Source organism: Sycon ciliatum, chromosome 9, assembly GCF_964019385.1.
Source record: "Sycon ciliatum chromosome 9, ocSycCili1.1, whole genome shotgun sequence".
NCBI lineage: Eukaryota > Metazoa > Porifera > Calcarea > Leucosolenida > Sycettidae > Sycon > Sycon ciliatum.
Window position 1 is genome coordinate 1,904,368 of NC_088651.1, and position 52,500 is coordinate 1,956,867.

Here is a 52,500-nt window from a genome sequence, read left to right on the forward strand (position 1 = left end):
GGGACCCTACCCCACCACCCATGGCTGCTTCTGGACTTGTTTTAGGTTGGGTCCCGCGCATGGACAGAATGGGCACGAAAATGTGAAAAAATTGTAAATGCATTCGTTTGGCTCCTGGGTGGCTCGCACACCGTGGCACTATGCCGGAAATTTGAGTTTTTCCGGCCTGGAAAGCCTGTCAGTGAGGCGCAAGAACTTTTAAATCATGTCCGTAGGGCCAGCATAGTGGCAGGAGTGTGTGGTCAAAATTTCACTCAAATCCATTGAGAGACACCAAAGTTACGGTCAATTGAATGCCATATGAAATTTATGGGTAGGCTGCCCCCTGAAGGGCAACAGTACGGTAATAACAACGTGCTGCCATCACAAGATTCAGAATATTTATCCGAAGCTGGATGTATCTCAACCTAAAGGATTATTTAAACAAGCGGCGCAGAGACAACTAATTGATAACCGCAATCAATAGGACATCCTGAATCGACATTTCTCCATGCTAAGTCAATGCAGTGTAAAACGGTGCCAAATCGCCAACTGTATGCTCAAGTTGCCATAGCGACCAGCGCAGTGATGACGTACGAAAGGCTTAGCTCACCACAGAGAAGGTCGATCACTGCAGAGTTTGGTCATTTTCAATTGGTTTCTTGTATTCACGAAGTGAAAGAAGGGCTGTGTTCAATGCTGTTAGTGCAGTGAGCTGTTTGTTAGTACTAGTAGTATTCTCGGTGGTGTACTGGGACGTGACACCGACAGGAGAAAGCTGGAGTGCGGAGACACCAGCAGACAAGCGAAAATAGTGACGAACAAAATACTGAAATCTTGGTTGGGACAAATCAGACGTTCAGCATTTCCCCCAACCAAGGACCATGCCGTTTGCTCTTTCCACTTCCTGAAGATGAATGTAATGCTTCCTGGCGACTCTCCTATCTCTCGTAACATCTTCTAAAGCCAGGTGAGACGACGGGTGGTGGAGATTGACGAATGAAATAATGTCGTAGGGTTGAAAGTTTGCTGAAAATGTCTCAGGAGAGATAGCGAATTCGAAGCATCTTTTCCTGGAGGAAACCATTTCCTAGGCACAGTCAGCCTAGGGAAATGCATGAGAAGGGCGATAAATAGTTCACGGTGCTAACAGCATTGAACACAGCACTTCTCTCACATCGTGAATACAATAAGACAATTGAAAAAGACCAATTTCTTCAGTAATCGACCTTCTCTGTGGAGGAGCTAAGCCTTTCATACGTCATCACTGCGCTGGTCGCTCTGAGAACGTGAGCATACAATTGGCGATTTGGCAAGTTTGGCGTATCGTATGGAAGCGAGAGATATGCCATTCGAACCGATATCAAATTATTATGTTTCTTCTGGACCCTATTCGAAAAATCGATGCACTTCCCCTTTAAGTAACGTCTCGCGCTAGCCAGGGTCCACACAGCTTTGCTTTGGTGTTTTATTTGCTTGTTTGTTTGTTTGTGCCATCAGCCTCCGCTGCAGGCTGGTTTTCGCCCTGCTGCGTTTGAGTGTCACGTGTCTGAGTGGGGCTCGCCAAGTTTGGCAGCCTCCAATGGATGGCTGTGCCTCCCTGGCTGTCGTGGAGGCTAGGGTGTCTCGTTGAGCCTTGCCCCGTGATTGTGCGGACTATGCTATGCTTCTCTTGCGCGAATTGCTCTCTGAACACGTGTGACGTCATCATTATGTGATAATTATTGTTTTTCAATCCTCCGTACCGTACCGTACCATCAAAGACAGCTGGCCACAAACAGCTGGCCACAATATTCAAATAGGGCTTTCAAATGCAAGATCATAACGTGAAGCAACTTGGAAGAATGAGTATGTATGAATTATGAAGTGTATCGGGGGGGGAAAATTTATAAAATCCCTATGCTTTTTTTTGCCCAGGTCATCAAGGTGGTAGACGGTGTCGTAATTTTTTTTTAAAACTCAAACCATGCCTCTTGTACGGGCAAAACATAAAATAAAGACAATCAATGATTAGATCGAGCGCACGCGGTGATGATCATGTACAATGTCATTAATGACACTTGACAGATAATAATAATAATAATAATGCAATGAATATAACTAAATGCGCACTCATATCACAACCATGGGGACGAATCATGTATTCCAGAACGTTTTCTTGTCACAATTATCAATGGAATTCGTGACTAAAGAGAATGATGAAACTACAATAGGATTTATACACTTGCAGTGTTCCACTGCAAGTGTATAAATCCTATTGTAGTTTCATCATTCTCTTTAGTCACGAATTCCATTGATAATTGTGACAAGAAAACGTTCTGGAATACATGATTCGTCCCCATGGTTGTGATATGAGTGCGCATTTAGTTATATTCATTGCATTATTAAGATTATTGTCTCCACGTCGCCTTTTTAAATAATAATAATAATAATAATTTAAAGAGTCGGCGTGGAGAAAGCAATTTTATTAGTGCAATTAGGAGTATAAAAATGTTCTATTTTTGTACACAGTACCCTCAGTTCCGATACTATTCACTGATGAGCGGAACACGAAAATCGATTTTGAATAACATAAAAATCCTTAAAAATTCCATGAACTCGTTGTTGTTTGGCCATGTCTGCATCGATTATACTCCTAATTGCACTAATAATAATAATAATATTAATAATGTAAGCCTCAAGCTGAGATTCTTGCTTCAGCAACAACAAGCGCTGCCGAGTCTGAGGCCATTGCTGGTAAGAATGCCTTGCGTGCACCACGCAAGCACATCAGCGCTGAACGGACCAGTGCAAAGCCAATCTGGCAGCGGATGGCAGCTAGGGTGATGCTGTATGGCTCCCCAGTCTTGGCAGCGAGGAGAGAGGCGATGCGTTTGTAGAGCGAAGCACCATGCTTTCCCACCGACGGTGTCGTAATAGCCTCGACCGTACCTCTCTCGTACCGTACCGTACCATCAAAGACAGCTGGGCCTGGCCACAAACATGAGGCTGTGTTTACATGAAGCGTTTCAACCCGGGTTGAGTTCGACCCGGGTCAGATTTCAACCCGCCATGTGCATACAATGAATGGCGCGTTTACATGACGCATTGCGCTTGACCCGGGTTGAAATTTCGCCCTGGGTTGATTTCAACCCTCCCCCCAAGGGGAGGGTTGAAATCAACCCGGGTCCAGAAAATCGTAAAAACGTACTTCTGTGCGTATCTCGCGCCAGGTTTGAACAGCACTGCAGATGCAAATTTCGCGCGAATGGATTCACGTGACCATACAGGACTGTAGAAGTGGACTTTTGGCGGCATATCAGTATTTGACCCGGGTCAACTGTCTTCATGTAAACGCTCAACTCTTTTGTGTGTCGTACAGACTTTCAACCCGGGCTGAACTCGACCCGGGTTGAAACTTCTCATGTAAACACAGCCTTAGGCTGCAACCACACTAGGTACAAAATCACGTACAAACGGCATTACAGTAGAAATCGTCATGCCGACGCGTGCGAAATGCAAAATGCGCTTTGTAGGTTTTCAGCAACTGGCGCACCCCTGTAGAAAGCCACGTTTGTCGTTTTCGTCGTTTTCGCGCTCCTTCTGCTGTCTACAACTTTGCTTTTGTACCGGGTCATCGTACATAGCATCAGCATCAGCATTAGAGAGGTTAAGTTTCACGTAAAAGTCTTACGTCCGTGGACTTTTACGTCAAAAAGTGAAAAAACTCACGTAAAATTTGACGTATTTTACGTGAGTTGACTGTCCCGCACGTTAGTTCATGACGTGAGTTTTTGGAAGTTTCGCTTGGTTATTCCGACCGAATTTGTGTGAGTTTCCGGAATTTTATCGAGTTTTATCTAGTTTTGGTTGCGACTTCGGCGATGACTTGTAAGAAAGGGTTTGCTCCCCACACCGGAGCTCGCGCTATTCCGCCGACTTTACTTGACACTTGACTGACTCACGACTGCCATCCAGAGCACACGAGAAGTCCATCGAACCTTCGACTCGGCAAACCTGCAAGAAAGCACCACTCCCTGCTCAATACACAGTGTTTCGGGGAATTCACCCCTCATCAGTTGAGCTTGAGTAGGCTGAGGAAGATTGTGCCTGAAGAGCACCACTTATATAGTGCTCTCCAGGCACAAACATCACCAGGGATACAAACTTACAGAGACGCTCCGTTTCCAGCGCGACAAACACCTCGTGAACACCAGATAGCAGCGTGAGTCAGTGTCGCTCCTGGACGGTGAGACAGACGTCGAGGACCCTCGGTCATTCGCAACGCTGTCACCTCCAAACCAACTAGTCGCAAGCCCGCGCTGGGCACAACAAAACGAAGTAGTGGTTGCGACTTCGGCGATGACTTGTAAGAAAGGGTTTGCTCCCCACACCGGAGCTCGCGCTATTCCGCCGACTTTACTTGACACTTGACTGACTCACGACAGCCATCCAGAGCACACGAGAAGTCCATCGAACCTTCGACTCGGCAAACCTGCAAGAAAGCACCACTCCCTGCTCAATACACAGTGTTTCGGGGAATTCACCCCTCATCAGTTGAGCTTGAGTAGGCTGAGGAAGATTGTGCCTGAAGAGCACCACTTATATAGTGCTCTCCAGGCACAAACATCACCAGGGATACAAACTTACAGAGACGCTCCGTTTCCAGCGCGACAAACACCTCGTCTCACCGTCCAGGAGCGACACTGACTCACGCTGCTATCTGGTGTTCACGAGGTGTTTGTCGCGCTGGAAACGGAGCGTCTCTGTAAGTTTGTATCCCTGGTGATGTTTGTGCCTGGAGAGCACTATACAAGTGGTGCTCTTCAGGCACAATCTTCCTCAGCCTACTCAAGCTCAACTGATGAGGGGTGAATTCCCCGAAACACTGTGTATTGAGCAGGGAGTGGTGCTTTCTTGCAGGTTTGCCGAGTCGAAGGTTCGATGGACTTCTCGTGTGCTCTGGATGGCAGTCGTGAGTCAGTCAAGTGTCAAGTAAAGTCGGCGGAATAGCGCGAGCTCCGGTGTGGGGAGCAAACCCTTTCTTTTATCTAGTGTGTTGGAAGATTTGATATTTGTGCGAACTAAACCCGAATCCTGCCAGGCAAAATTTCACGTCACGTCGCACGTGTAACTTAACCTCTAAAAATTACACGTAACGTGAGATTTGCACCGCGTTTTGAAAAAGGGCAAAAAACGTGTAACTTAACCTCTCTATTGTTTTTGAATTTCCCGGTCTTTTCCAGCGCATGGCACACGCTTTGGTACGACAACTTCACGTGCTGGTCGCGTGAAAACGTCAACTATGCAGACCGAAAAGTGTAGTGTGGTTGCGTACCGACTTGTACTGAGATATGCATGAAAATTTTGTACTGTCATTTTTACGTAGTGCGGTTGCCGCCACATTATAGGCCATTCACACTACACCCAAAACGTGGCGTACGTGACGTTTTCGTCCGGATAGCCATGACAGCATGGAACGTGGCGGGAAAATCGTACCCCTGATACGAAAACGTAGACGACGTATCCGGACCCTGTACCGAGTTTCGTTCTGTCGTTCCTGGCAGTTTGTGTCCAAAAAAAGTAGTACACACAGCTGTACGAGCAGCGTGTACGTGCCTGTGTGAATGCACCTGCATGAAAACGACGTCTGCCAGTACGTCGTATTCCAAAACGTGACGCGTATTGTAACGTAGTTTGAATAGCCTAATATTCAAATACAGCTTTCAAATGCAAGTATTGTGAATCAACTTGGAAGAGTTAATATGTATGCGAAGCGTATCGGTGCCTTTCGGGGGAATGCATGGAGAGCGATAGAGTGGGTTCGAATTCCAGGTTGTCTTGAGAAAAATCGGAGATAGGAAACATTTATAACATCCCTATGCTTTTTTCCTACTTGTAGGTCATCAAGGTGGTAGACGGTGTCGTATTATCGGTATACCCTCGAATGCAAAGAGAAAGTTTGATGTAGCCAATCAATGGAAAAAAATATTTCCATCAGTTCTAATAACATGCATGATGAGCAAGCTAGGCAAAAAGCATAGTGTAGGGCTCTCTCGTTTCGTTTTGGTTTGTTTGTTTCTTTGTGCCATCGGCATGCCTGGCGCTATCCCTTACCGTACCATCAAGGACGACATCGGCTTATAATAATATTACTATAATTATGTATCTATTATGAAGAAGTTTGGAGGCTTCCTGCAGTTTCATAGTATTTACACAATTGGGTGAACTCACCCATTCCACAATACTCTGAAAATTTCTGAACCATTCCATTATAATACAACGTTTCAGCCAATGGCCTTCTTCAGGTAGTCAATAATGTCCCTAAGGCTGGAAACGGGCGGTTTAAATATGTGCCTGCTCCGCCCGAAGCGCTCGATCTCTTCTGCTAACGTGGAGGCGGGAAAAAACCCAAAAAAGCCAGGTGTAAAGCTGGCATGCATTGAGGTCAATGATGATGTTGCGTTGGACCTTAGCACAGTACGAGTCAAGCACAAGGCAGGGAGGCGGGATAATACAGATCAGGAGCTAGGCATAAATTTGCCACCTGCACCGATGGCAGGGCGCTGGGCAGTAGCAAGCTATGACTAGTCGACTGTGAGTATGAGTCAGGTGTGAAGCAGGGAGACAGGGTGATAGGAAACAGGTGTAGAGTGACGACTTGCCCCCCCCCGATGGCGGGTCGCCGAGTCGCAGAAAAGTCAAAGTATGTCAAGTGTGATGAAGCAGTGTGGTCTAAAAGTGAAAAAGAGGCAAGTGCAGATGGTAGCCCAGGTAATGAAAGTAGTATACTAGTACATGTATATGTACAGTATGGTGTAATATTATGCAATATGCATTATAGAAGGTCCCAGCCTGTGCTTGTGTTGACTGGTGGCTTGGTGTCACGTATTTCAATGGCCTCACGATGGTTCAATGGCCTCACGTATCTATTATTGCACGATTAAAGAGGTCAATATATGAAATATAGAACGAGTAAAAGACCGACGTCCCCCGAGGTCTTTTACGAGGTCTATATTTCATGTATCGCCTTCTTAGGGTGCGTTCTTATTTCCTCTCGGAAAAGTTGGAGACTCTCCGAAAAGTTCGAGAGCTGTTTTTATATCCTCTCCGACTTTTAGGAGGCTCTCCAAGCTTCAGAGGTGGTTGAAACTTGGAGATTCCCGCGGTTTGGGATCAGCGCATGCGAACTACGACTAAAAGCCACGTGTTCATCATGAGTGTACGTACTTCCCTTTTCGCATACGCACATACATTGATTACTCAAGATCGCGGCCCCTTTGACGCTTCATTTTGCTTGACATGTGCAAAATATCTCCGAATTCTTCGAGACCCATTCTTGAGTAATCCCAGTTTCTTCGACTTCTCTTTTCTTCTTCTTCTAGAAGCTAGAGAATATAAGAACGCACCCTTAGTATTTGACCCCACTAATTTCCCTGATACCTAAGCAGTCAAATATATCGCGTATTTGACTGCTTAGTCAAGTACACAATATATTTGACTACTTATAGTTGACTCCTTAGAATTTCTTGGACTTAGAAATTTTCTCTCCAACTTAGAAAAAAGAAATTGGGATTTGAACCCACAACCATGTGAATCTCAGTCACTCTTCCTCTAATACCACCCAGCCACTGTACTACCGATGCTGAACCTAGTTTGAACAATGACCATCCTGCAATGCCGTACAATGCGGTATGGGCTATAGTATAATACTAAAATTACAAGGATATGTCGTATATGAAGAGAAACTATTGCGTGGAGAACACGATAAATAGATTTTAGACCTCATAGTTGGTCTATACAGGATAATATAGAACTCCTAACCGGTCTATGAACTCCTAACCGGTCTATAATCTATACATATTGACCGATTATGAGGGCAATAATACATGCAGATTTATCACGACATGGCATACCTAACCTGTTTTATCTGTGTTTATTATTATTATACGCACGTCCGCGTTTACGTCAACAGTAAGTCCACGTATTCGCATGTGCCAGAAGACAGGCAGAGTGGGCAGAGAGGAAAACAAAAAATAAAAGTAAGACAGCAGGCGATAGGCACGTGGTTGTACCAGTCAAAGAGAGAGAGAGAGCGAGAGAGAGACAGAGAGACAGAGAGATAGAAAGAGAGAGAGAGAGTGAGTGAGAGAGAGAGAGACGTGGCTTTTCCGGGTAAGTCTCCGGAACTCTGATTCAGCAGGAATAAGTTAATAGTAGCTGAAACAGATCATCATATTCCTATTCTGCGCAGTATCTCCGCCAGGAAGTCAGGAGCACTGTTTTCAACCCAGTGCGTCCTCCGCCTTGTAACATGCTGTCCACCGATCAACATGTACATGTATGTGCTGGTGAAGCAGATGTGTGCTTTAAGGTAGGGCTGAAACGATTCTACCAATTACTCGGCAATCAATCGATAGTTCCTTTTAAAACAATCAACTAATCTTACTTTATACATTGACTGACGGACTACAGGTGTCACCAGAGCTGGCGTTTGCAATGCAGTACAGACTTTCCGTCGGACTTTCAGGCTTGCGCTTGCCGCAGAGGGGCTGAGGGCTAGACCCGCAGGACACTTCTGCAGTTCTGATCCTAACTCACTAGACCTAGTATATCTTAAACTTGCATTCAGTTTCGGCGGGGACAATGCGCCTGTTATGTATCTGTGTGCCATGCCGTTGCTGGGTCCTGGCCTGTGTGTGGTCGGAGAACAGGAGTGAGAAGGGGCAAGTTATTTTACACACGACCAACAACATGTTTTCAAAGACAGTTAAAACTGTCTTTGACGCCATCACAATATCTATGCAAACTCGGCCTAACACTGAGACAAAGTCAAACAAGCACCTGATGTTGACACAGCCTGGTCAGTGTGGAGCTTGCATGTCGAGTCTGCATACCTCAAAAGTTGAAGCGAAAAAACCTGAACAATGAACTGTGGCATAATGCGGGAAAATCAATAAAATGAAATAAAATGAAGTCACATTCGGAAATTTTATTTGGTGGTCATCCCGTTTGAATGTGCGAAGTAAAATTAAAACAACCAAAATGGTTGGGTTGATCTGCGCTGTGCAATCGATTCTCTCACCTTTCTTCCTCCAGCTATGCCTGTGACATCCTTTGTGAATCTGCGAAACACTAGTGGCAGGCCATGAGAAAATGAGAATGCACGCAGCCAAGATTAGGCCATCATCTCCTTCATCCATCATCCCGGCGGTAATTCCGCCCATTGAATATCCAACACCAGTCCCTAGGAAAGAATAACAAGGCACGAGATTTCAAGTTCAAGGGCAAAGCTAATGGCACCGATTTTAATTGTCGAGTAGAACGAAAATAGAATTTTAAATAATCGAAGCCGAAGGTGATCATGTACATGTAGGTACAGCCTACACTACAGGTCATGTCAACAGATTCAACAGTCAGATTAAGCATACAGAGTCTAGTCACACAAACGTGACACAGTACGGAGGATTAGCAAGACGAAATTCGCGTTCGCGTTCGCTCTCGAAGGAAAGTAGAACTCAGTGACGGAATTCGCGTTATGAGACGGATTAGCAAACAGAATTCGCACATGCATGGCGCACATTGTGTACAGACAGTACAGCGTGGTAAATTTATGACTGCCCTTACACGAATCAGCGATTTGTGTTCCGACTACATTTCTGATCGAAAAATGCGAAAGTTCGCAATCCAGTTCGCGAACTGAAAAATGTTTGCGAACGCGAACTCGAATTTCGTCTTGCTAATCCTCCGTAGTTTGGGTCGCGCTCGTCGCTCGCTGGTGTGTCGCGTTTCGCATTTGCTGCAGATGAAGCGCGCCCATAATTAACAATAATGATGACTGATTGATGAGTCTCGCAGCTCGCGACAGACTAGCCGCTCTTGCGACAAAAGTTGTCTTTTTTACGAATTCTGTGACGTCATGTTTTGGAAGAATGTCCCAAAAGTCATTCGGGTACATGATTGTACTCATTTGGAGTCATTCCTGCTGAAAGTAACGTTGTGAAGGGATAAGAAAAACATCTTCCGCGGAGCCTGACGGTATTCACGGCACCTGACTCCAAGTCTTCTGACTCAGTATCTAACAGGAATATTGACTTCCCTTCCTTGTCCTTCAACTGCAGAAATTAGACAGCCCAAGCCAAGGTACAACAGATCCAATGATACGGGAGAATTCCCATGCCGTTTACAATGGTCGCATGACAAGCGTTCTGCCAACAATGGAGATGGGAGCAAGGAGCAATGACATTATGTTCCCAATCACAGCGGGTCTGCCGCAATGCAAATCTGTACGTTCACCTGAGAGTGGGCTGAAGCCAAAGTATAACAATGTTCAACTTTGCCGGACACCAGTTGACATCAGAGGTAAGAAAAGACTACAGCTTGTCAACCTTTTAAGTTCAAAGTATATTCAGGCATAGCGACCAATTATGACTGTGATTAGCCCTTGGTGGATCATGCCGGCATAATATTTGGCATAATCTTGGGATTTGTAAGAATTGCGACTAGTTGGTTTGGAGGTGACAGCGTTGCGAATGACCGAGGGTCCTCGACGTCTGTCCCACCGTTCAGGAGCGACACTGACTCACGCTGCTATCTGGTGTTCACGAGGTGTTTGTCGCGCTGGAAACGGAGCGTCTCTGTAAGTTTGTATCCCTGGTGATGTTTGTGCTCTTTAGGCACAATCTTCCTCAGCCTACTCAAGCTCAACTGATGAGGGGTGAATTCCCCGAAACACTGTGTATTGAGCAGGGAGTGGTGCTTTCTTGCAGGTTTGCCGAGTCGAAGGTTCGATGGACTTCTCGTGTGCTCTGGATGGCAGTCGTGAGTCAGTCAAGTGTCAAGTAAAGTCGGCGGAATAGCGCGAGCTCCGGTGTGGGTAGCAAACCCTTTCTTACAAATCATCGCCGAAGTCGCAACCACTACTTCGTACTGTTATGCCCAGCGCGGGCTTGCGACTAGTTAGTTTGGAGGTGACAGCGTTGCGAATGACCGAGGGTCCTCGACGTCTGTCTCACCGTCCAGGAGCGACACTGACTCACGCTGCTATCTGGTGTTCACGAGGTGTTTGTCGCGCTGGAAACGGAGCGTCTCTGTAAGTAGTTTGTATCCCTGGTGATGTTTGTGCCTGGAGAGCACTATATAAGTGGTGCTCTTCAGGCACAATCTTCCTCAGCCTACTCAAGCTCAACTGATGAGGGGTGAATTCCCTGAAACACTGTGTATTGAGCAGGGAGTGGTGCTTTCTTGCTGGTTTGCCAAGTCGAAGGTTCGATGGACTTCTCGTGTGCTCTGGATGGCAGCCGTGAGTCAGTCAAGTGTCAAGTAAAGTCGGCGGAATAGCGCGAGCTCCGGTATGGGGAGCAAGCCCTTTCTTACAAAATCATCGCCGAAGTCGTAACCAATACTTCGTAATCTTGGGATTTCGTCAAAATATTATGCTCCGGCATAATATACGGATTCCAACGTGTAAGGTCCGCATAATCTTTCGGTTCAGAGAAAAATTATGCTTTAGGCATAATACAGCTTTGTCAGAAAGGCTGGAGATTTTTTTTTTAAATACCCTAGTTACGACTCCTTGTCATAGCCCTTGACGGATTATGCCGGCATAATATTTGGCATAATCTTGAGATTTCTTCAAAACGTGTGCTCGGGCATAATAATTATACGGATTCCAACGTGTAAGGTCGGCATAATCTTTCGGTTTAGACAAAAATTATGCTTAGGGCATGGCCGTGTGTGTATGGGTGGTTTCTCAATCCTGTATGTACAGTGTGAATACATAGTGGAACCGAGCATAATTCAGCATATTTTTTGCATAATTGTGGCATAATCAAAAGCATAATTTGACGATTGGCCGAGCATAGTCCACCAATGGCTAACTGTGATGAAAAGAGGAGTTTTTTAAAATTGAAGATTAACTAATGGAAGGCAATCAAGTGTTCGAGTGTTCGAGCGATAAATAATCATAGTACGCGCTCATTGGTGGAGAAACACACCACACAGGCGACGAAAATCTTACGCGGAATACTGATGCCAATGGAAAGTACATGTACATGTATGTTGTTTACTCAAGTCTGTGGACAGCAACTAAACTGTTTCGCTCTGTTAGAGCTCATCAGCACAGCTCAGAGGCCCGAAGCGCAGCTCTTCGCTATGAAATACGTTTCCGTAAAGCAAAGCATTTTTATAAAGAGCTGCAAACCCCGCCAAGAGTGCTCGAAATGCTCCAAGAGCAGTGAACGTTGCACAAGGACATTGCAACATCATAATAATAAAAAAAAACATACATGTACTTTCCATTGGCATCAGTATTCCGCGTAAGATTTTCGTCGCCTGTGTGGCGTGTTTCTCCACCAATAAGGGGGGGGGCGGGGGGCGGGGGCGGGGGGGGGGCGGTAGGGGGAAGTTTCAGCACCTAACAGCATGCATGTGTGGATCACACTATCAGCAGCAAAACACACAAAAAAGCAAATAATGAGAGATAAATTAGTCCTCATTGTGGCTGTATTTAAAGCTGCTGTCGCCAAAACGCTTGCTTCTGACTTCTCACATCAGTCAGTATTGTGCTAGCTGTTGCACCTTCTGACTACACAACATTTTACTTATAACTGTTAGTGTTGGTGTTAGTGTTGGACAGAAACTACGGATAACATGTAACATTTTGCTCCTTTCTTTCGAAATGAAATACTTTTACCTCAATTTCTGTAGCACAATACTTCGAAGTAGTTGTTAGCTATGACAGAACATTTGCAATATCAACTTTAGTCACAGGTGTCTTACCGGGATTTCTCTGGCATCGTTGTACTTCTGCCTTAGGTTCATACAGGGTTACGGTTTTAGATAAGACTTGCTGGGTTGCAAAACATGTCTTGTAACATGCTATCAACCACATTGCGTACTGGGTTGGACTTGGAAATCTCCAGTATCGTTGAACGTGCTGTACTTCGGGCTGTCCCATTTAGTAGGCGAAGAACAAGGAAGGACAATTAGTCGGCGCTCTGTTGTTATAACAATACTGACACGGAAGACGTGGCGTCAGGTTCAGAACTTACCATCATGGTCTTTGGAAGATATGTTTCCTATAACTTCACAATGAACTCTCCGCAGTAATGAGCGCTGTTCAGTCAACGAAACAACTTTTAATTGAAAAGCACGTTCAGCACATCCACCAGCGACACTGACTCACGCTGCTATCTGGTGTTGACGAGGTATTTTTCGTGCTGGAAACTGAGCGTGTATGTAAGTTTGTATCCCTGGGGATGGTTTGGTCTTGACAGCACTATAATTGTAGGTGGTGCTCCTGTGCTCCTCAGGCAAAATCTTCTTCAGCCTACTCCAGCTTAACTGATGTGGGGCGAATTCCCCGAAACACTGTGTGTTGAGCAGGGAGTGTTGCTTTCTTGCAGGTTTACCGAGTCGAAGGTTAGATGGACGTCTTGTGTGCTCTGGATGGCAGTCGTGAGTCAGTCAAGTGAGAATTCAAGTCGGCAGGAAAAGTGAGAGCTCCCACGTAGGGGGCGCCACACAACTCACCAAGTATTGCCGATGTCCCACCAACCACTTCTTCACACTTATAATACTATGGTAAATGTCACTTACAATAATAGAGAGCGAGTTGCAACAGTCCACCATGGGCATGGTTCATTTACGCCCCTGATTTTCTCCGCCTCCGAGATGCTTGGCAGGGAATGTTCGGTGATCCTATCGCCGCAGGCGAATGCTCTTCGCAGTGGGCTGCAGGCTGCGGGCTGGTCGGCAGTAACTATCTGCCTCTGGTAACCATGGTAACATACATGATTGGCAGTAGTAGTCACTCGTTGCCATAACAACACGCCCTGATAATAGTGATTACATTTGAATGCGTAGAGTTCTTTGTCCATTGGCATTGTTGTTCTTGCATTTTGCTGACTGTACTAACAACTTTGTGTCGAGTAGATCCTATAGACTTAGACACGGTGCTAGTCACATTACGTGATTAACCCTTTGGCGTCCAGGGTTCGATTTCGAAATATGGGCAACTATGGGCAACAAGTAACAGTATCCGGTCAGTTAGCGCGTGACGTTTCGTCGTCAGGCATTTCGAGGTGGTCAATTCAATGAGTGAAAATTTGCGACTGTGTGGGTTCGCAGCTTGATTTTTCACCGCACATCCGGCGGGTACATTTAATCGAAGTTACATTCTCACCGCAGCCCCTGTCGTCGAAGATTACTGAAAAAGCAGTAAACTGGATGCGACATCCTTTCTCTTGGTGACTCAATCATTGACCCTTATACGGATCTTACTGGCCTAACTTCGCGAGGCAAACCTAAACTAGTCAAGGATGGGTATGCCTACATGCAAGACAGGCATGGAAGAGACGAAACTGTTTATTGGAGATGCGAAAAGAGAGACGAGCTGTCCTGCAAAGACCGGATGAAGACAGAGAGTGACAAGATAACAGCGTTCAGTGGCAGCCACAACCACGCGCCCGACCCAACCCTACGTAGTCAAGGCCCTGACTGATCCCCCTTGATTTAGGCAAAGGCCTGTGGAGAATGCATAAATTATAACAAAATAAAACAAAATACAAATCTAAGGTCAAAAGCCGCTACGAGTCAAGACTCTTTCCACCAGATCGTTGCGGAGGCTACTGGGAAGTGGCTGTTGTTGTTGTTGTTGTAGAAGTATATTTAACGTCGCACCACAAACAGGCGATTTCGCCTCCTTTGATACATGTGGACGTGGCTACGGGAACGGTGGTGATCTTACCTTCTTCCACAGCTCTGAACCGAACAGTTAGCAGAGCCCGGACTGCTCATCACCAGCCTAGCAGACGAAGAGCGCATCGCAGCGTCGGCGACAATTACCCGCAAGTTATGCAGCTCTGACCCGAAAAAGCCGTATGTCAATCGTGACTGGAACCTTCTTCACGCAGACCAAAGATGACGATGAGCCAGCCACTCATCTTCCTCCCAACTGCATTAGTTTTACAACGGTGTCATCTCTATTCGTTTGAGCAAAGAGGGAATTTGAAACTATACGTTTCGGTCTATCGCTGCTTGTCATCAATTGCTAGCCCCCTCCTTCAGTCACTGTTTCTCCTGCTTTCAGTTGGCCCGCACACAAATGCTCGTACTCGTGGCCAGGATACAGCTGCCTTAGTATTACCTATTGTACATATTGGTTATGGACAGCGCTCAGTTTCTTTTCAGGCATCCACACGGTTTTCGACCAGTCGACGGCAAAGAAATGTCACTCGCCTTAATGGTTTTCGGCATACTGGCCTAGAACCAACAGAGTTCTGGCTAGCCTCCCCCCCCCCCTTTCACACGTGCTACATGTCCCTGTCCCAGCCATGAGCGCGATGTCGTTATCACCTGACCTTATTATCACTTTTGTCACTTAGGGTCTGCCACGTTTCTATGCAGAATGAGCGCAATTGCGCCAATTTAGCCCTATAAAGATCAGTCTATTCTTATTGTTCTTTCATTCAACACCATTATGCCTCCACTGATGAGCTCAGGAGGAGCGAAACAGCTGTCTGGAGGGTCATTGTCAATATGAATCTATATACCGGCATTGTCCTCGCTATGGTGATGGTGATGTGAGTGCAGAGTTTGGATCGGCCAAGAGCGCAATGTGGTGGTGGTGGTGTGGTGCATTGGATTCAATAGTAATAATCTGTTGTTTTTACGTGTATTTTTCTGTTTAAGTTCAGCAGTTGCGGAGGAAGCAGCATAATCAGTAGAAGCATCGTGTTAGGAATGGTAGTGCAGCTGAGGCCTCCAGCTCTGCAACATAGGGCGTGAAGCAGTAGCAAAAACATCTTCTGCACGAGCGAGCCGTTCAGACCAGGTTTGTAAACATCTGTGTGGTGTTTCTTTCTGCCGCGGTGCTCTTTGTTGCTTCATTATCGTGGGTTCCCTTCGGAGTGTAGACGAGAAATATTATTAATGATCTGTGTGACGTGTCGCAAAAGGGTTTTCTGCCTGATTTTCTTCTTCTAAATAATAATATGATCAGAGTATAAATCCGTTGATCCCCGAGCTGCAGAGAGTGCTCAATGTCAGAGACAGAGCTTAGTACATGGCAGACTCAGCGGAGGACGTTCAGGTTGGTTGTAACTCTGAGTTTCATGCCGCTAGGCAATCTTGGCCCGCGCCAGCTTTCTCCCCATACCTCACACCAGATTCAGCGCTAAATCTGTTTATGCTTGTGGCCCTATGTGTTTATAAGCATACTGTTGGGTAGACCCGAGTATCAGTTGTCTGATGATTGCCTAGCGGCATGAAACTAGAGTTACAACCAACCTGAACGTCCTCCGCTGAGTCTGCTATGATCTAGGTGCATGTATATTCCTGGGTATAAAATCATCGAAATTCCTCCCTGAGAGGAGAGGGGTGCATCAGTGTGTTGTATCTGACCCTAGTTTCTCTGAGTTTCTCTAGGTTAAGTCATTGGGGAAAGGCTGAGGTCTCGCAATGTTTCTATGTTAAAAAATGATGTCCTTGGTTATTAGTCCATCCGCCACGTCTCAGCAAAGGCTGCTTTCGGAGAAGGTGATGCACTGAAGCTCATAGTAAACGCCCTTTGGCACACTACCTCATGAGGCCCCATTGAATACGAATCCGTTTACTGGACATTGCCAATGCATGCCAGGATAGTCGAACTGGGTCGAATACCTTTGCCCGATTTTGAAATTCCGTTCACCATTACATTTATCTCATCAATAATTCTCTCGAGCCGCTCAGCAGAATCCGTGCACACTTGAGCACGTGAAAGACATGCATGCATGTTGACCGAGTCCCGTACAATCCAAACATTTTGAAGATCTTGCTGAAGGATCAGTACAAGTTCAAAGTTTGAAGCTCATTACATTCGGAGAAAGACGGTGTGGGCGAATTGTTTTTATTTCAATCCAAGTGAGCAACAGAAACCATCAAAAAGAAGGCATAAAGCAACAGCAAATGAAGGTATGCGAGAAACATCCAATTTTCTAAAAAGAAAAAGAAAAACGGTGTAGTGCGGCGTATTGTCATTAGGATAGTTGCTTGAACGTGCTATTGAGAATAGGTACAAGAAGGAATGTCTTAAGCTAGATTTCTACATACAGCGCTGTTTCAACTACTAATACCAAGAGTCCATAAACAAGACTAAGACTAAGAGCGTGCAACGCGCGATAGGGTCTTGTCACGCCTCGTTTTCAACATTACGTCATTTTCATGTACATTTTCATAGCGAATGTCGCGGCCTGCACAGCGCGCCCAGCTACATGGAAATGACGTAATGTTGAAAACGAGTCGTGACAGACATCTATGTGGCGTTGCACACTCTTGTTTATGGACTCTTGCTAATACTATAGCTAGTATAGGTCTCATCAGTGAAGGTTGAAAGTAACGAATGTCTAGAGTTTTATATACCGGTACCAGATAGATTTGGGGTCTATAAAGAACGCATACTGAATCGATCGTTCTTGTCGCCAGGTGAGCTTGAAACGTGCTGAACACCACCACTATACTCGTCTTCTGAGGATCTACATCAAACATATTGATAGCCAAGAGAAGCGCATGTAGAGATAGGCATACCGTATTTTCCGGCGTGTAATCCGCATCAGTAAAAAATAAAAATATTATTTAAAAAAGGCGCAAGTGCTTCATGTGCTATAATAAGAGTAATAAATAAGAAGAAATGGTGTAGGGAAAAATATGGATTCAAACAAGTTTTCGTACAACACTCATTAGGAATCGTCGTTGTACTAAAGGACACTGAAACAAAAATTGAACTATTATAGAATATCTAAGTTCGAGAAACAACACTAAGAGCAACAACAGTGAACTTTACAAGTGTGAATTTTAACAATCAAAGCGAGAAATGAACAAAGGAGAAAGGAAGGAAAGACAACGTGATAACACATAACAGCAGTACATTACACCGAGAACATTAACGGCCAAGCTTGGCCGCACTAAACACGATATAATAATAATAATAATAAAACAGGTCGCGTAATGAAGCAGCATAACGATAGATGCGCAAAGTCATGATGCCTGGTCCGCTTCTGTCCTGGGTTCACTACCCCGTACATTGCAGCCGCGAGCAAAACCAGCTCAGGCTGAGAATTCCCTCCGTGATCGCTCGTCCAAAGCGCGCATTCTGAGCTATATAAAATTAAAAAATTTCACAGTTCTAACTCTGCCAAAGGCCGAGTTTTCCGCATCCAAAGGAACGCCACCATCCTCTTGGATCAAGGTGCAGATGCAGCTCCTAATCGGTGGGAGGTCAGGAGATCAGACCCAGCCCAAAGCGGTCAAAGACCGAAAATCCCATTCATCCATTATAAACACCTTTTCCACTGAGAAGTTCCTCCCACAAGTCCTTGTCGTCCCAGGTAAAGTGTATTGGATACCCGTCTGTGATGTTGCTGGACACATCCATTGCCATTGGCTTTTGGAGTACCTCCTGCGCTAATGCCGTCTCCAACTCCGACACCTTAGAGTCTGATATGCCATCGCCAACATGAGACAGTCGGTCTAACGTTACAAGCTTCACACTTCTTCAAGTTCTTGTCACACGCCGCACTGTCATGGACAAGGCAGCATTCTTTGGTGGCATTGGTCGACCACTTGTAGCTGCGTATACCACATCTTGACCGAAAGACACCAATTGTAATGCGTCACCGAGTGGTCTAGGAGGCACACACAAGAAAACTGATGGACAAATAGGTTCTTCGGCTCAACCTCCGCGGAAAAGGTTTTATAGCCAGCGATAAGAGTTCTGAGAAGTAACGCCTACTAACGGATGTTGAGGAAGATACTAGGAAGACAAAAATACGAGCTAGTGTGCAGTGTACGTAAGTAAGCGCAGTAGATGTGAACGTGTTAGTGTGTGGGTGATGAGACATGTCAACCGAATGTACAATGTACATGACGTGAGGGCTAAATAGACTTTACGTACATGCAGGATTGTACATTGTCTACCAGCAAGGTAGGGATACTAGTACTACACCAATCATTTGCTGGAGATGGTTGGGCACTTGGAGACGCTTTCCAAATGTGTGCCATGCTGCTCGCATACATCAAGGCCATCGATGATATCTATATTTTATTTTACACAAGAGAGAGTTTGGAAGCTTTGTCACAACTCCGAGTTTCACGTATCTCTACGATCATCAGGCAACTGATGGATCCAAAACGGGCAGCCAGAACATAAGGGGGAGCAAGGTGGGAAATTCCGAGGGGTGTCATAGGCGACGCGTATCATAGCGCAAGAGTCAGGTGCAGGCGTGAAGTTTTGCCAAGTCTTCAGACTTGGGGCTATGCAGCAGTAGTTCCGGCATGAATGTATTTTATTTTATTTATTTCTGCACCTCTTAGCATATCGAGACAGCCGAATGAATTCAGGAGAGGGTGAAAACAACCACGGATGAAGAGAAAAATGAAAATGGAAGCACGTACATAAATGGGGATTGAATAGCGAATCAGAAACAAACTGGCTGGAAGCTAACTGTAAGATCAGAGACGCAGGCAAGGGAAGAGCAGGCATGCACTTGTTGACTTTATCCCGCTATGAATTTGGAAAGCTGCGTCGAACACGTTAAGGTGGTCAGTGTCCGGCTCATGAAAGATCTCTGATGTCAAATCACATCATCAGCAGAACCTTTTTTCTTGTGGGCAGTGCGTACTGCAGTATCGAAAACATTGAGCAGCAGGCTTTTGCTGTGCATGCTGGATGCAATAACTGGTTCACACTCCGTTCTAGAGGATCTGACAAAATTGACTCTCGCTCCAAAGTGAGAAAGAATCCGCCGCTTCAACAGCGATGTCCAATACCGAAATCCTTCAGCTTGTCTGTGTACATTAGTGTTAGTTTGGCCATCCTCAGAGCGACAATTACCTCTTGTTGGAACAACTTCTTCTCGGGGAAACCCATGAGCCAGCTTTCTGCGTCCTGATTATGGTGTCTTTTGGGCTGCCTTGTCAAGCCTGGCCTTTCTCGCCTTCAGTGATGATGGCTGGGTTAAGTTAGCATAGCGACCACTGTGATATGTGAGGCCAGCAGCAACGCAATTCGTCCTGCTTTGTACGTGCAAGAGGACTTTCTTTGCCAGTTCATCATGTTCCGCTTTAACCCTCGTAAGTTCCGACGGCTGTTCTCCAGCCGAGAATTCACTGAAGAGAATTAATCTGTCAGTAGAACAATTCGGCCTTCTTTTCTGCTTTTGGCAACAAAACGGGCACTGGTCTTTCTCAACCTTGCTCTGACCACTTCTTGTCACATGTCTTTTAGCTAATGGTTCAGGGCTTTCATCGGGAGACAGGTTCGAGTCAGGTTCACTGGCCGGAAATGATGCAATGCTGGCTACTCTCGAAGCTGCTCCGTGTTTGGCTTCTTTCCTTCTTGTGTGTGTGTATTTCTGGTAGCACTCTCTATGGTACCACTTTGTTGTGGGTCAGATCAACTCCCTTCTCACTGCATGAGGTGCTGCATCTGCGGCTTGATCCTTAGAGGGTGGTGGCAAAAAAGGCCTCTTTTACGGGCAAACAGAATACAATTGACAGTGGCATGGCGAATGATTAGAACACAACACCAAAAAATGAAAACAATTGTATGTGTGAAAAAACGCAAAAACGAGAAACAAAAAAACAAAAAACAAAAAAACACCAAAAACAAAAACAAACAAAAAACAAACAAAAAACAAAAACCAGGAAAATACAAGGGCACTGTCCTGCCCACCATCGTCTCCAAAACCTCACAGCCGGCCCTCCGAGATTGCCAACTCTCGCAATGCATTCACAGGACGGTGATATGACGATCGAGCACCGCGGATGCACATGATCGCCGACCGCAACAATGCAAACGCCAGTCGACACCGGACATATGTCATTGTCTGGGCATACAACTTCGTGTCCCCGCTCGAAATGAGGCCACACAGGCGCTTAACAAATCTGGAGCACTCTGGCGCACAACAACCGGCCGTGGTGAAAACTAGTGGAGTAAATGTCCCACGGTCCACATTGATGATGCGCTCAGCATACTGCAGCTTCTTCTTCCTCTCATGCTCCGCCAACAGTTTGTCGAGAGGTTTGGTGGCATAGGACGGAGCATCGGGATGAAAAACCCGGACATCCAGGAAAGCATTCTGTGCCCTGGTCCACAGCCCTCGAGCCCGGATATCAGCGCGAGCATCGTTGGCGGTGATAGTTGAGGCTGCCAGAAACACCTCTCCCGAAACCGGAGCAAGCTGAGGCTCGACAGCGACATCCGAGCTAACTTCAGTAAGTAAGTCGGCAAGAATATCGCGAACTTCATTGTGCCGAATGGTGGAGAAACCGCCAGTAGGGCAACACATGGCATGGGCCGGACTAAACGGTTGGCCACAAGAGCAGGTAGTAGGCACATCAACCAATGCCCAGTCATACCGCAACGCCACCGCATCCCTGAAATCTCCCTTCGACAGATGATATCCGTGTTCTCTGATAGGCAGTGTGTTGAGCCAGCTAGAGACACCTCGGGAGGACAAATGCTCCAAACGACGCGACATATCCGCCGACGCCGACTGCCGCAGCTGGCGGAACTCAGCCTCACTTGCTGTGCCGCGTTGTCTGGCAAAATCCCTCTTGGCTGTCATAGCATCTTGCCGAACACGTTCCGGTGCTTGCTTGGTCCATGATGTGTTGTTCTGTTGCAGAATCTCACTAACCTGGGCTGCTGTCATTGCTCTGGAAGCGTCGCGCTCTGTCCCGCTCATGCTGTGAAAGTGTGGAATGGCCATTCCCCCGAAACGAGTCGGCAGCCTGAGCATCACCAAATCCTCCGTGGTGAATGCATCTCGACCAGTTGCAGCCGGCAAGAACTCAGTTTCGATTACCTTGTCCAACGCTGATACTGCGTCCTCCGGAATGGGAACCGTACGAAAGAGGTAGACCCAACAACCCCGCAGGCCATGAGTCAAAGCTGCATAAGCCGCGTGAGGCTCTGTGCTGGCAAACTTTGCTAATGTGCGTAGCTCCTTGCACCAATCATCAACCCTCTCCCTCACGTGGCTGGCAACATCATCAGGCTCTCCGATGTATGAGCCCAGATATTTAGTGCTGCCGGTGACAATGCGGACACCGGTGCCTTCAAACAGATGTGAAGCCTCCTCCTCCAATGCGGGCTTCACGAGAAGAGGGTGGTGGCTGTCCTGCGGGTGCGGAAAACTCGCTCTCGACCCGAGTCTCACGCGAACTGTGAATTCTGCTCTATGGTACCAACCCTTCCAAGGACCATTCTAGTCTGCGTGGCCCTTTGCGCAAAGAAACTTCCCAGTTTCATCCTGTTATAGTCTGGCGCAGGACACAAGAAGACACCAGCTGGCTTCACTGAATTCAGTGACACCTGCATCCCCTTATTCCCTGTCGTGCAACAATGCCTTAGGGAAATCCTTTTAAAAATATTCTTGTAATAAAAATTAATACAAGTAGTACGAAATAGAGGTTGCGACTTCGGCGATGATTTCAGTGTGGGAGCAAACCCATTCCTTAACAAAATACAATTACAATGATAAAGGCAAGATTCTCAAGTCAGGTTGGTTCGCTTACTAGGTTTTGCCCCCCCCCCCCCGTTTGTAGCCTCACGGGGACTAGGTGATCCGTTACAGTGCATACTAGGCAGTGTGCTCTGCGTGTGTGCGCTTGAATGGGCATGTGGAGGTGGGTGGGTGTGTGGGTGTGTTACATCACTTACATGTACAATCATTGTTAGATTGACAGAATGAAACAAGGTGGAGGACACTGTGTTCGGAAACAGTGACCTTACTTATATCATCAACAATCATGTACATCTGTGAAAAAGCATCTTATACGGGCAATTACAGAACATCATAATAATTATATTATCACTGGCCTGGAACAAAAACTAACGAAAAAGCAAAATAACTTTCTTGGAGACAAGTTACGTTATAATGTCCACTAACACCACCAGTTACTAAACAATCAACTCGTGCGATAGCATGACATTGACCAACGGTACTAACGTCCTGCTGGAGTGCGCATCCAAGATGTGCTAGAGCTGTTAGCCAGTTAGTTGTAGAACGTCAGTACCGTCGGTCAGTGTTTTTGTTTGTTTCTTTTATTTGAATTCGTTTAGAGCACAGGCGATTCTGCCTTCTCACCAGAGAAAAAAACCTCCGGTTTCTGCTAAGAACGAATATAATATTATGAGAGAAGGAAATATTAAAAAGAATCATAACATGATAATTCCAAAGCACAAAGTTTGTATATAATTCAAATGGGTGTGTGTATGTGTAAGCATGCAGTGAAGAAAACACCGAGAAAACATGCAGTAATGTGTAGGGATGCCGAGCAAGGTGGTTACAAATTACAATTAATTCTGTTCAGAGCCAGTTTAAAGGCAACCGCCGCACTGTGGAGGCGAATATCGCTGGGAAGGGCATTCCAAAGAGTGCTTCCCACAAATGTCAATGACTGACGACCGGAAGGTCCAGGAAGGAAAGGCACTTGCAGTAGCCGCTGCTCCTGTCCTGGAGTAATTCGGCGATCATCCCGGGATGCTTGGCCTGTGTTAGCCATCAACTGAAAGTAGGTGCAGAAAAGAGGACTTGCAAGATCATGTAGGCAACGGAAAACAAAAAACAAAACCTTGTCGTGCAATGTTATCGCATGAGCCGATTGTTCAGTAACTGGTGGTGTTAGTTGACATCAGTTTTCGGACATTCTCTTCATATGAAATACAAGCAACCAGAACCAATGAAACATAGGGATTAGTAGCATCACAAGATTGGTAACCATGACAACTAGGTGATAAATTTAGCGAAGAATTTATGCACAAGGGGTGATAAGAAAAAGGGAAAGAGAGAAAGAGAAGGTGAGAAGTGAGGCAAGAGGAACTAAAACACACACACAAAACTGGTTCATGAATTTTGCAGTCCATATTGCTGATGATGGTGAAGAATAGCTTGAGATTTGTAGTTCTTTCCCTAAAATGCAATATGAATTTATTTTTGTAACGAAAAGAAAAATGAAACTTTACCGTGCGTGAACGCGTGCATGTGTGTGCCAGTGTGTGCACATGTGCAAGAGTGTTCTAATACATACCTGCCTTGATTTGCTCAATGTCTCACTCTGAACTGGTGCGCATGTCATATTTCGGAATTGTGCTTTCATGCTTGTCCATGTATGATGCCTTTACGATAGAGCGACAGCAAACTATGCAGTGTTCAGCCACTCAAACTCGAAATGGCGAGGACTCCCCAAGGATCTCTCTGAATGAGACACCTTTGTACGTAGGTGTTGATGATGACAAGTATGCGTCAACGGTCGATGGTTTTGAGCAGGTTAGTTTGTTCTTTGTTCTCAGAGGGTAAGCAGCAGATATCAGTCTGTTTATCAATGAAGCAATTCCACCTACACCACATGTGCTCTGTGGCCGACCTCATCACACCAGCAACTCGACTCCAAGTCTAGTATATTTTTCAGGTGTGTTTATCGGGTGTTAGCGGCCGTCGTGAGTTCCCTTCGGGAACGGATACGATAATTTACTTTCTTTTTTTTAGTATATGTTTCACCCAGCTAGGGAGCATCTGTAAACTTCAAATCGTTTTAGGTTTTCTGTGGCACTAATTCCAGTAATTTCGCAGTACAAACCTGTAGTGCTTTGGCTTTCATGCAGTTCCCCACAACTTCACCCTCCAGCCGATCTCAATACGTTGCCTCAGAACACCATCAGTAAAGCGACACACCAGTGCTCAGTTTCTTCGAAAAGTGGTTTCGAGTATTTAAAAAACTCTCGTAAGTGACAGTAAATACTTATTGCTGAATGAAGATGGTCAAAATCTAAAGGAAAATAAAAAGGGACCAAGGAACTACAACTAAAAGTACAAGTTACGCTATACTGTCCAATAACACCACCAGTTATTGTACAATCAGCTCTTGCGATAATAGTTATATTGTTAGCTGATTGTCGAGTAACTGGTGTTGGTGGTGTCGTTGTTGAATTAAATTTAAAGTCGCAGCACACAGGCGATGGCGCCCTGTGAACAGTATAGCGTAGAATTTAGTTCCTTGGTCCTTTTTCTTCCCTTACATTCTTCCTCGGCTCTCCATCCGAGGCATGATGAATATCGCCCTTGTTACCGAAGGGAGGAAGCATGATGCACGGGTCTGAGGCGCGACAATTAGGCCTAATGAAAAGAACCTAAAACAGTTAGCACATCATTGAGCAAGGTGATACTGACATTCAACGACCTGACGCTTAGCTGAATCACGACTGGAATGCGCAAGTGGCGTCCAGACTATGATTATGACATCACCATTTCCGGACTGTTTACTTAGACCGGAGAAGTCGGGACTTTCCCTTGCCATCAGCGGCCTTCCTGTGACATGCCCGGTGGAACCGGTCCGGGTGGTCAGGCCATGGCCGGACTAACGTTTTGACCATCAACTCATGTTTTAATACTGCTGGTTAGGTCAGGTATAAAATATAAAAAAAGTAAATTATCGTGTCCGTTCCCGAAGGGAACTCACGACGGCCGCTAAAACCCGAAAAACCCAGGTCAGGTATAGCCACCATAATTTTCACACTCCGAGAAAGACAGGTTTTGGGTGTGACCGGATCAATCAAAAGCGCCTTCCGCCGGTCCAGTGTGAACACCTCCATCCCACCACCTATAAGGCTCTCCTCCTGTTACCTTGATAAGTATCCAATTACTTTTGGAGAACCCCTCAAATAAAGTCTACCACAGATGAATGAATGTTTTTGGATAGAGCTGTTGACAGACTTGCGACACAGCTTCCAATCTCTCTTGTGTTCACAATTGGAAGGGAAATGATGCAGTGGAGTTGCAGACTAAAAGGATGAACGGTAACATGCCAGCAGATGCTGATGTGTTTGGCATACTTCCGTATAATTATGGTGCAACTCGTGCACCTGAGATTCATGCGCCTAGAGCTCCTGCTTCCTGATGCGCTCGTACACACTTTCCTTTGGTTTTCGCACACTTCATTGGAATGTAGTTCTTCGTCTGTTGTTCTCCTGGCCACGTATAACTGAACTCTGTCTGACACGACATGGCGCAGTGACAATCTTGTCCTGTAGTTTCTCATTCGGTCCACACTACCCTGGTTTCTAGTGTCTTACCTGCCTTTCGAGCCGAAGCCATCTGGACGACCTAAGACAGTTTGCTGCGGATCGCGATGAATGGCGGCAGATAATCTGAAGGAGTCGCCACAACTGCCGGATATTGACATACATAATGGACAGAGCTAGAGAACAGCAGAGGGAGCATGTATAGCACGGCTGTGCATATTGTACGCGTATCTGTGTTATTATTACTTATTACTTGTTGTTATTATTTCCTGACCTAGCCGCAGTGTAGCACTCCGTTGGAGGCGAATGGAAACAATAAATTATTGTAGACAATAGCCTAACATGATACCAGGGTGTAATACAAAGCAAAGAACGCTCGTGAAAAGAAGGACAAAATGTTACGAGTTATGACTAACTGTCCAACAACGTCCACCATCCGAGTTAAAGAACGCTCGGCAACAGCTGGTAGTGTGGAGTACCGCCAACGTTCAAGGGTGCACGTTGTGCTCAGTACTGGGTGCTACTGCTAGCAAGACAGAACGGGAGGCAAGCCTGTTTGAACTGGTGGTACTGGGTAGTGCCACGCACGTCGGATGGCAGGGTGTTACATAAAATGGACCCGCTCGCGGGTGGACGGTTATGGCCGGCTTTGGAGGAAGATCTGGGCCCCTGAAGGCCCAAGCTGCGTTGCGCGCACATTGCGCAGAGTGCTGGAACGCTCCAGAAGGACTTTCCAGTGAATTGCTTGCCCGACCATCCGAGCCACGCCAGATCATAACAAGGGCCTTTTCCTTGTGGAGCTCTTCGATGCCATACAGCTGCAGACGAGCAAGTAGAGGTTGGGCGCTCAGTTGTGCGAGGGGGCATATTGATTACAGCGCGTGCCGCACGGTTGTGCTGGAGGCGTGTTGTGAAATGATGTGTTGTTTTCCTGTGTGATGGTATTCCCCAAACTGTCTCGTCTAGTCGCGTGCAGGTGTGATATGAGCATGCGCGATTTTGTAGTCGGGAGTCCTTTTGTCAGTCTTCTTCTTCGTTCCTTTCAGTGTAGTCTTCATTTCCGCAACGTCAAAGTATATAATGTAACACAAACTAGGCTTGTCCTTTGTGTCCTGCGTCCCGGGGATAGGAATGGCTGTGATTCCGTAACAAGGTGCTGGCGAAACCCGCTGGTTTGGACCGGAGAATACGAGCGTGGTTAATTGTGTCAGGAACAATCGTTCACATGTAGTGTGTTGTTCGCTGAGTACTGGTAGAGTGCTGACGAAGCTTGCTGTTGTAACCTGGTAGTGGATGCCTCCTAGACTTAGGAACGCTCGAGGAAGGGGTAGCACACGGACAACTCCGCAGGCGGCTGGACATCGTGATCGTGACAGTGAATATTTGTTGACTCCTGTGAGTCCTGAGGATACATACATCGTATCCAGGCACAGTGAAGTCAGTGGTGGTTCTGATCATACCAGCGTTAGTAGTGCTAGTGGTGACAGTGTGTCTTCTGTCATCAGTGATATGTTGTCACTGAAGTTGGATGGCGTCGTGAAGCCGTATCGTCGTCGAGTGGACGACTTCGACATGTTCTGGTCGAAGTCTGAGGTACTGGTTGATATATCGGGTTGGACGAATGCAGAGCAACAGATGAAGCGGTTGCCGCTATTTTTGGGCGGTGAAGCGCTGGTCTTGTCGGAGGCAACCTGAGAACGCCACGGACCCTTAGAGCAAGTCTGGCATCACAACGGATTTCACATACTGTTCTCTGGACTTTCTTGGAAGGCAACGGCGGGCTCTCTAGAGAGCGCCCACCTTCTGCGAGACCTTCTTTACAGCATTGGTAAAGAGTTCATCAAAAAGTGGTTAAAGCGTTAGAAAGAACAAATTCTGCAGTCATCGCCACACTACAACGAAGTCATGTAAGTTTACCAGAATTAATTTTCTTGTCACATTCATCAGTGGAAAGTCGTGACTGAAGAGTAACCATGCTGAACAATGATTAAATATACATTCAATGATGTGTTACGAGAACAAAATACAGTGCCAAAATAGAAAGAGGGAAGGTGAGACAATAGCAGTGAAGTGAGAGCTAAGTGCAACGGTGGGTGAAAAACTAATAATTATAACGCTAAAACTGTGTAGTGAGACAAACAATCATGCTGTGCACCTACGAAAACAATTTTAACGCAACTACATGTTTCTTCTGCTTACAAAGATCAGGCTTATGCAAACGAATACAAACAGCCTCAAGTACTTTCAACTGACTAGCATACCGTGCACGACAAAGAACAGAAAAACTAAAATCATCATACACCTGCAGACACTTAGGGTGAGACAACAAGTGAAGAAAAACGGCAGACTTCTTACGATCACAATCACCATCTGATTCCTCGTCTCCAACAACCGCAATCTCGTCCTCCGTTTCATCTCCCAACTCGTCCTCAGTGTCGTCCTCCGTGTCATTCTCCTCATCAACACTGATCGGTCCCAGGCTCGTTTGACGTTGTTTAACCTCTGTTCGTTGACTCCTCCTTTGATCTTGATGGCAACTTGTTACCATTGTTGTTGTTGTTGTTGTTGCTGCTGCTGTTGTTAAATCTTGTGTTCCCAGTGTCCTCGCCGGTGCTTGATCTCCAGTACTGTAATAATTCATTGAATAATTAGCCGTTGATCGTCTAGGTCTTTGAATGTTGATTGTGTTACTTTCTTTGTTGAATTCCGTTCCCTTCAGCCTTCTTTCTCGTTGTTCACAATCAGTGCTTGCCTCATCCATATATGCACGTGCCACCGACACCACAGACTCAGCCCCAGCACCGCCGATGATAGATGTAGGTGGCGGTTCTGGGGGAGGCAACGGCAAAGACGGCGATGAGGGCATTACCTCATCACAGCGTCCACTTTGGTCTTGAGCTGAATGTTGTTGTGGTGTGTTATCTTGTGTTGTTATGGTGCATTGTGTTGTGGTGACAATATGCCCATTACCCGACTCCAAGGCTCTCGATACGGGTAATGGAGGCACTATTGCCGATGACGGAAATTGTGCTAACGATGGCTGTGGCCGAGGGTTCTTCAGTGGCCTGCCGCGTTTTGGTCGCAGTGCCCGTGCCGAGCCAGTCAGCATATGCAGTGGGACGTGCTGCTTGATACGTGCGTTCAGATGTTGAAGAGTCCTACCAACGTACCGACTACCGCATTGTCGGCACTCAAATTGGTATACCAATTTAGATGCAAGTTGGGTTGGTAGGACATCCTTCCTCACCGTGAACGCACGTACAGTTGTGAAAACGGGTACAAAATGTACCGCGTAGTAAGTTTGCTGTACAATTTTCCGTACCAAGCGACTCATGGATAATGAGAGGTTACCTTTCCAGGGGAGAGAAAGATACGTGGGACATTTGTCCGGGCCAAAACGTTTTTCCTTTTTATCCAGCCTTTCGCTCATGACGCGAACGCGTTTTTCCTTTTTATCCAGCCTTTCGCTCATGACGCGAACGCGGCAGGCCACTGAAGAACCCTCGGCCACAGCCATCGTTAGCACAATTTCCGTCATCGGCAATAGTGCCTCCATTACCCGTATCGAGAGCCTTGGAGTCGGGTAATGGGCATATTGTCACCACAACACAATGCACCATAACAACACAAGATAACACACCACAACAACATTCAGCTCAAGACCAAAGTGGACGCTGTGATGAGGTAATGCCCTCATCGCCGTCTTTGCCGTTGCCTCCCCCAGAACCGCCACCTACATCTATCATCGGCGGTGCTGGGGCTGAGTCTGTGGTGTCGGTGGCACGTGCATATATGGATGAGGCAAGCACTGATTGTGAACAACGAGAAAGAAGGCTGAAGGGAACGGAATTCAACAAAGAAAGTAACACAATCAACATTCAAAGACCTAGACGATCAACGGCTAATTATTCAATGAATTATTACAGTACTGGAGATCAAGCACCGGCGAGGACACTGGGAACACAAGATTTAACAACAGCAGCAGCAACAACAACAACAACAACAATGGTAACAAGTTGCCATCAAGATCAAAGGAGGAGTCAACGAACAGAGGTTAAACAACGTCAAACGAGCCTGGGACCGATCAGTGTTGATGAGGAGAATGACACGGAGGACGACACTGAGGACGAGTTGGGAGATGAAACGGAGGACGAGATTGCGGTTGTTGGAGACGAGGAATCAGATGGTGATTGTGATCGTAAGAAGTCTGCCGTTTTTCTTCACTTGTTGTCTCACCCTAAGTGTCTGCAGGTGTATGATGATTTTAGTTTTTCTGTTCTTTGTCGTGCACGGTATGCTAGTCAGTTGAAAGTACTTGAGGCTGTTTGTATTCGTTTGCATAAGCCTGATCTTTGTAAGCAGAAGAAACATGTAGTTGCGTTAAAATTGTTTTCGTAGGTGCACAGCATGATTGTTTGTCTCACTACACAGTTTTAGCGTTATAATTATTAGTTTTTCACCCACCGTTGCACTTAGCTCTCACTTCACTGCTATTGTCTCACCTTCCCTCTTTCTATTTTGGCACTGTATTTTGTTCTCGTAACACATCATTGAATGTATATTTAATCATTGTTCAGCATGGTTACTCTTCAGTCACGACTTTCCACTGATGAATGTGACAAGAAAATTAATTCTGGTAAACTTACATGACTTCGTTGTAGTGTGGCGATGACTGCAGAATTTGTTCTTTTTATTGCTATTATAAAATTGTTGTCTCCACGTCGATTATTTAAAGCGTTAGACTTTGCGATTTGTTAGACTTTCCGGTTTTACAGTATGGTGGTTGATACACGACTAGCAATATGGCGGAAAAAGCAAGCCTGCCCACATACGCTACCTGATGTGCCTGCCTGCTATGTGGGATACCAATAACCATGCATCGTGTGTATGTCGATTTGAACTATTGGAACAGTGTGAATCACCAGGAATCGTTGTTGTTGTGCAGGGGCAGCTTTACCGGCTATAGGGTCTTGGCTTCATTGCAACCCAAGCGGTCCACAGAAACAACAAAGTACTTTAAATATGCAGAGGGGGAGGGGGGGGGGAGGGGTAGATTACTGGGGACTACGGGGAAAGTATGCATATTAGACACCCTTAGCAAACAACGTTATGTTGTAACGGTATTATCGTAAGGGGGGAAATACCGTGATTTGGGCTCGACCTTTAGCAAGATGCACGCTATTTTTAGTACGCTGTTGCCACGAGAATAGCTTTTACTTCGCGCGGTACAACCATTTATGTCACCGGATACGCGATACAAGGTGACATTCGTACGGACTATGCAATATTTGGGCAAAAAACGTACCGTTGGTCACAACGATAAATCAGCCCCCATAACGTTTTTATGCTGCAGCTTCAACGCTATTTGGGTGATCTAGGTACGAGTACCGTAAAAATATAGTGTTACCGTTGTTTGCTAAGGTTGTCTAATATCAGAGAGTTTACACGATGTGAATGAAGGAGGGAACAGAGTTCGAGCTTTTTTCATCTTTTCTTCTTCTTTAGGGAGTAGTTGGGTGGACACAACCATTCCCAAAGCACTGCAAACCGAACCAATTCCTTTACGCACAACGTCTCGGCAAAATTGCCATTGCCGGGCACGATTTTTTTCTTTAGTTCTTCATAGCCCGTCCGTTGCCCACTCCCAGCGGGTAAGGCACAGGTGGACGTTGACCTTGTCTTTGAACGTCTGCAGTCCTTTTCTTGTTGGTGGGTTCAGCAGAACGTATTTCGGGACCTGGTTCCAGACCTGACCTGGCGTGATGTGCGCCTTGATCCGGAGACCATTGGTCGGGGGAGCGCACTTCACCTCACCGGCACAGCTCATTAGCACGTACACGCCCTTTGTAGTCTATGTTCTCTTGATGTTGTTGTTTTTATCTTCCATTCTATGATCTATGTAGGCACTTGTGTACTTTCATAAAAAATTATTAAAAAAACCCTCTACAACAGCGTCAGGGACGGACCGAAGGACATCATTCCGAGCTCTGAGCGGAAGAGTAGAGGTGAGCTGAAAGTGGTGTCGGGGATGTAGTAAAACCTGTCAAGGCGACCACTCGGATAAGGTGACCACCTGTCCTAGAAGACCACTGGAACCAGGACTAAGGGATGCTATTTCCAGTCAACTGACCCTGGATAAGGAGACCACCTGGTAACAGAGACCACATTTTGGAGGTCCCTAGAGCGGTCGTCTTAGACAGGTTTCTCTGTAGTTGTGTGCGTTAACTATGGTGTGATGTGTTGGTAGCTCAGGGTGTGAGAAGGGCGACGAGTATGTTTGGGACAGGTGAAAAGTGGAGCTTGTACAGAAAGTCCAGCACTCGTGAGGCTTTCTGCAGGACGCCGAGACGCTATGTGCCTTTAATAACCAATTGACTTGTATGAGCTGTGAAGGACAGGTGTTGGTCAAACAGCACATCCAGCAGCTTCAGCTGATCGACGTCCGGGACAACTGTGCTCTGGACTACAACCGGTGGGACGACGACTGTGTTGCGATGGTAAGAAATCGGGAGGAATTGAGACGTTGTACGTTCAAGCTTTTTGTGCCAGGCCATTCCCCAGTCTGCCAGCGCAACCTGGCGTACGTGAACATCTTCGGATACGGCGAAGAATTTGCACAATCAGTCAGGAGATAAGAATCTTAGAATCGCAATAAGGAGAACAAGTTTAACGGACATGTGGATAGTTTGTTTAAACGTTGTTAATGCGTGAAACAATAATTATGCAATAACTAAAGGAAAAGAAAGTGGACTACTAGTAGTGAAAATGATAATGAGGAAATATTCATTGAAATGGGCATGGGATAAACTTCATATTTCAGGTCAAAGGAGAAGTGAAGTGCCTGTCCGGTGTATCTGAGGAAAGATTCAATAGTAGCACTCGCCGTGTATCCGCACCTTTAATGCCAAGGAGGTATATTCGATTAAAAAACCAGTCTCAGTTATAAGCCATGGGCTTCATAAATGAAATGCCATTTGAAGTATGTTTTGTAAAAATGAAGGAAACAGGAAGGGTGAACGAGTGGGTTTAGATTGAAATTTCTGTGTGGTCTTTGACTTTTATGGCAAGGCATAGTGGGTGAGTCCTTTTGCATCTAAAATAGCGAGAAACGCGGCGGTGTTTCGAATATAAGACAATGGCTTTAAAGGCGCTGACATACCGAAAAGGAAAGTTACGAGTTTTGACTAACAGTCCACCAAAGTAATGAGAAATTAAAACTGATAATATACAGTCAGATAGTGCGACAACAAGGCGCAAAACTGACAGGGATGTTGACATTCAACGATCTCACACCTGGCTCCTTCACCACTCAATATCCCTGTCTGTTTCGTGCCGTGTTGTCCCACTATCTGACTGTATAAAATGATCTCGTTAACTTGGTGGACTGTTAGTCATAACTCGTCACTTATTGGTCCTTTCCTCTTTTTCTTTGAAAAGGTAGTAACTATACAGCTTCATGCACGTGTACTTTGACGTTCATGTACTTGTACAATTGTGCGTATGACCCGCGTGCATGATGCCATGCATGGTCTGCATGTACTGCCGTCATGACCGCTCTCGCACTGTACAGTCATAATCGTCATCGATCATAACGACTATCGATTTCATCCATAACGAGTGATATACGAGTAATCGGTGTACAGTGAAACCTGTCTAAGACGACTGCTCAAAGGACCTGCAAAATGTGGTCTCTGTTGCCAGGTGGTCTCCTTATCGAGGGTCATTTGACTGCAAATAGCATCCCTTGGTCCTGGTTACAGTGGTCTTCTGAGGCAGGTGGTCACCTTATCAAAGTGGTCGCCTTGACAGGTTGTACTGTAATAGTTTTGGTCCTACTAGCGACCAGCCTGGTACTACAGACCGCTTCGCCAGACACGGACGATATCACATTCATAATTATTATGTTTATGCAGTGCAAACCTCTAACTAAGGACCACCTGCCAATAAAGACTGCTTTCTCTGGCCCCAAGGGGTGGTCGTTAGTAAAAGGTTTTACTGTACTTAATTCAGAAATTTCAGTCAAACTGATGAGTTGAAGAGAAAAGGGAAAAATGGCTTCTATTCCCCTTTGACTATGCGTGTTGCATACTCCAGTCAAGTAATAATCATAAAAGAAGCAAAGAAGAGGCAAAGAAGAAGCCAAGAAAAAACTCACATGTTGAGCGAATAATATACAGAGAAAGGAGAGGAACCTTTGGGCTGTGTTCCTTTCCTTTCAAAGATTTGTTTAATAACCTACATGTACGTGTACGTGGAGACAATAGTTTGATTACAGCAAAAGAAGGATAAACTGCGCACTCATTCTAAACACACATCAAGGCAAAGTTTCTAGATTAGTTCCTTTTAAAACATTTTCCTGTAAAAATTCATCAATTGTATTTACATCACACGGTTGATACTAGACAAAAAATACCTCGTTTATAAAGAGAGAAGGTGCAAAAACTGTGAAAACAAGACGGACAGTGTGTTAAAGTGCGATATGTTGCACAAGAAATGTGTGAGAAACATTACAGCAGGAACAATCAACAACATGGACTACTGCTTGCCGTAGTTGCTGGGAAACTTTGTGCCGCTTCCCTCTTCTGGATTGCTGCGGATCTCCATGAGCCTGGATCGTGGGTCATACCATGCCTCATGCCTTCTTCTTCTGACAGTGGCAGCATACTCTTTGATTTGCCTTGCAATATTCTCCACAACATTCTTCGTGACACTCAAATAGAGTTAATGCTAGGGTAAACGCGCAGATGTCCAACTGCGGAAGTCTCTTCACAAAGAACTACTTCGAAGAAAGTTCTTCACCTTTTCAAAATAACTACTTGGTAGGAATGAGCACAGACAATTCTACGCAGCTACTATTTACATTGAGCAATGTCTGGCCTGGGGAGTGAGGTACTACGTGACATGCAATTGAGGTAGTAGTAACATTGTGTGTCATCATGGTGGAAGCGGCTTCCAAAAAGCAGCCAACCATTAGATTGCGGGAATAGCCTTAGTGGGACATGTACCTAACCTGGTATTGCAGCTGAAACCGGTTGAAGTTAATCATGCTGCCACGCTGACCAAATCCATAGGCCATAGCATTACATAGGGCTAAGGTCAGGATGCGGGGATAGCAGCTGATAAAACGAATGTGGTGTTACTTTTGAAAAGCACACCAAGCTCGGCTGCATGGCCTTTCCTGCTGCCTGACCGGGTAGAGGAGTTATCTCCCACGACTCCGCAGACTTCCGCCACACCATGTTATGTTCTACAATACCAGATAGTCCACAGATGCCTAGTTTGCTCCACCACCGGACTGCACAAGGGTATTTGCCAGCACGTACCCTACGGTACAGTTGCTCGTTTCACACCGTGTGTGAACGCCAACCATGTGACGGTCACCCCCTTGCTTCTTGTTGTCGTCAGCAAAAACAAGAACCTTTTAGCAGCTTTTCTGAGAGTTTCTCACAGAGCAGGGCTTTGTCGACTTCTCCAAGAAGCACATTCCATTCCGCCAACGTGGACGCTGAGATGGTTGTTCCCAATCCTGGTGGCGGAGATTGCTCCGTCAGTAGGAAATTGGTCCGCCATGGCGGATTTCTGGCTGCTGCTCATGATGCAGGCAAACTTCATGAACCTGGAACGTGCCGTGAATGGTGGCGTGCGCTCATCCTTGCCCTTGGCACCTGCCACCAGTGCATACTTTACAGTTGTGCTCGTTGTGGGTTCACCACTCGTGTCTTGTTTCTCGCTCCACATAATACTGGCACACACAGAGACATAGACAGCAATGGCCACAACACACAAAGTGAAGGGTAGTTGGCCTCAGCCAGATGTGAACCGGACAACGTGCGAAGCATGGAAGCAAGGACTCAGAGAGTATCTCAGTTGGAATAGGTGTTCAAGCGGATAGCTGAAATAGGCCATGATGCAGAACTACTTGGGACCGTCAGATTAATTTTCCAGGCACGAGCCAGCCGGGAAAAAACCCTCGCGCGGACGGACGCAGTAGAGAGGGAAAAAATCAGATGAATATCCCCAATGGCCCAATGGCGATTTGGCATCATGTAGGCATGGCAAGCACATCACAGTAAAAATTATTTAAAAAAGCAATAATAAAATACTCAGAAATGAAGGGTGGGAGGGCAGGGACTCTCGTGAGACTCAAAACTGACTGAAGAAGTCAGGAAAAGAAACGACAATAAAGGACACACCAGATGCCATATTTGAAACCGAAAATGTTGTGTACTGCGCCGGGCTCATCCCTATGATTGCCATTGCTACGACCTTAGACTTCAGACCATTCTTGATCTGCTTACCGCAAATCAGGTGATGTGGAGGGAAGTGCAATGGGCAGCCATTTTGAATGAAATTTGAATGCAAAAAAGCTCAAGCTCACTCTGTAATTTCTAATAGAGCAAATGCGTTAGTAGCAATGGTATTTCATTTTGCTTCGTCCAATGAACAGGTACCGATGCCTTCTCGCCAGACCAACGGTCTGGCTCCTACGAAAATGGAGACGTATTTATAGAAATGTAGAAAATGATGAAAGAAGACAAAGCAAAATGAACGTACACAGAGGGCAGCATGGGTGTGTGTGTGATAAAGAATATGGAAAAGAAACTGTCTAGAAAAGAAACGAAGCAAGGAACTAAATATCGACATGGATCAAGGAACTTTGGGTCATCGCTACTGCACAGAGATGAGGCTGTAACCTGGCAGGGAATTGTAAAACAAAATGAAATGGTTTACGGAATGTTTTGTTCCTTGACTGTAGACACGTGTCGAAAACTTTTGTATTTGTGTCTCTTCTCCTTTGATGCTCTCCTCCCTGCGTATAGAACAGTTTTCCTATGTTCTTCTCGGAGCAATGTAGGATTAAGCAGAGACGTCAGAAACAGCAACAGCAACAAAAACAGCAACAACAACAACAACAACAACAACAACAACAACAACAATCCCCTGTACAAGGCCCTTCATTACTTTAATTGCCTGCCCACCCAGCTTCGCGAAATCCCTTCTCGTACTCCCTTCAAATCCGACATATCCCTGCTGTTGCACAACTCTGTATGCTGGTGTAGCGACCACCCCTGCCCGTACACTTAAGTACGCAACTCTGTATGCTCGTGTGGCGACCACCCCTGCCCGTACACTTAAGTAGTCATTAACCCCTAGGCCCTGCCCACCCAATTCTTCCTCACTCTTTCTCCTTTCTTACACTATTATCTCTTATTGGCCACTGGCTATCGTGAGAATAAAGATTTGAAACAACAACAACAACAACAACAACAACAACAACAACAACAACAACAACAACAACAACATCAACATTTCGTCACCCCGACTAGGGCTGGCCAAACGCGCGGCTCCCAACAACATCTGCTGCAGCTTCCATCCAGAACTCATCCCGTGTCTCTTTCTGCTGCACGCGTTTGGAACAGTCTTCCACCTGATGCGAGAAACATCACGTCCCCTCTCCAGTTCAACTTCAAGGGTGTGTTGCACGCGTATTAATTGTGACTATTGTCTTACTGTAGCATGACAGCAACCCCCTCCCCTGTCTTGATTATGAGTACATGTACTAGTATGTAGTAATCCTGATGCTCTGATACATGCCGAGGCTAGCTGTATGCTCAGTCTCCGGCTAGCTGTATGCTCAGTCTCCGGCTAGCTGTATGCTCAGTCTCCGGCTAGCTGTATGCTCAGTCTCCGGCTAGCTGTATGCTCAGTCTATACATTCTTGATCTTATCTTCTTCTTTTTCCTTTCTCTTTTCTTTAAAATGTTTTACTGCCAGGGCTAGGAGTCGTCTTCATATAAGGAGGCAGATATGCCTGTTTGTTGTACAAGTACGACTTTAAATAATTCCAACCAACCAACCAATCAACCAACCAACAACTGGCCTACTCTCTTTTCCTGCTTTTAAAGTTAAACACATAGCGTTTGCTCTCTCAATCCACCACAATTACGCCCTGCCCCATATTCTAATACTCGTAACCCCAAATCGTGTCTATACAGGTTATAGCTTTCGGCACACTCGCACTTGGCATTTGCCAACTGCAAGAACCGACCGCTGCCTGGGTTCCCCTCTGTACAAATCTCTCCATTATTTCAATAGCCTCTCATCAACGTTACGCAAGATTCAATCACCAACTTTGTTTAAGCAACATATATCAACCCTGCTGCTCAATTCAATCTGCTCGTGCACGAGCCAGGCTCGCCCGTACATCTAATTTGATCACTGCTAGCCATGAAATTTCCGCATCATACTAATCTCATTATAATTTTTATCTCTTTTTGGCCGCATGCCATCGTGAGAGTAAAGATTTGAAACAACAACGACGAAGACGATGGCGACGAACCGACGGCTGCCTGGAGTCCCCTTAGTCCAAATCTCTCCATTATTTCAATGGCATCCCTTCAATGTTACGCGATATCCCATTGCTTTATAAGTTGCTAATCCCTTCCCACTTTGTATTCGTGCTCTTCATTTTATTTTTTCTCTCCTGCCGTGGTTGGTCTCACCCTCTACTCACTTCAACTGGCTGTCTTGACATGCCACGAGGTGCAGAAATAAATATATAATTATAGTTAATTACCAGTTCTGTGTAGGACAAATATCTCATCCCTGCTGCTAGACTCAATCTGTTCATGCACGAGCCACGCTCACCTGTATGCCTAGTTTGACTAATGCTATGCATGAATTCTCCTACACAAGCCATCCAAACCCTCCAGGTCATGTAAATCTCACTATTGTCTCTAATATTGGCCACAGGCCATCTTGAGAATAGATATTTGAATTTCGCTCAACTGCCTGCTTGTATGTATTCGGTCACCCAGTGGTGCTTCGCATATGACCTCTTTCCTGCCTGCTCCTTGGATAAACTAATGATAATTCTCTTTATTAGGAATGTTCCGATGGCTGGTCGCCTTTTAAGAGGTTCCTGCGTTGAAAGGTGTGCAATACTGCTCAATGAAATCCAATCGCATTACACAACTAGGCGCAGGGCGTTGCGCAGCGCTATACATGCGAACACTGAGCTGAGAAATGGGTCAAGGCGCAAATTTGAGCGCCGCGACTGGAATCCATCCAGCAGGAGTCTGTACTGTTGTCACCGTGCAAACATGTGCATAATTATAATATGAGCACGTACATAAAAAAATATCTCACGAAATCTGGTGGTACACTTGACTCAACTTTGTGTGAATAACGACACTCGGCCGAGCATCAGGAAAGTGCCCTTATTGGCGAAGTGTCCTTATACTCGAAGTCCCATTTGAATGTATGTAAAACTGTGTTTTGTATAGTATGACATGCATATCAGAATGAAGCTCTTTTCTTGCTCTGTCGATGTGTACTTTATTTTCATTAGTTTGAGGGAAAGACACAAACGGTATTTTGAAACGGTATTTTCATATTACAATTGAAAGAAACTAAAAAGTCAATTTGCAAGGCAAATCGATTGAACAATTTGCCTTTCCAGCCATCTACAGGGACATGTACGTAACTGTACATTGGATAAACCTTGTTTTAGTTCACACATGTGGTTGGTTTGACAGCATGAAACAAGTTGGAGCACACTGTGTTCGGAAACAGTGACCTTACTACGACCATCCACAGTTGGTAGAGCCCCAGTCCGTTGGGACCATCTGAACCGTATGGGTGATAAACCCGGTTCTGACCCTCAATATGCTGGGAAAGTTTTTTTTTGACTTTTATAGACTTCTCCTAACATCAGTCGTGTATTCTGTGATTCTGATGTCGTCCTGATAGTCATAAAATAGTAGCTATTTTAACCTGAATTCTTTTCGAAATTATAGTTAGTATAATTGGGTTGAAATTGTTCAAGTAACGTGTCATGTTTTATGCGGCCATAGCTTGGCGTTAATGTTCTAGGAGAAATGTACTGCTGTTATGTGTTATCACTTTGTCCTTCCTTTATTCTTTCTCTTGTTTGTTCATTTTCATTTGCAAGTCTATTGTTAGCACACGCATTCGCGCTTACTCTCGCTTTCATTATTTTTCTTAACTCTTTATTTCTTCCAACTTCTGCCCATGGCGTCGCTCTCTCAGCTCTTCAGCCGACAACAGTTACTGCCACCACCATGACACTGTTGTGAGAAGGTGCTCTCTGTAGACGAGGTTGGTGATGTCCTGACGCGACCATGGTGTCCTCCACCTTGTTTCATGCTGTCAAACCAACAACATGATTGTACATGTACAAATAATTATGATGATTACTGTACAATCATATACAACTACATGTACATGTAGTTGTGCTGGTCACTTCAACCTTTTTTGAGTCTCGCACGGCCATACCTTGGCTTGGGTTCAGTAGGACGGAAGTTAAAGGGGAAGTTAAGGCAAAAATCAAAATTTCACCAGTTGTAGTCTTCGGGGTGCTGAGTCGAATTGTCGTGGTCCGAGGAAGCTGAGACGCTCCCTTCCTACTTGAATCCCAATCGAACTCGCGCACTTCCACCGAAACTGGGTGACTGCGCCCTACTAGATGGGGATTTGTATGCAAAATGTCACTAAAAGCGCCATTTCGTTCTTATAAAAGCACGGATGACCGCGATTGGCCCATATGTTGTAGTCTTTTGGACACTGAGTCGATTGCTTTTGGTCCGAAAAGGCTGCGATGCACCGTTCCTCCTTTATTCCCAATCGAACATGGTTGAACAAGTGGTCACGTGCTCCTGCGTATGCCAGTCACCTGGTCACCGTGCCTGCAGGGTACAACTTACTAGCCTGTTTGACCTTTTTTGGGTGCAGTCCTGTCACTCGAGTTGAACCTTGGTGTGAAAGTTGTCGCCTGCTGACGTGGTGACCAGGTGATTTGGGCACCCAGGAGCACGTGACCGTTTGTTCAACCATGTTCGATTGGGAATATAGGAGGAACGCTGCATCGCAGCCTTTTCGGACCAAAACCAGTCGACTCAGCGTCCAAAAGACTACAACATATGGGCCAATCGCGGTCATCCGTGCTTTTATAAGAACGAAATGGCGCTTTTAGTGACATTTTGCATACAAATCCCCATCTAGTAGGGCGCAGTCACCCAGTTTCGGTGGAAGTGCGCGAGCTCGATTGGGATTCAAGTAGGAAGGGAGTGTCTCAGCTTCCTCGGACCACGACCATTCGACTCAGCACCCCGAAGACTACAACTGGTGAAATTTTAATTTTTGCATTAACTTCCCCTTTAACTTATACTCAGTAGCGCAGCTCTCCATTCGGTCCGTCAGTCTGCCCTTGGGCATTTACGGAAAATGAAAGAAGAAAGAGACACGTGAGTTCAGCATGTCCGCTTCATGTCAGGATTATGAAGTAAGTGTCAGTCAGTGGTTTTGTGGAGAAGTGTTGAGAAAAAAAAGAAAAAATCCTTCGAGCCGGATTTGAACCAGCGACCTAAAGATGACTGCACATCCCAGTGATGCGCACACTACAGTCTTCCGCTCTACCAACTGAGCTATCGAAGGCCACGGGATACACGAAGGGTAGCACTACACAAAAAGTTCATACCCTCTCATCTCCAGGACTGTACAATCCTGAAGTGGGATTCACATAAGCTTTTCCGCTGAGATGTGATGTGCAATGCGACGGCGCTCGGAAAATCCCCAAAATTGTAAACAGTGCGCAGCTCTCACAATTGGCCCATTGAAGAGGTTGAGCTTTGCTCAACTTTCACGAGTTCGCACCACACTGCCGGGTTGCATCACACGTCGCATCGCAAAAAAAGCAAGTCATTTGTTCCATTATAGCATTGAGTTAGACACTCAGTGAAGTATCGTATTTTTCGGAGTACATGCAGCACTTTAAACGCCAGTAATTCATTTTGAACAAGTCAATACGTCTTGTACTACTGTCGTGGACATGGAAATCCGGTCGCAGGGCGCTAGCCATGCAGCTATAGCATGTATTAATTGTTACGCGCTGGTGCTGGTCGCATAGGATCAACATGTACACTGCATGCAATAACTTACATTCTGTACGCGCTGAGGGCGCCGGCCCCGGTCAATCGACTGGATTTCCATGTCCGCGAAAGTACCATGATCAGATTTACGGTGAAAAATAGGGTAGATGTCTGCATTTCACGGCGAAAGTTCTGGGTGCAGCTTTTACTCCGAAAAACAACAACGGATAAATTGTCCTGGAAGGGGCTCGCTGATCAAGACTGTATCATTTGTCGGAGCAGTGAGACAGAGAGGACGCTTTGCTCTCAACGCTGCGTTGAAACTGATCCTCTGCGTACCAAGTTACGGTCCTTGGCAAGTAGTCATTGCACACAGCTACCAGTTCAATTGGCCGAGCTCCAAAATTCAAACAATTGTTTTGCTAAATATCTTTTTATATGCATCTGCAGACTGAAAAGAAAACAAAAAAGCAGGAAAAATGGGTCCGTCCGGGATTTGAACCCGGGACCTCTCGCACCCTAAGCGAGAATCATACCCCGGCCTAGACCAACAGACCAACTACAAGCGTCAGAGGAGTATTTGGCGCTGACAGATGTTCCGATGGCTGGTCGCCTTTTAAGAGGTTCCTGCGTTGAAAGGGGTGCAATACTGCTCAATGAAATCCAATCGCAATCCACAACTACGCGCAGGGCGTTGCCCAGCGCTATACCTGCGAACACTGAGCTGAGAAATGGGTTCCAGGCGCAAATTTGAGTGCCGCGACTTGAATCCATCGAGCAGGAGTCTGTACCGTTGTCACTGTACATACATGTGCATAATATATGAGCACGTACATAAAAAAAGATCTCACGAAATCTGGTTGTACAGGTACCTAACTCTCTTGACTCAACTTTGTGCGAATAACGACACTCGGCCGAGCATCAGGAAAGTGCCCTTATTCGCGAAGTGTCCTTATACTCGAAGTCCCATTTGAATGTATGTAAAACTGTGTTTTGTATAGTATGACATGCATATCAGAATGAAGCTATTTTCTTGCTCTGTCGATGTGTACTTTATTTTCACTAGTTTGAGGGAAAGACACAAACGGTATTTTCATATTACAATTGAAAGAAACTAAAAAGTCAATTTGCAAGGCAAATCGATTGAACAATTTGCCTTTCCAGCCATCTACAGGGACATGTACGTAACTGTACATTGGATAAACCTTGTTTTAGTTCACACATGTGGTTGGTTTGACAGCATGAAACAAGGTGGAGGACACAGCGTTCGGAAACAGTGACCTTACTACGACCATCGACAGTTGGTAGAGCCCCTGTACGTTGGGACCATCTGAACCGTATGGGTGTTAAACCCGGTTCTGACCCTCAATATGCTAGGAGAGTTTTTTATTGACTTTTATAGACTTCTCCTAACATTAGTCGTGTATTCTGTGATTCTGATGTCGTCCTGATAGTCATAAAATAGTAGCTATTTTAACCTGTATTCTTTTCGAAATTATAGTTAGTATAATTGGGTTTAAATTGTTCAAGTAGCGTGTCGTGTTTTATTCGGCCATAGCTTGGCGTTAATGTTCTAGGAGAAATGTACTGTTGTTATGTGTTATCACTTTGTCCTTCTTTCATTCTTTCTCTTGTTTGTTCATTTTTCATTTGCAAGGTTTTTTGTTAGCACACGCATTCGCGCTTGCTCTCGCTTTCAGTATTTTCTTAACTTTTTATTTCTTCCAACTTCTGCCCATGGCGTCCCTCTCTTAGCTCTTCAGCTGACAACAGTTACTGCCACCACCATGACACTGTCGTGAGAAGGTGCTCTCTGTAGACGAGGCTGGTGATGTCCCGACGCGACCATGGTGTCCTCCACCTTGTTTCATGCTGTTAAACCAACAACATGATTGTACATGTACAAATAATTATGATGATTAGTGTACAATCATATACAACTACATGTACATGTAGTTGTGCTGGCCACTTCAACCTTTTTTGAGTCCCGCACGGCCATACCTTGGCTTGGGTTCAGTAGGACGGAAGTTAACTTATAGTCAGTAGCGCAGCTCTCCATTCGGTCCGTCAGTCTGCCCTTAGGCATTTACGGAAAATGAAAGAAGAAAGAGGCACGTGAGTTCAGCATGTCCGCTTCATGTCAGGATTATGAAGTAAGTGTCAGTCAGTGGTTTTGTGGAGAAGTGTTGAGAAAAAAAAGAAAAAATCCTTCGAGCCGGATTTGAACCAGCGACCTAAAGATGACTGCACATCCGAGTGATGCGCACACTACAGTCTTCCGCTCTACCAACTGAGCTATCGAAGGCCACGGGATAGACGAAGGGTAGCACTACACAAAAGGTTCATACCCTCTCATCTCCAGGACTGTACAATTCCGCTGAGATGTGATGTGCAATGCGACGGCGCTCGGAAAATCCCAAAAATTGTAAACAGTGCGCAGCTCTCACAATTGGCCCATGGAAGAGGTGGAGCTTTGCTCAACTTTCACGAGTTCGCACCACACTGCCGGGTTGCATCACACGTCGCATCGCAAAAAAGCAAGTCATTTGTTCCAATAGCATTGAGTTAGACACTCAGTGAAGTATCGTATTTTTCGGAGTACATGCAGCACTTTAAACGCCAGTAATTCATTTGGAACAAGTCAATACGTCTTGTACTACTGTCGTGAACATGGAAATCCGGTCGCAGGGCGCTAGCCATGCACCTGTAGCATGTATTGTTATGCGCTGGTGCTGGTCGCATTGGATCAACATGTGCACTGCATGCAACAACTTACATTCTGTACTTGCTGACGGCGCCGGCCCCGGTCAATCGACTGGATTTCCATGTCCGCGACAGTACCATGATCAGATTTACGGTGGTAAATAGGGTATAGATGTCTGCATTTCACGGCAAACGTTCTGGGTGCAGCTTTTACTCCGAAAAAAAACAAAGATACATTGTCCTGGAAGGGGCTCGCTGATCAAGACTGTATCGTTTTTGTCGGAGCAGTGAGACAGAGAGGACGCTTTGCTCTCAACGCTGCGTTGAAACTGATCCTCTGCGTACCAAGTTACGGTTCTTGGCAAGTAGTCATTGCACACAGCTACCTGTTCAATTGGCCGAGCTCCAAAATTCAAACAATTGTTTTGCTAAATATCTTTTTATATGCACCTGCAGACTGAAAAGAAAACAAAAAAAGCAGAAAAAATGGGTCTGTCCGGGATTTGAACCCGGGACCTCTCGCACCCTAAGCGAGAATCATACCCCTAGACCAACAGACCAACTACAAGCGTCAGAGGAGTATTGGGCGCTGACATACTATGTAACGCAGAGATGTTTGGCGCTTATCTACAGCCACTGAAGTATGCGGAGCTGAAATATTTGGCGCAGCAAAATTCGGCGACTAGGCGAGACGAAAATATAATCGAGATTCCCGGGCAGTACCCATGTGAAATTGGTGCGAGCGGGCGAATTTTTTATTTGTTTAATTTTTTCCTATCTATGTGTATGTTCCTATCTATGCTGAACTATTTTTTACAGTATTATTCGATAATTCTTATTTGAAACTCGGGTATTGAGCCAATAATAAAAGTAGAAAGGAAAAGGACATATGGAAACGAGTTAAGAGTAACTCTCCACCATTGTAACTAGATACTATACAGTCAGAAAGTGCAACAACTAGGCACAAAACTGACAGAGTACTGAGACATTCGACGTCCTGACACCTAGCTTCAACACATCTCCGTAGCGCTAACCTACAGCCTTCCAACTTGGAAGGTTCAAGGTTATGGAAAGACCAAAGAGGGGAAGGCAAGCGCAACGAAAACGAGCACAAGCTACAGTCCCAACGGAACAAAGAATGTCGATTGTCACTGGACGATGACGAGACCAGTAGGTGATTGGACAAAGCGGTCTAACTACAATTCGAAGCAGCAAAGCAGCACACCACCCAACTTGGGTGGGTCAAAAATATCAAAGATAAGTTAAGAAGGGGGAAGCTTTGCGAGAACGAATTGTACAAGCCGAAATCTAAACTCCTACAGTACTCCTCATGCATGACATTGTGATGGACTAGTTGACTACAAAACAAGTTGTTTCACACGACGTACGTTTGGCCGTATGGTTCGTGACGGCTCATCAGGTGTGCAATTTGAAACTCGGGTATTGAGCCAATAATATAAGTAGAAAGGCACAACTAGGCACAAAACTGACAGAGTACTGAGACATTCGACGTCCTGACGCCTAGCTTCAACACATCTCCGTAGCGCTAACCTACAGCCTTCCAACTTGGAAGGTTCAAGGTTATGGAAAGACCAAAGAGGGGAAGGCAAGCGCAACGAAAACGAGCACAAGCTACAGTCCAAACGGAACAAAGAATGTCGATTGTCACTGGACGATGACGAGACCAGTAGGCAATTTGACAAAGCGGTCTAACTACAATTCGAAGCAGCAAAGCAGAACACCACCCAACTTGGGTGCGTAATTCTTATTCAATTTTGTTTACAGAAAACAGGTACCGTATTTCCCCGAATATAAGTCGCATCCCTATTTTCAGGTTTGAGCAATATTGATTTGATATATTGACTTCAGTAGTAAGTCACGCTGGATTGCAAGTCGCACCCCTTTTTATCCTTGAATTTTAGTGTAAAAAGGGGCGACTTATATTCGGGGAAATACGGTACGCGGTTTACCCGTTCAATTTTTCTGTATTTCCGCCAACGATGGCCCTGATCTGTACATCAGGGAGTCGTACAAGCCATTGTTTGTGTAACTTCCTGTCACAGATCTACTCGCCCGATCAGTACTGTACTTCGAAGTACATGTACATGTATATGAACTGTTAAAAAAATTGGCTTTGGCTAGATTTTGGTGCAGGAAGGCCTGGGAATCTCAATTTTTTGGTCTGGCCATACGTTCAAAGCGCTGAAACGGCTGCGCTCACCTGATTGGCGCTGAACTTGAGGGCGGCGAAATGGCATGGCATCTGGGAAACAACAAAACTCAAATGGCTGATCTCAGCTCTTTGTTGTTGAAGTGAAAAAAATTGACCAGCAGTGTCATTGGCATGCCCGCACTAGGCTCCTGTTTGGAGCACGAAAAGGAAGTTGAACGAGAGAGCTTGGAAGCTCAGGGCCCTACGCTATGCTTTTTTTGCTTTGATGACCTAGACAAAAGAAACATAGGGATGTTTTAAATTAAGAAAGGGTTTGCTCCCCACACCGGAGCTCGCGCTATTCCGCCGACTTTACTTGACACTTGACTGACTCACGACTGCCATCCAGAGCACACGAGAAGTCCATCGAACCTTCGACTCGGCAAACCTGCAAGAAAGCACCACTCCCTGCTCAATACACAGTGTTTCGGGGAATTTACCCCTCATCAGTTGAGCTTGAGTAGGCTGAGGAAGATTGTGCCTGAAGAGCACCACCTATATAGTGCTCTCCAGGCACAAACATCACCAGGGATACAAACTTACAGAGACGCTCCATTTCCAGCGCGACAAACACCTCGTTTTAAATTCTTATAAGTTTCTACTTTTTGTTTTTAGACATAACCTGGGATTCGAACCCGAACTATCGCCCTGCATGCATCCCCCGATAAACTTTGCATACATACTAATTCTTCCAAGTTGCTTCACACGTCATGATCTTGTATTTGAAAGCCCTATTTGAATATGCATTGTGGCCAGCCTTCTTCGCCTCGATGACCCTGACAAAAAAGCATACGGATGTTATAAATTCATATATATTTTTCCTTTTTTTAGACATAACCTGGGATTCGAACCCACACTATCGCCCTGCTTGCATCCCCCGATACATTTCGCATACATACTAATTCTTCCAAGTTGCTTCACGTTATGATCTTGCATTTGAAAGCCCTATTTGAATATGCATTGTGGCCAGCCGTCTTTGATGGCACGGTACGGTACGGGACAGGTACGGGACAGGTACGGGACATGTACGGGCGAGGGTAATACGACACCGTCTACCGCCTTGATGACCTAGCCAAAAAAAGCATAGGGATGTTATAAATTTTTAATTCTCCTATTTTTTAAGCATTACCTGGGATTCGAACCCGCACTATCGCCCTACATGCATTCCCCCATACACTTCGCATTCATACTAATTCTTCCAAGTTGCTTCACGTTATGATCTTGCGTTTGAAAGCCCTATTTGAATATTGCGGCCAGCTGTATGTGGCCAGCTGTGTTTGATGGTACGGTACGGTACGGGACACATACGGGATAGCGCCAGGCGTGATAAAAACACACAAACACACAAACAAACAAACACCAAACGAGAGAGCTTGGAAGCTCAGGGCCCTACGCTATGCTTTTATGCCTTTTTGCCTAGCTCATCGTACATGTTATAAGAACTGATGGAAATGTCTTTTTCCGTTGATTGGCCACATCACTGTATTGCAAAAACGTTTCAATCGGTTTCAATATTATGAGTTAGGCAAAAGTATTTGCAGAATTTATTGCGGATTGTTATTTCTCTAATAATCATCTACTTTTGGTTTGTTCCTTCTTTTCTTTTTATCTCCTTATACTGTAAATCAACAAATTTTGGCCGATGAGAAATAGAAACCTCTCTATTAGAGAGGTTAAGATGCACGTTATTTCCGACGTGACGCGCAATTTCACGTCAAATTTGAAACCGATCGGTATTTTTGCTCTCTCATGCATCCAGTGCTCAATCATGCATCATTTGCCTATATGACAAACTTTGGCCTGCGATTTACTTTGGCCGGTTGGTACCAAGCGGCGAAATCAGCGAAATTAAATCGCCAGCGAAAATTAGTTTATTTTAATACAGTAATCGGATTTTCTGGCCTTTTTGTAGTAATGCATGTACATTGACCTGTTGAGCCAATGACTTCACCGAATGCTTGGTTGCCTGTGGAGCACATAACTTTACAGCCTCCTAAAATACGTATCCTGTCCGACGGCAAAAGAGGCTGCAGATTTAGTTTTTCTGCGCGTCGACGGGATGTCTGCGACGCGAAAGTTCAGTTCGCGTTATTTGGCTCGCACGTCGAAAAATCAACGCGAGTGACCTGCTGCTCACGTCGAAATTTGGACATTACATAACTTTACAGTCTCCTATAATACGTATCCTGTCCGACGGCAAAAGAGGGTGCAGATTGAGTTTTTCGGCACGTCGACGGGATGTCTGTCCTGACGTTTACTGGGACCGGCGCTGACTCTGCCGATCACGAGCGGTCTGGACTCGACGGGATGTCTGTCCTGACGTTTCCTGGGACCGGCTTAGACTCTGCCGATCACGGGCGTTCTGGACTCAACAGGGATGTCTGTCCTGACGTTGCCTGGGACCGGCGGACTCTGCCGATCACGGGTGTTCTGGAGTGGACGGGATCTCTCTTCCGACGTTTCCTGTGACCGGCGCTGAATCGCTCGTTCACGCTTATTTTGGAGACGACGGGATCTCTCTTCCAAAGTATGTTTATGCTGACGCATCCTATCACCTATTCGGCGTCTGTTCTAATTTAATTTCCTCCTCGTCTCCCTATTTCTTTCCAAATCTCCCTCTACATCAGGGAGTCGTATACAAAATACGACGAATATTGGTACGGTACGGGACAGATAGAGGAGCCCGCAAATATTGTGGACAGCTGTTATGTACAATCCTGTAGAGCCTTTGTAGTTACAGATACGGGACAGATACGGGACAGATACGGGATAGCTCCAGCCGTGACACAAACAAACAAACAAACAAACAAACAAACAAACACCAAATTAAAGCTGCGTGGACCCTGGCTAGCGCCAGACGTTACTGAAGTAACGTCTTCTGCATAGCTACGGGAGTTAAAGCTGCGTGGACCCTGGCTAGCGCCAGACGTTACTGAAGTAACGTCTTCTGCATAGCTACGGGAGTTAAAGCTGCGTGGACCCTGGCTAGCGCCAGACGTTACTGAAGTAACGTCTTCTGCATAGCTACGGGAATAAAACACTTTTCCCCATTGTGCAGCTCAGGCTGCACGTTACAGTTAGTTACAATAGAGAATCGGACTATATTAAATGTCGGGTTTATTTAATTTTAATTTCTTTCTTTTTCGCCGCGGCTTGAGAATTCCCAAAATGACTACAAAGGCTCTACAGGATTGTACATAATTATAATACATGTACATGTAGAAAGGAAAGGAAAATATAGGTACGAGTTGAGAGTAACTCTCCATCACTGTAACCAAATACTATATACAGTCATAAAGTGCAACAACAAGGCACAAAACTGACTGAGTACTGAGACATTCAACGTCCTGCCACCTAGCTTCAACACATCTCCGTACATGTACATTGTATTGTTAGATAAACCGTTTATTTAGTTCACACATGTTGTGGGTTGACACTTGACAGCATGAAACAAGGTGGAGGACACTGTGTTCGGAAACAGTGACCTTTCTACAACCATCCATGGTTGGTAGAGCCTTGGTCTGTTGAGACCATCTGAACCTTATGGATCTCGAACCCGGTTCAGACCCTCTTTATTCTAGGGGATTTTTTTTTAAAGAGCTACGAAAAACAATTCAGGCTAAAATAGCTACTATTTTTTATGACTATTAAGGAGACATCCAGGAGCGATCACAGAATACATGACTGACGTTAGGAGAAGTCTATAAAAACTCCCCTAGAATAAAGAGGGTAAGAACCAGGTCTAAGACCCATACGGTCCAGGTAGTCTCAACAGACGGGGGGGGGGGGGCTCTACCAACCGTGGATGGCTGTAGAAAGGTCACTGTTTCCGAACACGGTGTCCACCACCTTGCTTCATGCTGTCAACCAACAATATGATTGTACATGTAACAAGATGCAAGCTGCGCAAGCCTCCCTCACAACGCACCCCATTCTACACACGCCACACGTATGGCGTCTGTTGAAGTTATGCTGACTTACCGTTCCCAGTGCGAATCGGATGCAGGTCCGCCGAGTCCATGTTTTCTTCCATAGTGACTGGGTCAGGCGGAAGCCTCTCCTGCAGCTCAATATTTGTAACGAGGTTGGTGTAAAGTTGCTTGTTCCAACTAGGAACACACGCTTCTTGCCGAACTTGACACTTGACTGACTCACGACTGCCATCCGGAGCGCACGAGGAGCACGTCGCACCTTCCTCTCGACAAACCTCCAAGAAAGCACTAGAGGTTGGTGTATTCCGCTAAATCATCGTGGCTTTCTTCAGACGTCCCCAGCTCAGAACATGACCTACACTACAGCAGTGCACGCTACGGAAAGAAATAGCCAACACGTCGGTCCTACAACTTTTGCCTGGCTCGCACTACAGCCGATTTTACGCCGACGCCGACGCCAACTTCGATGATCGGCGACTGTGTTGGACAGACTCGGACTAACTCTGCACACACACAAATTTGACGGAAACATGTGCGACAACAACGCCCACAACAGGGAGTCGTAAAAGGCTTTTACGACTCCCTGGTCCACACCACTGTCACCAGGCGATTTTCGCGCCGTTCTTGAGGACTTTTCCGTACGATTCAACATTGGCCAAAAATCGGGCTCGTGTAGACTAGGCCAGTCCTTACCATGATTACAAGATAAAGCCGAGAGAATGCCATGATTACAAGACAAAGCCGAGAGAATGCCATGATTACAAGATAAAGCCAAGAGAATGCCATGATTACAAGATAAAGCCGAGAGAATGCCATGATTACAAGACAAAGCCGAGAGAATGCCATGATTACAAGACAAAGCCGAGAGATTGCCATGATTACAAGACAAAGCCGACAGATTGCCCTCATTTCACGTTCACACCTACACTTAGACCTGCAATGTTTTATTATTCTCCACTTCCGGTGATGTTTTCTAGGGTTCTAACTCATACATTGACAGCAGACTACGACTTAGGCCTTTGCGGACAATGCCGGGAGAAAAATTGGCACAATTCGGTACTATTTCTGGTAAGTTTCATGCATGTTTGGTATGTGGATAAAGAAATGGAGCAGAAGTCGAGGAATTGCCTGCCCAAGGTTTGTATGGTTCTGCCCATTAAATTATTTCACTGCTTTTCGAGCAGAATCTGCCACCTTTTCGTGCATTATCCGCCAATTCCTAGGTCACAACGTTCACGCGTTGAAACCCTCTTCACCAGGAGTTAGAACAGTCATAATTATGTCAGGTCCGTGTGTTGCTACAATGTCATTAGGGAGGTTTAGTCCCACGTAATCCGTGGGTACTTTACGTGGGTGTACCACGTGATACTCAGTGACCAACGTACAGACGTTTTCTGATTCACGACATGCCGTGTATGGAGGCTCACCCACGTTCCGCCAGAACGTGGGTGAAAATCAGAATGGAGCGCATTGTGCAAGCTGTGAGGGTGCTCAGCTGAAGAAGTTTCCGAAGCACGAAATCAAAATATTCGATGAGCTTCTTAGGCCCGGGTAGCTTCGTCTTTGACCAGGTTTGGGCCTTTCGCTTTATGCTTTTGTTTGTTCCGTGTGACTAAACACAACAGTGCAACGTGGGTGCCCTTCATCCACTTTACGTGGATCACCCACGTACGCGTTTCCGTTACGTGGGAACTAAACCTCCCTACTATCTGTATTGTATTCCGTCTGCTCCTACGTGTGTGT

At 45.7% G+C, this 52,500-nt stretch overlaps 1 long non-coding RNA gene and 4 other non-coding genes across 6 annotated transcripts; 1 reads left to right on the plus strand and 4 right to left on the minus strand.

The window, feature by feature from the left end:
• The first annotated feature begins 15,372 nt into the window (after nt 1-15,372).
• On the plus strand, nt 15,373-36,905 carry LOC135825376 (uncharacterized). Of its 2 annotated transcripts, none has more exons than XR_010555069.1 (4): nt 15,373-15,542; nt 15,652-15,793; nt 24,130-24,269; nt 36,841-36,905. It is a non-coding gene; the product is annotated as an uncharacterized LOC135825376 (long non-coding RNA). The 2 variants fall into 2 exon arrangements; XR_010555068.1 differs by having other exon boundaries at nt 15,657-15,793.
• Nucleotides 36,906-41,377: 4,472 nt separating this feature from the next.
• On the minus strand, nt 41,378-41,476 carry Trnay-gua (transfer RNA tyrosine (anticodon GUA)). The gene is made up of 2 exons: nt 41,440-41,476; nt 41,378-41,413 (listed from the first exon to the last, which is right to left on the minus strand). It is a non-coding gene; the product is annotated as a tRNA-Tyr (tRNA).
• Nucleotides 41,477-42,391: 915 nt separating this feature from the next.
• Trnap-agg (transfer RNA proline (anticodon AGG)) lies at nt 42,392-42,467 on the minus strand. The gene has a single exon. It is a non-coding gene; the product is annotated as a tRNA-Pro (tRNA).
• A 1,649-nt stretch (nt 42,468-44,116) lies between these two features.
• Trnay-gua (transfer RNA tyrosine (anticodon GUA)) lies at nt 44,117-44,215 on the minus strand. The gene is made up of 2 exons: nt 44,179-44,215; nt 44,117-44,152 (listed from the first exon to the last, which is right to left on the minus strand). It is a non-coding gene; the product is annotated as a tRNA-Tyr (tRNA).
• An 886-nt stretch (nt 44,216-45,101) lies between these two features.
• Nucleotides 45,102-45,173, minus strand: Trnap-agg (transfer RNA proline (anticodon AGG)). The gene has a single exon. It is a non-coding gene; the product is annotated as a tRNA-Pro (tRNA).
• Between the last annotated feature and the right edge of the window lie 7,327 nt (nt 45,174-52,500).